Source organism: Rhinoraja longicauda, chromosome 15, assembly GCF_053455715.1.
Source record: "Rhinoraja longicauda isolate Sanriku21f chromosome 15, sRhiLon1.1, whole genome shotgun sequence".
NCBI classification, from domain to species: Eukaryota; Metazoa; Chordata; class Chondrichthyes; order Rajiformes; family Arhynchobatidae; genus Rhinoraja; species Rhinoraja longicauda.
Window position 1 is genome coordinate 6,943,368 of NC_135967.1, and position 72,089 is coordinate 7,015,456.

A 72,089-nucleotide genomic window follows, 5' to 3' on the forward strand; every position below is an offset into this window, starting at 1 on the left:
AGCCTTTTACTTTAGTGTATCTACGTTATTCACGTCAACCTCTGTGACTTTATTAAAAATCAATCAGAATGGTTGCAAGAAACCAGGACTAATCAAATAAATGAAGAGTGGGAAAGAAAACATTTTGAAGCACTTTTTCTTTCATCATTCACAAACCAAATTAGGCCAGGTTTAAGGTTACTGGATATTTTTTGTTAGTGTGATTAACATTCATTTAGGACTGACTAAGGTTTGAAAGATTCCAGACTGTTGACAGCACAGGTTCATGTAAGGACTCCTGCAAATCACATTTTGTTGCTTGCCATGTAACCACTTTGCTACAAGAAAGCAGCAAGGTCAAAATAAATAATACATGTTAGAAATTACTGTTGATAATTGCAACCAGTCAAGACTTAATGCATTTGGATGACATGCCACAATTATTTATGCAAAATATATCAAATTACCTCTATTTTATTCCATAAAGTTAATGCAGAACTGGAGGGTGGTCGGTTAAACCTTTCGTCTGCATTAATTTTGGACTGGGCTTGTTGTAACTTAAATTGATGAAGGATGGTTTATGTGAATAGAATCGAGCTTTTCTGTGATACCCCCCCCTGATGTAAAGTCTGCTGTAGAGAGAAGAGGGACATAATCAAAGAGAGTCTAGTTAACAAAGGAATTGTTGTTAAAAGCAAGAACCAGACTTCAAACTACTTCCGTGATCTTATTAATGCTTACAAGCAGTGATTGATTTTGAATTACAAAGTGCGGCAGTGCAAAGACTGTTGTGTTTTAGAATAGTGGCTGCAATGTTACAGAGCAGGAAGCCACTTGACACAAGTGACCTGGAAGATAACACAGTATGGTGGCACGGTGGCCAGAGATCCAGTTTCGATCCTGACCGAGTGTCATCCAGTGATCAAAGATCTGTGTGGACTCAGTGGGTTGAAGATAGACACAAATTGCTGGAGTAACTCAGCAGGACAGGCAGCATCACTGGAGAAAAGTAATGGGTGATGTTTCGGGTTGAGACCCTTCTTCAATCTAGAGTCAGGGGAAAGGGAAACAAGAGATATAGATGGTGATGTAGAGAGATATAGAACAAATGAATGAAAGATATGCAAAAAAAGTAATGATGATAAAGGAAACTGGCCGTTGTTAGCTGTTTGCTAGGTGAGAATGAGAAGCTGGTGCGACTTGAGTGGAGGAGGGAGGGAGAAAGAATGAATGCAGGGGATACTTGAAGTTAGGAGAATCAATATTAATACCACTGGGCTGTAAGCTGCCCAAACAAAATATGAGATGCTGTTCCTCCAATTTGCGTGAAGGGCCTGTTTCCATGCTGTGTCTCTAAACTAGACTAAACTAATTACCTGCAAAACCAATGATTGGTTACTCAACTTATATATGTATTTTATATATATACATAGATAAAACATACAGGAAACATAATGGGCAATGTTATGACATATGAGACAAAGGGTTGTATTAAGCAACAAAATATTTTTTTATCTGGAAGATATCAGCAAGTCAGGCAGCATCTGTGGAGGCAGAGGGATAATTGACATTTTGGATTAACACCCAGCATCAGGACTCAAGGGCTGTGCTAATTGGCTTCTAATCAACTCCTCGAGTGATGAATCAAAATTCGACAGCATGACATACTGATAAGATCAGGATTCAGGAGAACAATAGTCCAATGCTCAATGGAGATGTGTGAAATGTACCCATGAGATTCCAGCTCTCAAAGTCATGTCGTGGAGTGGACGTTGCCAATATGTGGTTGTTTTTAACATGGGATAGGCGTTGCAAGCCAGCACCCACACAGGTGAAATGCACCAGGGGACTGACAACATCCATCAATGGCGAATAGACGGAGAGGCCAGGCTATACAACCCGAGGCATTTTAGAGTCAGGCCATTGGCACCTTTAACATCTAACTCAAACTTCTCCATAGGACCACAGGAGATTCCAGATAACTGAAGAAGGGTCCTGACTGAAAATGTCATCTGTTCAAGGTCTTTAGAGATATTGCCTGACATTCTCAGTGACTCCAACACATTGTGTCTTCTTTATAAACTGGCACCTGCAGTTCCTGGCCACTAGACTCACCAAAACCTGTCATGATCACAATTGCATGGTCTGTCAATCTTCTGTCAAGTATCATCATTGTATCTAAAAATGCTTAAAAGACAATGCAATTGATCGTTCACCTAATCCTTGCATGGATACATGCTCAGAGATTGCTTGAATAAAAAGCCAACAACACCTTTGGTTCTGAACTCCTAGTGGACTACCACATTGTCACACCAGTGGCAACCTTCGTCCATTCTCACGTATGAATGGCAACCTCATTTGAGTTCATTTCAGTTTTAGTTTATTGTCACGTGTACCGAGGTACAGTGAAAAGCATTTGTTGCGTGCTAACCAGCCAGCGGAAAGACAATACATAATTACAATCGAGCCATTCACAGTGTCCAGATACATGATAAGGGAATAACGTTTAGTGCAAGGTAAAGTCGGTAAAGTCCAATCAGAGATAGGCCTAGGGTCCACGATGAGGTAGATAGTAGTTCAGGACTGCTCTCTGGTTGTGGTTCAGTTGCCTGATAGCAGCTGAGAAGAAACTGTCCCTAAATCTGGAGGTTTGCGTTTTCACACTTCTATACCTTTTCCCTGGAAGAGACAACGGGTTTGCCAGTATCTGTGAAGTTGGATGTCAGTAAGAATTGTTTGCCTCTGAATTAATAGTCACGGCACATATTCATCATTCTGTCCTTGGTCTATTTGAATCCCATGAATATATTGGGAGCTGTAACTCATTTTTTATATATAAATCAAGCAACCACTGTTGATTATCTGTTTTGAACCTCTGAGCCAAGTCATACTGCCAACTAACTAGGGTCTTTGTTGCCAAAGCTGATCAACTTTTCATTCCTTAGCGTGTCTTGGACTTCTATGTGTTTGCGGTGAAATGCAGAAGTCTGAGACATACAGGAGGACAGCCATGGGTTGATTTTACCTCCCACTTTGCCCCTAGATTCATCTCTAAGTCAATGGTTGAGCAGTGACCTGCTAAAGAGTGGGGCCAGGTACACGATGCGTCTATCTCTCAACCCTATGTCAGGACGGACCAGAGTATAAACCGCAAAAGCTGTGGGGAAATGTCAGTGCAGGTTTGTATGGCATTTTATTTCATCGTGCTTGCAACTGTGCATTGTGATTTTGATTTGGTTTTTGGTAAGTTTTATATTTTGAAATTAAGTCTGGGCCTCAGGAGAATTGGGCCATTACCGGTGAACCGGTAAGTTATGTACGCTGATTAACAAACTTGCCGTCCACAATATCTCGAAAGCCTTTTATCCGTTCGGAACAGGTCTGTGTCGAAAACAATGGTCATCATCTGCAGACAGTGGACTAATAGAATCAACGTACACCAGACGTACCCAAATAAAGCTGCTGTGGTGCATTCCTTCAAATAACATTTTGGGTACTGCAGCAACGTAGCTGTTGTCAGAATGAACAGAATATCATTTCAGTCATGGCTTCTGATTGTAAATGCTCTCTGGAAGTAAATCTTCATGTGGAAGTAATACAAATTCCTGTCCCATTGCAGTACAAGTAAGTTTTATGGCATATATGTGTGATAGCATCTCGGGGGGAAACAGCTGCTCTTGGCTGCAGTAGTAAACAATTTTAAACTAATTCCAGCTGTGATGTCAATGAATTATCCCTCCATACTTCACAGAATGGTCTGTTACTATGGAAACTAGTATTACACATCAAGTACTGGGCAATTTATTTGGGGAAAAAAATCCATAACAGATCTAAATACATTAAAAAAAAACCTGTTCTGAAAATTTAATTGCAATTAGATATTTTCTGATGCCAATTGTAACTAATGTGTCTGGTATTCGCGAATCCTCGTAAGAAATGAAAGTAATTCTCAATATGTTAAAAATAATGCTATCTTAAATGATTAGAATAAAGATGTGCTCTCAATGTTCAAATGGCGGGACTGTCGTATGTTGAAAGACTGGAGTGACTAGGGTTGTGTACGCTGGAATTTAGAAGGATGAGAGGGGATCTTATTGAAACATATAAGATTATTATGGGATTGGACACATTAGAGGCAAGAAACATGTTCCCAATGTTGGGGGAGTCCAGAACCAGGGGCCACAGTTTAAGAATAAGGGGTAGGCCATTTAGAACGGAGATGAGGAAAAACTTTTTCGGTCAGAGAGTTGTGAATCTGTGGAATTCTCTGCCTCAGAAGGCAGTGGAGGCCAATTCTCCGGATGCTTTCAAGAGAGAGCTAGATATCGCTCTTAATGATAGCGGAGTCAGGGGGTATGGGGAGAAGGCAGGAACGGGGTACTGATTGAGAATGATCAGCCATGATCACATTGAATGGCGGTGCTGGTTCGATGGGCTGAATGGCCTCCTCCAGCACCTATTGTCCCTTGTCTATTATCTTTTGCCATTCATAGTATTTTCCTTAAATAAATTTGGGCACCACGAAGGAACACCAACTGATAACGATTTCATGTGTAGAAAGGAACTGTAGATGAAGATATATATATATATATATCTATTGAAGTTAGATACAAAGTGCTGGAGTAACTGAGCGGGTCAGGCAGTATCTCTGGAGTTATGAGTCCAGAGAGGCTGCCTGACCCGTTGAGTTACTCCAGCACTTTGTGCCTACTATTGATAATGATTCCAAATGGATACCAGGCCATTTCAGGAATTGGCAACTAATAGTGAAACATTGGGAGGGCACAGTGGCACAGATTGTAAAGCCACTGCCTCACAGCACAAGAGACCTGGGGTTGATCTTGACCGTGCTGCCTGTCTGGAGTTTGCATGCTCTTCCTGCGATGATGTGGGCTTCCACCAGGGACCAATGTTTCCCCGTAACACCCTGAAGATGTGCGGGTCAATAGGATCATTGTTGATGGTGGATCATCCCTGGTGCGCAGGTTCCCTCCTGCTTTCCTCCCACATTTCAAAGATATGCTGGTTTGTAAGTTAATTGGCTTCTGTAAATCGCCCCTTGTGTGTGGGATGCGAAAGTGGGATAACATAGAACTAGTGTGCGAACAATCTATGGTCGGCATGGACTCAGTGGGCCGAAGGGCCACTTGCTTAAAACTAAAAACGAATTCAATTGAAAAACACCTTTATGATTTCATGGAATAGATTGATAAAGACGTTGAATCCATTTCAAGGAATCAGGATAAACACACAAACAATCATGGAATCGTGGGATTTGGAGGTCGTGTTCGTTGGTATGGGTGTAGGGAGGCAGGAAACAAGGCTGGCATATTATCACCATGTAATGCCGAGACAAATGATCGGAATGTTTCATGCAACAAGTGTTTACTGCCAAAACAGATATTCTGCGATATAATTACTGTTTGACTGTAGGAAACCCGAGACCCAATTACTCAAAGCAATCTTACACAAATAGCAGTGCGATAAGTGGCGGGACTCCCTGTCCAGAGAGTGTTGATTGGGGGAGATAAACATCAGAGGAGATCCTGGGGAGAACTTCCATGTTCTTTTTCCAACTCTGCTGGAAAGTGGGAAGTTGAACCTCCCTCCCAAATGGTAAATGCATCCTGCTGGTATTCCCTTTAATCGGGACACTGATTAAATACTAGTATCTGGTAATAAGCTAGGTCCCTCATGCACTCATACTGCCACATATTACATCCTTCACTTAGACCATGCACAGAAAGACTCAGTGTAGAAATTGAACAAATGTCATGATGCAATTAATGTTGTAACACTTGACCACGAGGAACAGTTTTAACAACTCCACCAATTTTAAATATCAATTAGGTAAGAGGGCCTCACAAATGTTTAGTTTAGTTTAGAGTTACAGCGCGGAAACAGGCCCTTCAGCCCATCGAGTCTGCACCGACCAGCGATCCCCGCACGTTAACACTATCCTACACAAACTAGGGACAATTTTACATTTATAACCGATGCCAATTAACCTACAAACCTGTACGTGCGGGTGGAAACTAAAGATCTTGGAGAAAACCCACGCAGGTCAGGGGGAGAATGTACAAACTCCATACAAACAGCTCCTGTAGTCTGGGTCTCTGGCGCTGTAAGGCAGTAGCTCTACCGCTGCGCCACTGTGCTGCTCATTTAGAAAATACACAAAAAACGTGTCCTTTGTAACATCGGGAAACCAAGGCCGAATAGAATATTCCAAGTGTAGTATAACCAGAGGCCTACATAATGGCAGGAGATAAACACAAACTGCTGGAGTAACTCAACAGGACAGGCAGCATCTCTGGGGAGAAGGAATGGGTGATTTTGCGGGTCGAGATGGGTCAGGAGGAGTATAGTTTTACTCATACTTAAATCCTGTTGCATAAAAAGGACAATGCATTTGTCTCTGTATATAAACCTTAAGTGATTTTTGAGTCCAGATCCTGCTGGACATCAACATCTTAATTTTTCATCAACTAAAAATACTCTGCCTTTCTCTTTTATTTTGTACAAATGTGGATGACTTTATGTTTTTTCAACATTTTAGTCCATCCGTCATACCTGCATATCTTCATTTAGCCTGAGTATATCCTCTTGTGAACCCAGTGGATCCTGCTACAAAAATTTTTTTGTGTCACCAGCAAACTTGGAATTATTTCCTCTTGGTTCCTTCATCCGAATCGTTGATGTAGATGGTGAGCACTGGGGTATCAATCACTGTGGCACTCCATTACTTTTTTCTAATTAACTTTTCAGAACCTGAGCATTTCTGGCAAGACCAATATTTATTGCTTATCCACAACTGTCCTTGAGGTTGTAATGGTGAGAACCATCTTGCACCACTGGAGTTCCTCTATTGGAGGTCCTAACATTGTGTTTTGGGGAAGGATTTAGATTTTTTAGATTTAGAGATACAGCGCGGAAACAGGCCCTTTGGCCCACCGGGTCCGCGCCGCCCAGCGATCCCCGCACATTAACACTAACCTACACACACTAGGGACAATTTTTACATTTCACCCTGTCAATTAACCTACATACCTGTACGTCTTTGGAGTGTGGGAGGAAACCGAAGATCTCAGAGAAAACCCACGCAGGTCACGGGGAGAACGTACAAACTCCGTACAGTCGGCACCCCATAGTCAGGATCAAACCTGAGTCTCAGGCGCTGCATTCGCTGTAAGGCAGCAATTCTACCGCTGCGCCACCGTGCCGAGCTCCAGTATATAGTTCATAAATTCATAAGTCACAGAAGCAGAATTAGGCCATTCAGCCCATCAAATCAACTCTGCCATGCAGTGATGGCTGATCTATATTTTCCTCTCAACACCATTCTCCTGCCTTCTCCTCAGACCGAGAGTTGACAAAGGAACAATAACGATGTTTAATTCCAGAAGGTGTTCTCTTGCACTCACCCTGTTGATAGTGTCACCCTGCTTCTGAGGAACTCGTCCTTTCTGTTGGTAGCCCGTAGGTTTAGGAGATGCTGTTGGAATAGCCTGGGCAAATAATGTCTACATGGTACACATTGTGGTGGTATTGTGAACCAGTGTCGGAAGGGGTAAATAGGCGGTGAATGAGATCCCGATCAAGTAAGTTGCTTTTTCCTGGATGTGACGAGAGTTGTTGAGGTTACACTCATTCATCCAGATGTAATGTGCTTTCACCACTCCTCAACATTGCCTTGGAGCTGCTGGAAGGGCTTTGGGGCGTCAGGAGGTGAATCACGCAGAAGTTTAGATTAGATTAGAGCACCTGTTCAGCCTACGCTGCCTCAGTAGAGCAGGCAAAATAATAAAAGATCCATCCCACCCCGGCCACCGTCTGTTTGTTCATCTGCCCTCTGGTCGACGTTTCAGGTCGATCAAATCCCGAACAAACAGACTTAAGAACAGTTTTTACCCCAGGGCCATACGAGAACTGAACACTACCTTCTGCACTACGCAACACTGTTAAAAAATCTTTGTACTTAATATAATTGTATTTATTTGTTTTTGCATTTATTGCATATATGTTTGTACGCACCGTCAGGATTGGCTATTTTTTAATTTCGTTGTACTCGTTGCAATGACAATAAATGAATATTATTATTATTATTATTATTTAGTTTAGAGGTACAGGGCAGAAACAGGCCCTTTGCCTCATCGAGTCCACGCTGACCAACGATCCCTGTACATTAACGCTTTCTACACACACGAGGGGCCATTTTACATTTAGACCTGCTGACTTATGCTTTCACTTTGTGTTATTTTTTTCTCCCTTTGTGCAAGATGGAGATACAAGAGACTGCAGATGCTGGAATTTTGAGCAACAAAATAGCTGCCTGACCTGCTGAGTTCCTTCAGCAGTTTTGTTTTTTTTTCCTTTTCACAAGGTATGACTCCCTTCATAAAGTGTACGTTCAGGATAAGGGATAAGAGATTTAGTAAGGTTCTAAGGAAGAAAGTTGATTGAGGGGAAGTGCTTAGACTCTTCTGTCACCTGAACCAGCCGATTACTAAATTACCCCTCTCTCTTTGATCTGTCTGTTCCACAACAGAACATTGTCCACAAACCTGTGTGAACGCAGGACTTAGAATGTAGAACGGTACCACATTGGGACTGAACTTTCGGCCCACAATGACCATGCTGAACATAATGCCAAGTTAAACTATTCTCCTCTGCCTGCATGTGATCCGTATCCCTCCATTCCACAGCATTCACAACCTCTGAAATGCCGCTATGGTACCTGCCTCCACCGCCACACCTGGCAGCACCTGGCAGCAAATCCAGGCACCTGCCAGACTCTGCGTAAAAACATTCACACCCCCTGCACCCTCTCCAAAGCCTTCCTGTAATGGGGTGACTAGAACTGCTCTAATTCTGTTTTATTCACAAAATGCTGGAGTAACTCAGCAGGTCAGGCAGCATCTCGGGAGAGAAGGAATGGGTAACGTTTTGGGTCGAGACCCTTCTTCAGTCTGAAGAAGCTGTCTCGAGCAGCTCAGTCTGAGCAGTTCTAGTCACCCCATTACAGGAAGGCTTTGGAGAGGGTGCAGGGGGTGTGAATGTTTTTACGCAGAGTCTGGTAGGTGCCTGGATTTGCTGCCAGTCTGAAGAAGGGTCTCGACCCGAAACGTCACCCATTCCTTCTCTCCCGTGATGCTGCCTGACTTGCTGAGTTACTCCAGCATTTTGTGAATAAATACCTTCGATTTGTACCAGCATCTGCAGTTATTTTCTTATAATTCTGTTTTATGATCTCTTATGTACAACCTTCTCAAAGGCCTTCTTGAAGTCTAAGTACTCCTTTATCTGTTCTTCTAAGTACAGTTGAATTAATGAATAGATTTATCAAAATCATGTCTCTTTTGTAAATACATTTGATTCTGCCCAAAACCACTTCCTCCACAACTGGTTCAGTCTCACTGGTCAGTAGGTCGCCATTTTGTCTCTCCCTGCTTTCTCAATAGTCAGGTTACCTTTGCTACTTTCCAATCTGCATGACAGTTTTAAGATCTTTGAAATTTTGGAAACAGACACCCAGTGTACACATTTCCACAGACAGATTAATCAAAACTTGGGAATGCATGTCATTAGATCCTGGAGACATATTAGCTGCCTGCCTAGTTACTTTCTCCTGTGATCATGTTTCACCCCAGACAGTTTCTCCCAGCTCCTCGCTCCTAGTGATATGTTATTATCCACTATTTCAGGAGTTTTGTTATGTCACCTTCCAATAAAACCGACACAAGATTAACAAATGTTCAGGGGCGGCACGGTGGCACAGCGGTAGGGTTGATGCTTTACAGTGCCAGAGACCCGGGTTCGATCGTGACTACGGGTGCTGTCTGTACGGACTTTGCATGTTCTCCCCATGACCAGCGTGGGTTTTCCCCGGGAGCTCCAATTTCCTCCCACACTCCAAAAACGTACTTGGTACGAATGTAAATTGCCCCTTGTATGTGTAAGATAGTGTCAATAGACAATAGACAATAGGTGCAGGAGGAGGCCATTCAGCCCTTCGAGCCAGCACCGCCATTCAATGTGATCATGGCTGATCATTCTCAATCAGTACCCCGTTCCTGCCTTCTCCCCATACCCCCTGACTCCGCTATCCTTAAGAGCTCTATCTAGCTCTCTCTTGAATGCATTCAGAGAATTGGCCTCCACTGCCTTCTGAGGCAGAGAATTCCACAGATTCACAACTCTCTGACTGAAAAAGTTTTTCCTCATCTCAGTTCTAAATGGCCTACCCCTTATTCTTAAACTGTGGCCCCTGGTTCTGGACTCCCCCAACATTGGGAACATGTTTCCTGCCTCTAACGTGTCCAACCCCTTAATAATCTTATACGTTTCGATAAGACCTCCTCTCATCCTTCTAAATTCCAGTGTATACAAGCCTAGTCGCTCCAGTCTTTCAACATGTGACAGTCCCGCCATTCCGGGAATTAACCTAGTCAACGTGCGGGGATCGCCAGTTGGTGCGGACTCGGTGGGCCAAAGGGCGTGTTTTCGTGCTGCATCTCTAAACTAAACTAAACTAAGCTAAACAGTAGCATAGCTGGTGGAGTTACTGCCTCATAGTCTCAGTGAGCTGGGTTCAACCCTGAGCTCAGGTGCTATCTGTGAGGTTGGAGAGCTTTCTTGAAATTGGAGACTTGAATGTTCATGCTATTGGCTTGTAGGAATATGAGTCAGCGTGCTTTCAGTTTGCGTGTAGCCCCACATTGGCAGTGGAGGAGACTGAGGACAGAAAGGGCAGTTTAGGAATGGGAAGTGGAATTAAAATGGCTAGGAACTAGGTGTTGCAGGATGCCTTGGCTTGCAGAGCCCAAGCCTTGCCCCCCTCTGCTGTATCTAGCGATCACTTGCCAGGCTTTGCCCCGCCTTTCTCCCACCCTATTCTCTCCCCTTCCTCTCCTACTCCTCCATATTCTGAGCCCCCCACCCTTCTCTTCCCCTCCCCCTGTACCCTTCCACCCATATGCCTCCCCCCCCCAGCTTTACATTTCAACCCACTTTTCAATTTTACACATAGTGCAGTGTGTTTATGCAATGAGCTGCCAGAGGAGGTAGTTTGGCAGGTACTACAACAACATTTATATTCACCAGAATTAAAGGGCACTCTTTTAAAAAAAGAGTTGAGGAGGAACTTCTTTAGTCAGAGGGTAGTTAATCCGTGGAACTCATTGCCACAGAGGACTGTGGAGGCCAAGTCAGTGAATATTTTTAAGGCTGAGATAGACAAGTTCTTAATTAGAACGGGTGTCAAGGGCTATGGGAAGAAGGCAGGAAAATGGGATTAGGTGGCAGAGATCAGCCATGATTGAATGGTGGAGTGGGCTCGATGGGCTGAATGGCCTAATTCTACTCCTATAACTTGTGATCATTTAGAAGACGTGCTATAGGGGTATGAAAGGGATAAGGGCCACACGTGGGTAGGTGGGAGTAGAGTAGATGGGGCATCTTAGTCTGGATGGGCAAGTTGGGCAGGATTTTTTTGACTCCATGATACCCTTTAGTCAATAGACAATAGACAATAGGTGCAGGAGTAGGCTATTCGGCCCTTCGAGCCAGCACCGCCATTCAATGTGATCATGGCTGATTATTCTCAATCAGTACCCCAGTCTCCATTTCACCTTTAGCCCTTATCACTATCCCCGCCCATTTGCAAATTACCCTCCCCTCCCTCCCTCTCACCAGTATTGAAGCATCACTTGCAGGCTTTGCCCCACCCCTACATTTTTTTTCCTAGCTTTCCCTCTTCGACTCAATTAGTCTGTAAAAGATCTTGATTGTCCATTTTGCTCTACTGGTACTGCCTGACCCGCTGAGCTCCTCCAGCACTTTGTTATGTGCTCAAGATTCTGGCATCCGTAGCCTCTTGTGTCTCTGGCTCTGTGTTCTGTTCTGTCTCAGAAATTCAATTTCTGAATTACGTCGTTTCCTAGCTGCGTTTTGTATAAAAATGAAGTATTGAAATGCGTCAAATTTCAATGGTTATGAAAATAACCCAGTTTACGGAGGTTTGAATCTTCTATCAGGCTGGGATTGTGCGCAATAATCTCTTCGCCTTCGACATTTAGAACTCTATGAACGTCTGACTCCAAACATCATTTTAAACCTGAGGCGACAGGACGTTCTGAGACTGTGGGTTAGCCAAGTCTCAAGGAATGGGCAGCTGGCTTTCAGGATTGTATCATGGAGTCGAGTATGGCCAAAGGTGATAACGTTGTACAGCTTCCATCAGTAAAAGAGGATGGGGTCACCCAGAACGAAACCAGCCGTGGTCACATTCTGTGACAGAGTAACAGGATTTTCCAATGAGGTTTCTGGCCTCTATTCTGTGCTTTTTTTGAACAGCAATGTCGGCATGTTGCCTTAATAACTATTTCTATGTTTCTGGCCCCATTTGTCCAATAAAAGCTGTCTGTGGCTCCATTAGCCTAATAATGTCTATGCGTTATGCCCTGTTGGCATGAAATAATTTTTTTATTGCTCCACAGGGCTAATAAAAATGTTTATGGCTCTGTTGGCTTAAGTAAACAAACTTTAGCTCTCTGGCAAATTTTCTGAAGCTTTGAAAATTAAAAAAAAAAGTCATCTTTAGGACACCCAGTCCAACTGCCTCAACTTCAGTCCAGGAAGCAAAGTCTACACCACATGCACCAGCTTTCCTGAAGTCCTCCTTCAGTGATTTCCCATTTCCTCTGCCCCAGACTAAATAATCATTCCTTTAAAATGGTCAGAAGTTTCACTGCACGCGGATAGGCTTGAAGCTGTGAACAAAACCGTGGTAAATGCAGCAATCATGGTTCTTCATTTATTTTTGTTGCATTGTTTCGACTCGTATCACAGAATTGTGAAGGGGGGGTTAGGATTTGCCTGGCGCCAGTCACATGTTGATACTTCGCCTAGTTCATGACCCTACAATTGGGATGAACTTTGGACTCACCACACCAGTATGCAAGTTAATAGACAATAGACAATAGGTGCAGGAGTAGGCCATTCGGCCCTTTGAGCCAGCACCGCCATTCAATGTGATCATGGCTGATCATCCACAATCAGTACCCCGTTCCTGCCCTCTCCCCATACCCCCTGACTCTGCTATCATTAAGAGCTCTATCTAACTCTCTCTTGAAAGCATCCAGAGAATTGGCCTCCACTGCCTTCTGAGGCAGAGAATTCCACAGATTTACAACTCTCCGAGTGAGAAAGTTTTTCCTCATCTCCGTTCTAAATGGCATACCCCTTGTTCTTAAACTGTGGCCCCTGGTTCTGGATTAGTATAGATAGATACACTGGGTGGCATAGGCAAAGGGCCAAAGGGCGTGACTCTGAACTGCATGACTCTATTATCACACACACATATACACACACACACCCACATACATACATACACACACATACACACACACACATACACAGACACACACTCTCTCGTTGGATTTAACTCTACATATCAACCAGAACAAACCTTTTCCTATGCCTCATCTGCACCACGATCTTAGGGGTCACAGATATTTCATAATCGAAATGAGCACCAAGCCACCAAGCCAATTGTCAAAAAGCTTCATGACATTATCATCCAAGCAAATAAAGGAATTAAAGGGGAATACTTCCGGCTGACATTGTGTGCTGGTTTGTCCAAGGAAAAGACAAACTGAGTGAGGCTAGAATTTGAGGTGCTACCTGGCACTGAAGTAATTCGATGTTTCAAAATTGGAGAAAGGAGATGCCATATTGTTCTGATCACGTTGGCTCTGGATGTTAAAATGAACAGAGCCATTCCTGACCAGAGTGTGGAGTGGAAGGTTAGTTGTGGAAATGCCACTGTAAGAAGATGGGAACTGCCCTGCTCTACACAAGAGAAAGATATAAGGCCTGTGATGTTTCTTCAGGCATGAGTCAGCAGTCCCAGCCATGAGGAAGCTGGTGCTCAACAATGAGCCTGGATGCTTGCTTGTCCATTCACACACAGAGGTCAGTACCTGTGTCAGTGGCAGTGTTCCTCTTTGGCTCAGTGCTGCGATCCTGTCCTCTGTGTCCAGAACCAGGGGCCACAGTTTAAGAATAAGGGGTAGGCCATTTAGAACAGAGATGAGGAAAAACTATTTTAGTCAGAGAGTTGTGAATCTGTGGAATTCTCTGCCTCAGAGGGCAGTGGAGGCCAATTCTCTGAATACATTCAAGAGAGAGCTAGATAGAGCTCTTAAGGATAGCGGAGTCAGGGGCTATGGGGAGAAGGCAGGAACGGGGTACTGATTGAGAATGATCAGCCATGATCACATTGAATGGCGGTGCTGGCTCGAAGGGCCGAATGGCCTACTCCTGCACCTATTGTCTATTGTCTATTGTCTATAACACACACACAGTGAGCCTATTCACGTGAAGTAAGTGTGTAGGGCATCTTTGCTCTCTGACTGAATTGAACAGGATCGGGTGGTATTGCATTGATCTCCAGTTAAATTGAGTCAGTGACATTGTGCAGTTTTCCTCCTTTACTCAGTGCCGTGATCCTGTCCGCTGTGTCCAGTTAACACACACACAGTGAGTTTATTAAGTTGAAGTGAGTATGTAACCCATTGATTCTCTCGGACTGAATTGAACAGGACCAGGGGGAATGTGTAGGAATGAACTGCAGATGCTTGTTTAAACCGAACATAGATACAAAAAGCTGGAGTAACTCAACAGGTCAGACAACATCTCTGGAGAAAAGGAATAGTAACGTTTTGGGTCGAGACCCTTCTTCAGACTCTTTTTGTGTCTATCTTAGGATCCAGTGGTATTGCTTTGATCTCCAGTTAAATGCTTTGCCTGAGTTTCAGTTTCATTAACTTCAATAGAATCACATATCAGGTTAGAAAGTGCCGTGTGGCCCATTCAGCTCTGTACTTTTTCCAATTTCTAATATCTCTGAAGTAGGTGCAACAAATCTGTAGTACTTGCGATAAGGGGGGGGGGAAAACAATAACAACAAAAGACAAGATGATGTGATGCTCCAGGCTGTAGAAATAGATACTTTAGCAGATGTTCCAGTACAATAAAGAAAATGTTTAAGACTCTTTGTCAAGCCATCCCTGCAACTATAAAGAAAATACTGATGTGAATGCAACCAATTCTCTTGCTGGCACAAAGGTGTCCATCGTTGCAGGCAGAAGCAATGTGTGGAACTGGCTCATTGCTCCACCCCACACATTGACTGAGGGAACCACCAGTCAGCTAATCCCTACTTCAGTTCTCAACAATTCCGTACTGTATTGCAACATATTCTCTAACTGAACTAGCAAGATCATTTGCCAATGACCACTCAAGTTGCAGGTTATGGAGTCAGAGCCTGGAAACAGGCCCTTCACCCCAACTCCATTATATCCACCAAGTTACACCTCAACTGGTCCCATATGCTCAATATCCCTCTAAATCTTTTCTATCCATGTATCTGTCCAAACGTCTTTTAAACATTGTAATTGTACCTCCTCTGACAGTTTATACCCAGCACCTTATGTATAAAATGTTTCCCTTCACCTTAAACTTATGCCTCTAGTTTTGGATCCTCCTACACCAGAACAAATATTGTGTCTATGCATCTTGTCTATGGCCCTCATAATGATATATAAACCTCAATGTGATCACCCCCTTAACCTCATGTGCTCCAGGGCAAATAGCCCCAGCCTTTCAGTCTCTCAACCCTCCAATCCTGGGAACATTGTTGTGAATCTTTATCTCATCCTTTCCAGCTGAATGGCACCCATCCTATAGCTAGGCAACCAGGACTGCACGTAATTGTGGTCTCACCAACGTCTTGTACAATTGTGACATAACATCTCAACTCTTGTTCTCTGTGCCCTGACCAAAAAAGCCAAGCATGCCAAGTGCCCTTTTCATCACCCTGTGTATCTGCTTTAAGGGGACAATTTGAACTAACAACTCAAGGCTTGGAAGGGTAAAAGGATCAGCCACTGACAACCAAATATAGACTAAGTAGATATCAGGCTGTCTTCACCCAACCCACGGCCATCCCAGTCATATCCAATTGATTCCAGTTTAGCCCCAAATCAGAGTCCACATTGAGGTTAAATCTTTGGTGGACCCCAATAGAGGCACAAGAATCTGCAGAAGCTGGAACCTTGAGCCAGGCACAAAGTGCTCGAACTCAGCGGGTCAGGCTGCATCTGTGGAGGCAATGGGCAGATGACATTTGAGGTCAGAGTCTGAAGAAGGATCCCGACCTGAAACATGGCTTATCCATTCCCTCCATGGATGCTGACCAACCCGCTGAGTTCCTCAGGCACTTTGTGTTTTGTTCAGTGAACCCAAGTTGTTTCCTCGGGCCAAACCTTTGTCATACACACCCACTCCTCTAGGACAAAGATACCACACATCTTGCTTTGTAATGTACCGGCTCATCCTTCAGCATCAGACCTCGAGGCAAAGAGATTGCCAGGAGTTTCTACCCATTGCGCATGCTTCCTCTAATGCACAACACCTCTTTGGGGCTCACAAAAGTTCTATCCATAAAACACCCTGAACGCCTCACCACCAGAAACTACCAACATAGTGTACATAACGATAACAGAAATGGCTGGAGTAACACAACGGGTCAGGCGGCATCTATGGAGGGAATGGATCGGCGATGTTTCAGATTTCAAACTGATTGTAGTAGGGTAGAGAAAGTTGGAAAAGAGGTGGGGGCGGGACAAAACCTAGCAAATAGTAGATGGTGAGAGGATAGGTGGATAGAATTCTCCATTTTTAATGAATACCTCTCCTTGCCCTTCGCTCTTTCATGTGCCCCCCCCCCCCCCCACCCTGATGTGCAGCTATTTCTCCTACATTCCTGCAGCTCTACCCCACCCCTCCTCCCGCCCAGTCCCCTTCCACCTACTCCCCCCCCCCCCCCCTCCCTCTGGCTTTACATTTACATTTCACTCCTCCTCTCCTTATCCGCCACTCTTGTTTCTCCTTCTCATCTCTAGCCTTTGTCCAACCATTTGCTAATTAGAAACTCCTCTCACCTGTATCCGCCTCTCACTTGCCAGGCTTTGTCCCACCCTCGCCTCCTTTCCAGCTTTTCTCCACTACTGCAATCAGACTGAACAAGGGTCCCGGCCCAAAATGTTGCCTCCTCAGATGCTGCCTGACCCATTGAGTTACTCCAGCACTTTACGTTTTGCTTAAGCTTCCAGCACCTGCAGTTGCTTGTATCACCAATGCACAGGAGGACCTGGTACAAGCGGACTGAGTCCATTCCCCAGGATTACCGTTGCACACCCCCAGAGTTACCAAAGGGGTAACCTAGAAGACTACCTGAGTTCAGGTCCATCTCCTTTAAAATGTGCATAGCATGAATTCACTCTCTTGTAAGAATGTTCACACAAAGGTAAGTCATTTCTATGGAAAATTAATTCAACAACACAGTTTTACGATGAAAGTAATTATCCCAAGTACACCTGTAATAAAGCTCTCTCCACTAACCATTTGACATTCATTGCTGGAAGAAACGATGGAGTAAATCTGAGATATCCAGACTTGACACTCCAATAAAACAACTGAAGCACAGAATGTTTCATTTCAATGTGTGTGCTTGGGATACTTTTACAATTCAGAGGTACCCGTGTACGTTCAGTATCGGTCTCTGGAATTTCAGCTGATTAGCTTTAATGGAGTAGAATTGCTGGAAGAAAATCAAAAACTGTGGATACTTGTTGTCTGAAATTTAAAAAAAACAGAAACTGCTGGAAATGCTGAAAGGACTGGGCAACAACCACGACCAAAGAAACAGAGTTAACGTTTCAAGCCAACGACCCTTCTCCTGAACTGACAAAGACTTTGTCCTGAGAGAGTAACTCTGCTTCCACAGATGCTACCTGACCTGCTGAGTTTTTCCAGCATTTTCTGCTTTTATTTTCAGAAAAGCTGAAGAACTTTACTTCCCAAATTTCCAATGTGTATTCCCACTTCAAATAATTTGGCGGCAACAACACGACCTTTTAAAATAATGAATTCTGGTCAGTGCAAAATAAACAGTTCCCATTTGCTAACTGTCACACTTCAAGCATAAAGTTCTCAACTTTCCCTATCTTCATTTTCTCAGCTTCCCCCATTTTCATTTTCAGCAAGGCAATGAGGTTCTCACCTAGGTCATTCCCTCTTCTACCTTCTCACATTGAGGGCAGAAAATACAAAAGCTTGAAAAACACCCACCACTAGATTCCCCGCTGTTATTAGTCCTCTCAACAATAAATTAGAGTGTTGTCCCGATCTTCCAACCTAACCCATTGCGGACTTTGCACTTTTCATGTATTTGCACTTTTTCTGCACAACTGTAACACCATAATGTTAACACTATATTCTGCACTCTGATATTTTTTCCCTTTGTACTGCCTGTTGTATTTGTGTGCGGCATGATTGTACTCGTGTAGGGTATGGTTTGACTGGACAGCAGGCAAAGTTTTTCACCGATCTCGGTGCACATGGCAATAATGAACCAATACCAATATTGTCCAATGCTTCCATTATATCCTCATTCAGTTCCACCCCACTTCAGAAAACAAAGAATCAAATTCCCAAAGTGTTTACCAAGTAAAACTTTTCACCATTAAACACTGTGACATTACTTAAGCTCTGCACCTACCAGACTCGTAGATGAACATGAGACCAGGAGTCACATCCACAGTGAATCTTCCCATTCCTTACATGCTTCCTACCTGCCGCTCCCATCCATTCCTTGACAGAGCCCCTACCCATTGCCAGCATGGCTTCTCACGCAAAATCAGTCTGTTTGCTCCTACAATTTCTTCCCTGCTTCTGTTGGTATGGACTGTCTTGTCCAGCAGAGCAATCAATTTATTCAAGTCATACAAAGCAACAGTTATACCACCACTGCGGCACTGATTCAAAGGCACAGTCTAGGCCATCAGTGGTGATTATCACTTGGGAGTCTTTGGAACCAAATTTCAGAGATGTAGTGCAGTGCACAGTCTGTGCTGATTTAAGCGTGTACCACTGGCGAAAAAGTGCGTAAATCTACCTCTGGAGTTCTTTCTCTTTAATTGAGTGAGTTAGGATATTGAGTGATTATAAAGTTTTGGAACTAACAGAGCAATAAGCCACCAAACTTATTATAGGCTGAATAGATTCCTTTCATTCTATTGGATTCCATGTGCATTGATTCCCTCTGCTTGTATATAAGCCCCATGTTATTCCAGCTGTTTCAGTTATTGCCGTCCAGGGGTGATTGATGACACATTTCTTTCATTGTTTGAGATTTAAGGCACAAATCTATAATGCGGATACCGGGAAAAAGGAATAATAATGTTTTATACTGTTACGTTTCTTCCACAAAAAAGTAAACAGAAGTGACCCTCATTTGGTTTTCAAACTACAGTGTTCCAGTCATTTATTGCTTGAGTGAGTTGGAATATTTTTGAGCAGTATCCTTCAGTGTGGTAACTTGTCCATCACAGCCCATATAAAAATGACTCTTAAGCATGGATCTGGCTGCAGTTAGTCTGGCAAACGGCTGCTGAAACAATTCTCAAGTCATATAGCTAATAAAACCATTTTATTCCAAAGATCTTGATTTCTGTTGCATTTCAATGTAGCATGCAGCTGAAAATTTTGTGTTTGCAAAATTCAGTAATGAAATTGTTTGTCATACCTATTAAAATTCACAAGGACATTTTGAATATATGCTTTTTAGAACAAAGCAATCGTTCTAACAAAATTTATATTGGTGAGCATTAGCATTCGGCAATGTGAACAACACTCATTAATTTACCACCCTAATTATTTCCAAGAAGAAGAAAAGTTGCAATGCATAATGTTACAAATATAGTGCTAAATTGTGAAGGAAATGCTTACCTGTGTTTTCCTTCAGATGCTGCAATGTTTAAACTTGATTCAGTTTGGTCTAAAATCTACACGTACAGTTCCAGAGCAAATTAATCTACTGCCAAGATCTCAATGAAGTGGTCAATCTTGCCAGCCAGCCAAATGTCATGTAGTGAAAAGACACAGGGATTTGGCCCACTGGTGGATGTCCCATGAGAGAGCAATGGAACCCACCAGAGATTCGCAGGAACAACAAATAATCTGCTGGAGGACCTCAGTGGGTTGAACAGCAGCAGCGTGGGGGAAAGGAATTGTTGACTTGAGTCTTGATGCAAGGAATTTAAACCAAAGCGTTGAAAGTCCCTTTCCTCCTACAGATGCTGCTTGAACTGCTGAGTTCCACCGGCAGATTGCTTGTTGCTCCAGATTGGAATATTTGCCGTTTCTTGTAGATCCAAAGATTCTGCAGATCCTGAGCTGGATCAGATTCCCACTGTTTAAGGCTACTTCAACAAGACTAATGTCATCGGGGAAAGAATCGTGAACCCCGGAAGATTTATTTTCTGCTACCCGTCCATTGTGTCTAATGAGGTGAGATACCTCCAGCCACTTGCACCTGAGCTTTTACCAAGGCAGCATTTCATTCCTTGTTGTATTTTGATCATTTTCTTTCGTCGGGGACAATGGAGCTCCAAATTGTAGCCTCACTCCTTGCCCAGCTCTGGTGAACTCCCAGATACAACTTGATTTCCCAGTCGCGTAAGAAAAATGCACATGGAGTATTTGATGTCTTCTACTCTGCATGTTGGAAAGCCCAGACCCTACTAGAGTCATTGATGGAGGGCAAAGTATTACATAGAAACATAGAAAATAGGTGCAGGAGGAGGCCATTTGGCCCTTCGAGCCAGCACCGCCATTCATTGTGATCATGGCTGATCATCCACAATCAGTAACCCGTGCCTGCCTTCTCCCCATATCCCTTGATTCCGCTAGCCCTGAGAGCTCTATCCAACTCTCTCTTAAATTCATCCAGTGGATCGGCCTCCACTGCCATCTGTGCCGGAGAATTCCACAAATTCACAACTCTCTGGGCGAAAAAGTTTCTTCTCACCTCAGTTTTAAATGGCCTCCCCTTTATTCTTGTGTGACAAGGGCTTGAGACACTGATTCACATAGCCTCTGATTTTTGGATTGGCAAACATATCAGGGGACAAAGTGTATGGTGCCTGCAGCAGGGCAGAGCACAAGGGCAGCGCATGCATTGCACAAATGATTCCCGCAGCAAGAATTAGCAACGCACAAAGCCCAAGACGTCATGCACTCTGGAACAGGTTGTTGTATGGTGCATGTACTTTTCCCCAATGTGGAGCTCAGATAGAAACCAGGTAAACCTGAGCCCAAGGTGTGGCCGTCGAGAGGGGTGAGGCAATGTTGGTGGGGGGCAGTGGTGAAGGTTCAGGTGTGGTTAACAGCGTGAGAGATGGAGATTGAAGGTAGCAGTGAGGAGGCAAGAATGGTGCACACATTAAATGCTGGAACAAATCGAGTAGGTCTTTCACAGGTAGTATGTGCTGGATAGCTTAAAATGTGCAGGATTGTGTAGTGCAGGTTCAAGGGCCAAAGAGTATCAGGGTGGTCTTTTATCACAGACTGGACATCGGGTCACTGGGTGACATCAGACTGGACATCGGGTCACTGGGTGAAGATCACACGGTTTCAGACGTCATTCCCACCGCCAACCTCGATGGAAATTAGTGGGTAATTAATTCCATGATTTTCGTTTGTGCAGGATTTTTCATTTGAATGACTGATTTTGCAAAAATGTCAGTGTCATGTTTGCCAATCACGAAGCGATCGTCCGTATGAAAATTTCTTCCCAGTTGACAAAAGGTTTAGTGAATACAGTTCTTCAACTTACTTTTTTAAATGTTGTGGTTTTAGGTTTAGGTTTATTATTTTCACGTGTATTGAGGTACAGTAAAAAACTTTGTTTTGCATGCTATTCAATTTTTTTTTCAAATCTTTGAAAACATTAGCGACACAGTGGTGCTGGTTTGCGATGGGCACTGTGACGGACGCCCCACACATCTCTGTCCTCCATACAGCTGGCAGGCTCCTCTTTCGTCTTCCATCAACGTCTTCAGCATGGTCTTGTTTGGTGGTCCCGGGTTCCGTCTTCCATGGGTGGGTTCCCACAGCACAACCTTGTTTGCTGGTGTTTCTGGATGGAGGTGGCAATGACCAGCAAGCCTCATCCTTCTCCACCTGATCCACCTCGGTCAGAGGTGGACAGCACCAGGGACCCGGGTTCGATCTTGACCACGGGTCCTATCTGTATGGAGTTTGTACTTTCTCCCTGTGACCTGCGTGGGTTTTCTCCGAGATCTTCGGTTTCTTCTCACACTCCAAAGGTTTGTAGTTTAATTGTAGTTGAGGCCAGTTCATTGGCTATATTTAAGAGGGAGTTAGATGTGGCCCTTGTGGCTAAAGGGATCAGGGGGTATGGAGAGAAGGCAGGTACGTGATACTGAGCTGAATGATCAGCCATGATCATATTGAATGGCGGTGCAGGCTCGAAGGGCCGAATGGCCTACTCCTGCACCTATTTTCTATGTTTCTATGTTTCTAATTGGCTTCGGTAAAATTGTAATTTGTCCCTAGTGTGTGTGGGACAGTGTTAGTGTGCGGGGATCGCTGGTCGGTGCCGACTTGTGGGGCCGAAGGGCCTGTTTCCACGCAAACTAAAAAAAAGTACAGTTCTCAGCATTGTAGCACATCAGTTCCATAGATAAACCTGAGCCCGAGGTGCAGTTTTCTGGAGAGGATGAGGCAATACTGGTGGTGGTAGCAGTGGAGGGTTTATTAATTAACAAAGCATTTAACATTATGAACGGAATTTGTGACCTTCCTTTGCAATTGATTTCTGTTTATGGAAATTGAAAGAAACTGCGCAAAAATATTGTGTTGTGCAATCAAATTCTGAAGGCAGAAAGTTTAAAATGACCCATTATGCTAATATCACTTTGCTCACAGGTAACTTTGACTCTCATGAATGTGTGTGCTGTTCCCACATGGGGGTTACTGTTTAATTTTGCAGTGTATTCCCCATTTTCTCTACTCTCATATCCAAGACTCTGGCCCATTCACAGATATCACTCGTGAGGTAATTAGTGGATCACCTCTGGCTTAACGACTTCACCCCAGATCTCTCTGCTCTTTTTTTGACCAAGGAAGCAAAGAATAGCCCTGATTTAGAGGATTGCCATGTGTTGATTTGTTTACAGGAAGATATTTAATGACTGCCCACGCATTCCACCCACCAGATCCCCTCTGCCCTCTGGTTACATCTGTCCTTCATCTCTTCCCTCATGTTTCCCATTATTATCTTCCTCGCTGATCAGATTCCAGCACTGGTAGCCTTTGTATTCCCTCCAGCAACTGTCTCCACATTCCCCCCACCCACCCTCCCCTCCCCTCCCCTGCACCCATCTGGCTCCATCTGCCTTTGTCTGCTTCGAACCAACACCCACCTGCCTCTATCGCCCAACTCTGAAGAAGTGTCTCGACCCGAAACGTCACCCATTCCTTCTCTCCTGAGATGCTGCCTGACCTGCTGAGTTACTCCAGCATTTTGGGAAATAAATACCTTCGATTTGTACCAGCATCTGCAGTTATTTTCTTACTCTATCTCCCAACTCATCCATTACCCAACTCCATGCCTCCTCCTCCCAGCTCCATGTCCTCATTCAGCATGCACGACAAGAAAGAACCATTGAACCTCCACAGTCCACCTATTACCTACTCGCCCCCCTTCCCTTCCCCATCCCCCCTCACTAATCTTTATGATGGCAATTTTCCCCTCTACACTCTTAGTCCCGATGCAGGGTCCCGATCCGAAACATCGACAACACCTCCTCGCCCACCTCCACAGTTGCCGCTTCACCTGCCGAGCTCCTCCAGCGGCCCTGTCCTTTGCTGGAATAAACCTGACGTAACAAATGGAGGGTTAGTGTATTAGGTGTGCCAGGGTGTCGGAGGATGAGACACTATATACAGCTCTCCTGCTCTGCCCAGGTCATGAATCCCCTTTTGATATTGAACCCAGGCACATGACACCACCCAGCAAACTCCAGCCAGAGTTTTACTGGAAGGCTTTTCCCCTGTCGAAGGGAACGGGGCTCCCATTTGCTCCCTTAACATTGCCAGCAGCGCCTGCTGTCACCACATTGAAGTGCAGCCATTGCCTATCCCAACCCTCGTGAGTCCATGCGTAGGAAGGAACTGCAGATGCTGGTTTATGCCAAAGATAGACACAAAGTAACTCAGCGGGTCAGGCAGCATCTCAGAAGAAAAAGGATGGGTGACGTTTCGGGTCAGAACCCTTCTCCAGACTGAAAGTAGAGGTGGGCGGGTAGAAACTAGCGGTAGGAAAGGGCCAGAAGAAATCAGGGCTGGCAACTGATGACCAAGGAAGGGTGGAGCCCATCATGGCCCCATTGTCGGCTGGGGAAGAGGTGATAATGAAGGGCCACAGGGATGCGAACATTGGAACTAGTAGGATGACTATGGTGGGGAAGGGTGGGTGGGGGGGGAGAGGGAACACAGGGGTTACTTGAAATTAGAAAAATCAATAATTATACCACTGATTGTAAGCAGGGGCGCACTACTGCCAGAGTTCACTGGAGCGCCGCTCTGGCACCTCTAGAAAAAGGCCAAAATAAACACCAGGGGATTTTAACTAGCGGTGAAATTAACAACGGCCACTCTGGCACCAGTGACAGCTCCGACACCTAACAAAATTAGCACAGCAACACTGATTGTAAGCTGCCCAAGCAAAATATGAGGTGCTGTTTCTCCAATTTGCGTGTGGCTTCACTCTGGCAGTGGAGGAGGCCCGGGACAGAAAGGTCAGAATGGGAATGGGAAGGGGCGTTACAATGTTTGGCAACCGGGAGCTCGTGTCGGCCAAGGTGGACTGAGCCTTGTGTCCGTGTTTTCTGAGCCATGAATACCATGACTCTTGTGACCGTGTTTTCCCGGTCTTTGTCATCCCCAGCAGCTTCATCCTCTTGCCTGGAGTTTGTGATGGCTCCATTCAGCCATGAAGTTGGAATTGATTTCATTGGCCTGGAAATGACCCCACGATGTGGAGTACGGGTCGAAGTCACTGATAGACACTGGATTGACTTTTCAATTTTCTCTCTGCTGTTGGACCCAAGCCCAGTCCCCGCTGCAATGGGAAGTTAAAATTCTGTCCTTTGACTTAGATTTTCCAAACGTGACAAGAATAACACCTGGCCAATGTCATGGTCTGTGACCTTGCCATCGTTTCTGGAATTGTGGCTCGTGGAACAACCAGGGAAATCTGCAGCTGCTGAAAGACTTCAAGATGGGAGCTGGAAAACTGGGGGCCGCCTCAGAATGGAGGGCAACATCTAAAAGGGCACGGCATCCCCATCATTATTGTAGTTGTCTGGTGTCAAATCTCCGACATGGTGTGCCACTGGGCAATGAGCCACAAGATTGTGGAGTTGAAGGTTAAGCTGGAGTTGGACGGAGCAACGACGATCTCTGGGAACGAAGGAATCTCAGGGAAACGTGTATGTCCATCGGTGGAAGGAGACATGAATATGAACTCAAGTTGCCATGATTCCAATGATCCTAGAATGCGTTGCGCTAAGCACGTGGCCCCTAAGTGTTGGAATTCTGTTGCTCCAAACTCACGACAACATTCAGCTCAACTGCAAGTTCCTTTATTATAGACAATAGACAAGAGACAATAGGTGCAGGAGTAGGCCATTCGGCCGTTCGAGCCAGCACCGCCATTCAATGTGATCATCCACAATCAGTACCCCGTTCCTGCCCTCTCCCCATACCTCCTGACTCTGCTATCTTTAAGAGCTCTATCTAACTCTCTCTTGAAAGCATCCAGAGAATTGGCCTCCACTGCCTTCTGAGGCAGAGAATTCCACAGATTTACAACTTCCTCATCTCCGTTCTAAATGGCCTACCCCTTATTCTTAAACTGTGGCCCCTGGTTCTGGACTCTCCCAACATTGGGAACATGTTTCCTGCCTCTAGCGTGTTCAATCCCTTAATAATCTTATATGTTTCAATAAGATCCCCTCTCATCCTTCTAAATTCCAGTGTATACAAGCCCAGTCGCTCCAGTCTTTCAACATAACCACTGTCCCGCCATTCTGAGAATTAACCCAGTGAACCTACGCTGCACGCCCTCAATAGCAAGAATGTCTTTCCTCAAATTTGGAGACCAAAACTGCTCACAGTACTCCAGGTGTGGCCTCACTAGGGCCCTGTACAACTGCAGAAGGACCTCTTTGCTCCTATACTCAAGTCCTCTTGTTATGAAGGCCAACATTCCATTGGCTTTCTTCACTGCCTGCTGTACCTGCATGCTTCCTTTCAGTGACTGATGCACTAGGACACCCAGATCTCGTTGTACGTCCCCTTTTCCTAACTTAATAGGAATACTCAACTTAAGAGGATACTCAACTCCTCTTGTCATATCATTCTGTGGATTCACCCTACCAAGATTTCATGGAACAACCCATGGCATTTGGATCTTCTCAGAGAGAGTGGCACAGTTGCACAACTCTAGTGCTGCTGCCTCACAGTGTCAGAGACCCGTGTTCGATCTTGATTCCAGGTGGTCTCCCTATGGAGTTTATACGCTCTCCCTTTGACCGCATCAGTTTTCTCCTGGTTCTCTGGTTTCCTCACATTCAAAAGACTAGCAGGTTCGTAGGTTAATTGGCTTCTATAAATTGCCACTAGAGTGTAGGATGTGAACAGAACTGGTGTGCGGGCGATCGATGGTCGGCTTAGACACAGTGGGCCGAAGGGCCTGTTTCCATGCTGTAGCTCTATACTAAGCTAAACCAAACATAGCTAAGAATGGAAAGGCCAAGAGTAAGACCATCATGGGTCCATGACGCTGAAGGTTGGACTCAGCCAAATACAGCGCTCAGCCCAGACCAACACGGGCACAATCATCCCCACCATCGATAGCATCTAGACCAGGCATTGTCTCAAGAAGGCAGCGTTTACCATCAAGGAACCAAACCTGCTGGGGGATGCCCTGTTCTCACTTCTCCCATCAGGCCAGAGGTACAGAGGACTGATGTCCCACACCATCCAACACCTATCAGGTTCTTGAAACCAAGCTGAACAACCCTAATCCTGAAGAAGGTCTGAAGAAGGGTCTTGACCCGAAACGTCACCCATTCCTTCTCTTCAGAGATGCTGCCTGACCCGCTGAGTTACTCCAGCACTTTGTGTCGATCAACCCTAATCCTATCTTGGCAACAAAATACTGGGGGCCACCTCTTGCATTACCATGGACTTGTTTTTCTAATTGGGTAATTTTGCACTACTGTCTTGTTTCTTTGCAGTCTTATTCTTTTATCATATCATATCATATCATATATATACAGCCGGAAACAGGCCTTTTCGGCCCACCAAGTCTGTGCCGCCCAGCGATCCCCGTACACTAACACTATCCTATACCCACTAGGGACAATTTTTACATTTACCCAGCCAATTAACCTACATACCTGTACGTCTTTTTAATTGCCTTGCAAATTATATGAGCTTTACGTATAATTTATGTTTTTGTACGTTGTCTGTCTATGTGCCTGCTGCTGCTGCAAGCTACATTTTCACTGTACCTCACCCCACATATACCAATAAACGCGACTTGACAGATCTAAACTCTATCCATTACTCATAAGCCCGTTAGACATCAGAGCAGAATTAGGCCATTCAACCCATCGAGTCTACTCCGCCATTAAATCATGGGTAATCTAGTTTTCTCTCCCAACCTCATTCTCCTACCTTCTCCCTGTTACCTTCGATGCCCTCCCTAATCAAGAACCTGTCACTCTCTGCTTTAAAAATACCCAATGTCTTGGTGTCCACTGCCATCTGTGGCAATGAATTCCACAGACCACCCTCCGGCTAAAGAAATTCACCCTCATCTCCATTCTGAAGGTACGTCCATTTATTCTGAGGCTGTGCCCTCTGATTCTAGACTCTCTCATTACTGGAACCATCCTCTCCACATCCATTCTATCGGCCTTTCATTATCTGGTAGGTTTCAATGAGATCCCCCACTCATCCTTCTAAACTCCAGTGAGAACAGGCCTGAGCTTTTAAACGCTCATCGTATGTTAACCCAATCATCCCCGGGTTCGTAACCCTCCTCTAGACCCTCTACAAAACCAGCCCATCCATCCTCAGATACGGAGCCCAAAACTGCTCACAAATATTTCCAAATGTGACCTCATCAGTGCCTGATAAAGCCTCAGCATTGTCTCCTTGCTTTTATCTACTTGTTACCCATTCCTTCTCTTCAGAGATGCTGAAAATGAATGCCAGCATTGCTTTTGTTTAATTTAGTTTAGTTTAGAGATACAGCGCACAAACAGGCCCTTCGGCCCACCGAATTCACGCCAACCAAGAATCCCCGGACAGTAACACTATCCTACATACTAGGGACAATTTACAATTTTACCGAAGCCAATTAATCTCCAAACCTGTATGTCTTTGGAGTCTGGGAGGTAACTGGAGCAGCTGGAAAAAACCCACGCAGATCACACGGACAACATTCAAACTCCGTACAGACAGCAACCGTAGTCTGGATCGAACCCGGGACTCTGTTGCTGTACTGCAGCAACTCTACCGCTGCACCACCGTGCCACCCCTTTTGCCTTCCTGACCACCGACCTGAAAATGAACCTTTTAGGAATCCTGCACCAGTACTCCCAAGTCCCTTTGCTCCTCCAAGTTCTGAATGAATGAATAAGCTTATTGGCCAAGTATGTGCATATACAAGGAATGTGCCTTGGTGCTCCGCTCACCAATGACAACACAAACATACAGTTAACAATTAAGAATAAAGCATAACCACATCAAAACAATAAGGATACAACATTACGGTCTAAACGTGTGGGAGGAGTTGGCTGCGCCTAACGGCTGCGGCTCTCTGGCAGTCTGTTGTCCTTTTTTCTTTTTTTTTGTTTGTGTCGGTGTTGGGATGGTTTTTGTTTCTGTTTTTGGCTGTGTATGTGTGGTGGGGGTGTGGGGTGGGGTGGGGGGGTGGGGCGGGGGGAAACCTTTATTTTATTAGGTCTCTTCCCCGGGGCGCGGCTCGGCTGCGGGCCTTAACATTGCCGGCGCAGCTCGGCTGCGGGACGTTTCAGTGCCCGGTGCGGCTCGGCTGCGGGCCTTAACATTGCCGGCGCAGCTCGGCTGCGGGACGTTTCAGTGCCCGGTGCGGCTCGGCTGCGGGCCTTAACATTGCCGGCGCAGCTCGGCTGCGGGACGTTTCAGTGCCCGGTGCGGCTCGGCCGCTGGACTTAACATCGCCCGGTGCGGCCGCGGGACGTTTCAGTGCCCGGTGCGGCTCGGCCGCGGGACGTTTCAGTGCCCGGTGTGGCCGCGGGACGTTTCAGTGCCCGGTGCGGCTCGGCCGCGGGACGTTTCAGTGCCCGGTGCGGCTCGGCCGCTGGACTTAACATCGGTGCCCGGGGCGGCTCGGCCGGGGGGCCTTCCATCCCCTTGCGGGGGCTGTGCGTGTCGTTTGCCTCGGTAGGGGTCGAGCTGCCTGTCCGTGGGTGCGGGGGGAAGAGAGGGGAAGTTTTGTTGCCTCCATCACAGTGAGGGGGTGTTTGGAGTCACTGTGATGGATGTTTGTGTTGGGGTCGGGTGTCCTGTGTTCTTTTCTTTTTGCTGTATTTTGTGTGACTGCTGAAATTTCGCTCGGTGTTGTGCCGAGTGACAATAAAGTGTTGTTATGTTATGTTATGTTATGTTATGTGAGTGAAAATAAACCAGAGCCAAAAAGAAACTACAGACTTTGGTTATTGAGTAGAACAATCACTCGTTGCCAGTCCTGTGTCGCCTTCCAGAGGGAAGTGTTTCGAAGAGTTTGTGGCCAGGGTGAGAGGGGTCAGAGATGATCTTGCCCGCTCACTTCCTGGCCCTTGCAATGTACAGTTCGTCAATGGGGGGAAGGTTGCAGCCAACAACCTTCTCAGCTGTGCTAACGATCCGTTGCAGCCTCCAGATGTCGTGCTTGGTGGCTGAGCCAAACCAGACCATGATGGAGAAGGTGAGGACGGACTCAATGATAGTAGTATAGAATTGAACCATCATTGCCTGTGGCAGATTGTGTTTCCTTAGTTGCCGCAGGAAGTACATCCTCTGTTGGGCCTTTTTGACTGTGGAGTCGATGGTGGCCCCCCATTTAAGGTCCCTGGAGATGATGGTTCCAAGGAACGTAAATGACTCCACAGATGTGACTATGGTATTGTTGATGGTGAGTGGGGGGAGGGGAGGGGGATCTCTTCGAAAGTCTACAATTAATTCCACTGTCTTGAGAGCATTGAGCTCCAGGTTGTTGCGATGGCACCAGGATGCCAGCTGTGTCACTTCCCATCTGTAGGCAGATTCCTCCCCATCCTGGATCAGTCCAATCAGGGTAGTGTTATCCGCAAACTTGAGGAGCTTGACAGAGGAGTCTGTGGAGGTGCAGTCATTGGTGTAGAGAGAGTAAAGGAGAGGGGAGAGTACGCAGCCTTGCGGTGCTCCTATGCTGAGGGTCTGGGGGTCCGAGATGTGCTTTCCCAGCCTCACATGCTGCTTCCTGTCCGTCAGGAAGTTAGTGATCCACTGACAGAGGGGTTCAGGCACAGTCAGCTGGGAGAGTTTGTAGTGTAGTAGCTCTGGCACAATGGTGTTAAATGCAGAGCTAAAGTCCACAAACAGAATCCTGGCATAGGTCCCCTTGCGGTCTAGGTGCTGGAGGATGAAGTGCAGGCCTAGATTGACTGCGTCATCCACCGATCTATTGGCCCTACATGCAAACTGCAGGGGGTCCAGCAGGGGGTTTGTGATGTTTTTCAGCTGGGCCAGCACAAGTCTTTCAAAGGTCTTCATGACTACAGAGGTCAGTGCGACAGGCCTGTCGTCATTAAGACCAGTGATCCTTGTCTTTTTGGCTACAGGGACAATAGTGGAGACCTTGAAGCAGGCAGGGACAATGCAGGTTTGCAGGGACTGGTTGAAAATGACTGTGTAGATCGGTGCCAGTTGTTCGGCACAGAGCTTGAGGGTAGAGGGGGAAACATTGTCCGGTCCTGGAGACTTCCGACTTTTCTGTTTTCTGAATAGCCTCTCCACCTCCGCAATTTCTATTGTTAAACTGGAGTTCTGGATCCTCTCCCCATTTAGAAAGTAGTCTATACCTTTATTCCTTTTACCAAAGTGCATGACCATACACTTTGCTACGCTGTATTTCATTTGCCACTTCTTGGTGGCACGGTGGCGCAGCGGTAGAGTTGCTGCCTTACAGCGAATGCAGCGCCGGAGACTCAGGTTCGATCCTGACTACGGGCGCCGTCTGTACGCAGTTTGTACGTTCTCCCCATGACCTGCGTGGGTTTTTGCCGAGATCTTCGGTTTCCTCCCACACTCCAAAGACGCACAGGTATGTAGGTTAATTGGCTGGGCAAATGTAAAAATTGTCCGTAGTTGGTGTAGGATAGTGTTAGTGTGTGCGGGGATCGCTGGGCGGCGTGGACCCGGTGGGCCGAAGGGCCTGTTTCTGCGCTGTATCTCTAAAAATCTTTTAAAAATCTCCCAACCTGTCGAAGTCCTCCCCATTTCCTCAACGACGGGCTCCACTACCTATCTCCGTATCCTGCAAGGTCAGCAATTCCGCCATCCCGATCATTGACATGTAACGCGTAAAGTAGCTGACTCAACACCGGCCCCCTGTGCAACGCCACAACTCACCACTATTTCTGAGTAACAAATCTTGCAGACCTTCAGGGAACTACCATCTATAAATCGGCGGCAAATGCAAATACAGATGTGTTTACTTACGGCTAAGATAAGGGTTTTATCTTATGTGAGGAGGGGTCGTTGGCCTGAAATATCGGGAATTATCTTTGCAAAAATGCTGACAGAGATTCCAGCATTGCGGTGTTTTATTACATTGAACAAATGTCAGCTCAGTCCAAGAAGGAACAAATCACAAAATACTCTATTTCTGTTCTTTTTGGGGGATTTGGACAGAAAAACAAAAGCCCATCCACTGAGACAGAAGTGATAGTTCATCAGGACAGTGATACAAATAGATGCTTGCTCGAGCTCTTCTAAGAGCAGTTAAGAGTCATCCATGGAGTGACATCAATGTCACATAAACCAGAGACAGGCTCCCTACACTCAAGAAAGTTAATGAACCAGGTGAGTTTATTTGACAGTTGGACGAGTTGAGGTCATTTAATTTTCATGGAACATAGAACATAAAAGAGCAAATGCACAGGAACAGATCATTTGGCCCAAGATGGATGTGGTGAACATGAAACCCAATTAAACTAATCATTATTGCTTGCACCTGATTCATATCTCTCCTTTTGCTGCATATTTCATGTGCTTATCTAAAAGTCTCTTCAACACCACTATATTACCTGACTCCACCACTACCCCTGGCACCTCATTCCAGGTGCCGGCCACTTGCTGTGTCAAAATCTTGCCTCACCCATCTGCTTTAAACTTTGCCCATCTCACCTTAAAACAATGCCCTCTTGCATTCGGCATTTCCTCCTTGTGAAAAAGATTCTGACTGTCTACCCTATCTCTGCTTCTCATAATTTTACAAACTTCAATCAGGTTTCCCCTCAGACTACCACTCTCCAGAGAAAACAATCCAAGCTTGTCTATGTCTTCTTCGGGCTAAACTTTATCAGGCAGGATCCTGATAAACCTGCATCCTCTCCAATGCCTCTGCATCCCTCCTGTAATGGGGACAACTACAACTGCACACAATCCTCGATCTGCAACTTGAACAAAGTTTTATAAAGCTTAACAAATCTTATATTCGACACCCCAGCCGATGAAAGCAAACATACAATACGTCTTCTTTACCATTCCGTCTAATTGTGTTGCTACTTTTATGGAGCTATACACTTGAACCATAAGTTCCCTTGGTACATCAATGCTACTATGGGTCCTGCCGTTAATTGTATTTTTTACCCTTACATTTGACCTCCCAAAGTGCAACATCTCACAGTTGCCTGGATTAAAATCCATTTGCTCTTTCTCTGCCCATAGGTATAGCTGACCTATATCCTCGTGCATCCTTTAACAGACTTCTTCACCGTCCACAATTCTACCAATTTTTGGGTTGTCCGCAAACGTACAAACTGACCAATTTATATTTTCATCCAAGTCATTTATATACAGATGCTCCTCGACTTACGATGCTCCGACTTACGATATTTTGGCTTTCCGATGGCACAAAAGCGATGCACATTCAGCAGAAACCGTACTTCGAATTTTGAATTTTGATCTTTTCCCGGGATAGCGATATGCAGTACAATACTCTCTCGTGATGCCGGGCAACGGCAGCGAGCCGCAGTTCCCAGTCAGTCACGCCATCACGAGTGGAAACAAACATTTTGCCCAAATGCAGGCTAATGTAAATGTTCTGAGCAAGTTTAAGTTTAGATTTAGATTTAGATTTAGATTTAGAGATACAGTGCGGAAACAGGCCCTTCAGCCCACCGGGTCCGTGCCGCCCAGCGATCCCCGCACATTAACACTATCCTACACACACTAGGGACAATTTTACTTTTTTACATTTGCCCAGCCAATTAACCTACATACTTGTACGTCTTTGGAGTGTGGGAGGAAACCGAAGATCTCGGAGAAAACCCACGCAGGTCACGGGGAGAACGTACAAACTCCGTACAGACGGCGCCCGTAGACAGGATCGAACCTGAGTCTCCGGCGCTGCATTCGCTGTAAGGCAGCAACTCTACCGCTGCGCCACCGTGCCGCACAGTTAGGCTAGGCTATGATGTTGGGTAGGTTAGGTGGCTATGATGTTCGGTAGGTTAGGTGGCTATGATGTTCGGTGGGTTAGGTGGCTATGATGTTCGGTGGGTTAGGTGGCTATGATGTTCGGTGGGTTAGGTGGCTATGATGTTGGGTAGGTTAGGTGGCTATGATGTTCGGTAGGTTAGATGGCTATGATGTTTGGTAGGTTAGATGGCTATGATGTTGGGTAGGTTAGGTGGCTATGATGTTGGGTAGGTTAGGTGGCTATGATGTTGGGTAGGTTAGGTGGCTATGATGTTCGGTAGGTTAGGTGGCTATGATGTTCGGTAGGTTAGGTGGCTATGATGTTGGGTAGGTTAGGTGGCTATGATGTTGGGTAGGTTAGGTGGCTATGATGTTGGGTAGGTTAGGTGTATTAAATGCAATTTTCGACTTACGATATTTTTGATTTACGATGGGTTTATCGGAACGTAACCAAAGTCGAGGAGCATCTGTATATCATAAACAACAAAGGTCCCAGCACTCATCCCTGCAGATCACCACTGATCACTGATCTCCAGTCATTGCACACGTGGACTCAAGTAACCCAGCCACCCACTCCAGCAAGCATCAGCTACCCCACAAGTGACAGAATGAGGATCCCAGGAAATCTTAAAACCCACAGAACTGGAGAACATGTGTAGGAAGCAACTGCTTTAAACCGAAGATAGACACAAAATGCTGGAGTAACTCAGCGGGACAGACAGCAGCTCTGGAGAGAAGGAATGGTGTTAGGGGAAAGGGAGATACATAGATGAGGAAGTGTAAGGTGTGAAAACAGGACAAAGGGAATCGAGATCAAGGAAAATGTAGAATAAATCATTGTTACTGTAGCTGGGAGAAGATAACAACAAAGCAACAAGCAAGATAACAACAGATATAAACAGATATAGATATAGATATAACAAAGCAAACAGATATAAACAAGTCAGAGACAGTAGGACTGGTCAGAGACCTGGGAAGGGGGAGGGATGGAGAGAGAGGGAAAGCAAGGGTTACTTGAAGTTAGAGAAGTCAATGTTCATACTGCTGGGGTGTAAGCTGCCCAAACGAAATATGAGATGCTGTTCCTCCAATTTGCGCTGAGCCTCACTCTGACAATGGAGGAGGCTCAGGACAGAAAGGTCAGTGTGGGAATGGGAGGGGGAGTTAAAGTGTTTAGCTACTGGGAGATCAGGTAGGTTTAGGCAGACACTGCAGAACATACTGTAAGAAAATAACTGCAGATGCTGATACAAATTGAAGGTATTTATTCACAAAAATTCTGGAGTAACTCAGCGGGTCAGGCAGCATCACAGGAGAGAAGGAATGGGTGAGACCCTTCTTCAGACTGATGTCAGGGGGGCGGGACAAAGGAAGGATATAGGTGGAGACATACTTGTCTTTCTCAATCTCAAAGCACTGCCTTGTGGCATGGGTAGGTAGAACACCTGCCTCACAGCTCCAGTGACCCAGCTTCAATCTTAACCTTCAGTGCTTTCTGAGTGGAGCTTGCACGTTCTCTCTTTGACTGCGTGTGTCTCTCCCTGGGACTAAAGATCCATCGAGTAATTTGCCCTTAGTGTGTGAATGAGTGGTGCACTCTGCAGGGAGTTGTTGGGAGGTTTGTGAGAATACATGGTGCAGGGAAAATTAGTGGAGGAGTGGGATTGCACTGCGAGTTAGCACAGACTTGATGGGCTGAATGGCTGTCTTCTGTTTGTCAGAAGGAAATGTAAAATAATGAGCCTCGGAGACAGGATGAAAGTGCCAGTGGACTTGTAACAGGGTGATACATTCAGTGCAATACAAATTTCTGACCTCCAGTGTGTTGGCTGCATGTATGTATTTATTAACAAAATACTAACTCAACTTGAACAGACTGCCGTAAATATGCTTTTTTTTTTTTTCAGTCTTAAAAAGTATTGACAACGGTCCAAACGGATCTTTGAGTGCAAATATACAAGTCACTGAAAGTTGCAACACAGGTCATGAAGGACATAACAAAAGCAAACTTAGCAGCAGGGTCATTCCGAGAGGGATTTCACTGAGAAGTAGAAATGTAATGCTAAACTTGAATTAAACCTTGGAGAGACCACACTTGAGGTACTGTGTGCAGCCCTGGTCACTATGTTGCAAAAATGATTGGAAGCACTGGGATTCAAAGGGAAAAAACCGCAAAGCTATTATTTCTGCAAGGGAGGATAAACATGCCAGGTGTCTTTTCTCTTCAATAGTTGACGAGGCCTTTAAACGATGAGAAGTTTGTGTGGAGTAAGGACAAGGCAAGTTTCTGGTAGTTGAGAAGCACAACACCAGAGGTCAACAATGCAATCCAGTCACTGGAAAATCAAACAAGTAACTCCAAAGGAATATCTTTACTTGGCAAGGCAGGAGATGGAACTCAATGCCACAAGAATTAATTTGGGTGAATCATATTATGGGGAATCTTCCCCTCTTGTTTCAGGCTTCTGAACGGCCCTTCCATAAGTGAGGGTTCTGTCTCATTCATCTTTCCCCCATTGTGGACTTTGGAATTTGTCTATGGAGTTGGTGGGCAACAAAGTTGAGAACTGTCTCCTGTATTCTGTATCTTTCCCTTTGCTCAACGAAAGGTACTTGACCTGATTGTATTTATGTATGGTATTATCTTGGTTTTAGTTTAGATTAAAGGTACAGCGCGGACCCAGGCCCTTCGGCCCATCGAGTCCGCACCGACCAACGATCCCCGTTACACTAGCACACAAGGCACACTAGGGGCCATTTACAATTTGTACTGAAGCCACTCAACCAACAAACCTGTACGTCTTTGGAATGTGGAAGGAGCATCCGGAGAAAACACGCCCAGTCATGGGGAGAACGTACAAACTCCGTACAGACAGCACCCACAGTCAGGATCAAACCCGTGTCTCTGGCTCTGTAAGGCAGCAACTCTACTTGCTGTGCCACTGTGCCGCCCAATTGATCTGATCAGATACATGCAAAACAAAGGCTCTCACTGTCCCTCGGTACACTTGACTGTAATAAACCTGAACCTAAGTCGTATAAAGGAATTTGAGACATTATGGAGCTGGTGAGAAACAATGAGGTGGAGCTCAAGTGAAGCATAAAAGCCTCTTTCCCATTTCCATGTAATTTAAATAAAAGATACTGGACTGCGTGGTCTAAAAATAATCTTTGATATAATTAACAGATAAATGCTTCATATCTTTGTGTGATTTATTTTCTCTCTTATTTTAAACGTCTACATTGAGACGGTAGCAAAGACAGCCAAGGAGGGAACTGAGATACAGCGCGGAAACAGGCTCTTCGGCCCACCGGGTCCGCGCCGCCCAGCGATCCCCGCACATTAACGCTATCCTACACCCACTAGGGACAATTTTTACATATTACCCAGCCAATTAACCTACAAACCTGTACGTCTTTGGAGTGTGGGAGGAAACAGAAGATCTCGGAGAAAACCCACGCAGGTCACAGGTACAAACTCCGTACAGACGGCGCCCGTAGTCAGGATCGAACCTGAGTCTCCGGCACTGCATTCGCTGTAAGGCAGCAACTCTACCGCTGCACCACCGTGCTGGAACAGACAAGATCTAGAAACAGACAAAATATGGTCCTCTGCCAAGCCTCTCCACTGAATTAATTCGCATCTCTAGTAATCCAGTATAATTGTAACTCAACTAATTGTTAGAGTTAATAATGAATCTCATATTGCCAATTAGCTGAGGCCATAGCCTCAGAATAAAAGGATGTCCCTTTACAAAGATGAAGAGGAATTGCTTCAGTCAGAGAGTGGTGAATCTGTGGAATTCATTGCCACAGACGGCTGTGGAGGCCAAGTCAATGGATATTTTTTAATTGGAGATTGTTAGATTATTGATTAGTAAATGTGTTGGAGGTTATGGGGAGAAGGCAGGAGAATGGGGTTGAGAGAGAAAGATAAATCAGCCATAACTTGATGGGCCAAATGGCCTAATTCTGCTCCTATCACTTATGAAATTATGAACTAAGAAATAAAATAGCTCCAAAATATCACAGTTGTAAGTCAATTTCTAAAGATCACAATGATAAGGGAATATTGCAGAAAAATACTTTGGGTTGAGATCAAGAGAATTTTGATCAAGATACAGTGAAAAATGTTGCATGCCAACCAGGCAAATTACACAGTACATGATTATACCAGGTAGTGCCGGAGAGAAAATCATACAAAGTGCTTACTATAATGTTGCAGCTGGGGAGAAACTGTAACTGCTGCACAGTGGTCCAGAGGTCGAGCTGCTGCCTCACAGCATCAGAGACCCGGGCTCTATTCTGAATACAAGCCAAAGATACTAGAGGAACTGGATGAACCACTCCGTTGAAATCGCCTATACTGAAGTGTAGTACACTGAGGAGTGCAACGTCTGCCATTTTAGTAAGTAAAACCTGCCTCTTGCAGTGTAATCAGTGTTTTGGGGGAACAGTATGTGTGATGATACCATAAAAATGCAGAATATATCTCATCTATCAATTCACAGATTTTTGTTATTTTTCTTTTTAAATGTTTCTGCAAGTTTCTGCCTACTAAAATGGCGCCGTGACATACTACGGTTTTTAGGGTCGAGTGGTCTATCTTGCTCTGCTCTAGTATCTTTGCTACAAGCTGTGATGCATCTGTAGACATTGGTGAGATCATTGAAGATATGCCAGATTTTCTAAGCCTTCTGAGGAAGGTGTGTTTTCTTGGCCTCCTTGGCATCAACGTGATCGGAGGAAGACAAAATTATTATTGATATTTACCCATAGGAAAATGAAACTTTCAACCATCTCCACTTCAGACAATAGATAATAGGTGCAGGAGGAGGCCATTCGAGCCAGCACTGCCATTCAATGTGATCATGGCTGATCATTCTCAATCAATACCCCGTTCCTGCCTTCTCCCCATACCCCCTGACTCCGCTATCCTTAAGAGCTCTATCTAGCTCTCTCTTGAATGCATTCAGAGAATTGGCCTCCACTGCCTTCTGAGGCAGAGAATTCCACAGATTTACAACACTCTGACTGAAAAAGTTTTTCCTCATCTCAGTTCTAAATGGCCTACCCCTTATTCTTAAACTGTGGCCCCTTGTTCTGGACTCCCCCAACATTGGGAACATGTTTCCTGCCTCTAACGTGTCCAACCCCTTAATAATCTTAATAACCCCTTCACCGTTGCCGCCCACGCCCTCCCCGGCCATCCGCTGACCGAGCCGACCGTCACTTACCCGGGCTCCAGGTCCCCGCGGGCCTCCCCCAGCGACCGTGCTGACCCGCGCCGCTCCACCGCCCAGCAGCAGGTCACAGCCGTCGCTGTACCCGGCCCCCGGGACCAACAACAGGCTGCAGCTCCACCTGGCCCACACACACCGCGCTGAGCCCACAGCCCCCACCAGGCAGAGCCCCTCAGCACTGCTGGGTCCTACTGCCCACCCTCTACTACAGGTAACAGCAGCAGGGGTTCCACTGGGTCTCCCCCTTCCCCCTCCAGCCAGGCGACCCCCAGTACTCCCCACATCGGTCCTCATGCCCCCCTCTGCCCAGCTAACCCACCACCCCCCCACCATACATCCCCTCCACCTGCCCCCCTGCCTCCATCCGACCCCAACCCCCACCATTGCCGGGTGTTCACCATCCCCCCTGACCTCCCCCTTTCAGACACCGAACGGTCTGTCCTCAGCAGAGGCCTTACCTTTGTTCCCCTCCGCCCCCACATCAACGAGTTCCGCGTCCGCCATGACGTGGAGCTCTTCTTCCGCCGCCTCCGCCTCCGAGCCTTTTACCATGGTAAGGAGTCCCGACCCCACACTGATGACCCCTTCTCCCGTCTCCAACGGACCCCCTCCACTTTTACCCCCCAGTATGGCCTACTACCCCCACTAGAACTTTTTATTTCAAACTGCCGGCGTGACATCGGCCGCCTCAAATTTTCCACCCCCCTGACTAACTCTAACCTCTCCCCTCCTGAACGTGCAGCCCTCAACTCACTCCGCAACAACCCGGACTTAATAATTAAACCCGCTGACAAGGGAGGGGCTGTGGTAGTCTGGCGTGCTGACCTCTACCGCACCGAGGCCAGACGACAACTATCAGACACCTCTTCCTACCTATCCCTGGACCATGACCCCACCGATGAACACCAGACCTTCATCAGCAGCACCATCACCGACCTCACCAACTCCGGCGAACTACCCCTCAGTGCCTCCAATCTCATAGTTCCCCAGCCCCGCACGGCCCGATTCTACCTCCTACCCAAAATCCACAAACACAATTGTCCCGGCAGACCCATTGTCTCTGCCTGCTCATGCCCCACCGAACTTATCTCTACCTACCTCGACTCCATCCTATCCCCCCTGGTCAAATCCCTCCCCACCTACGTCCAAGACACCTCACACGCTCTCCATCTCCTGGATAACTTCCGGTTCCCAGGCCCCCACTCCCTCATTTTCACCATGGATGTCCAGTCACTCTACACTTCCATCCCCCACAAGGATGGTCTCGAAGCCCTCCGTTTCTTCCTCGACCGTAGAACCAGCCAATCCCCATCGACCAACACTCTCCTCCGCCTAGCAGAGCTGGTTCTTACCCTCAATAACTTCTCCTTTGACTCCTCCCACTTCCTCCAAACCAGAGGCGTAGCTATGGGCACTCGCATGGGCCCTAGCTACGCCTGCCTCTTTGTCGGGTACGTCGAACAATCCCTGTTCCAGACGTACACTGGCCCCATCCCCGAACTCTACCTCCGCTACATCGACGACTGCATTGGTGCTACCTCTTGCACCCATGCAGAACTCACTGACTTTATACACTTCACCTCCAATTTCCATCCTGCCCTTAAATATACCTGGACTATCTCTGACATCTCCCTCCCGTTTCTGGACCTCACCATCTCCATCACAGGAGAAAAATTAGTGACGGACATTTATTACAAGCCCACCGACTCGCACAGCTATCTGGACTACACTTCTTCCCACCCGGTCCCCTGCAAAAAGTCTATCCCCTACTCCCAATTCCTCCGTCTACGCCGCATCTGTGCCCGGGATGAGGTGTTTCAGACTAGGGCTTCCGAGATGTCCTCGTTTTTCAGAAAACGGGGCTTCCCCTCCTCCATTATAGATGAGGCTCTCACTAGGGTCTCTTCTACATCCCGCAACTCCGCTCTTGCTCCCCATCCCCCCACTCGCAACAAGGACAGGATCCCCCTCGTTCTCACCTTCCACCCCACCAGCCAGCGGATCCAACATATCATCCACCAACATTTCCGTCACCTACAACAGGACCCCACCACTGGCCATATCTTCCCATCCCCTCCCCTCTCTGCATTCCGCAGAGACCGTTCCCTCCGCAACTCCCTGGTCCACTCGTCCCTTCCTACCCAAACCACCCTAACCCCGGGCACTTTCCCTTGCAACCGCACGAGATGCAACACCTGTCCCTTTACCTCCCCCCTCAACTCCATCAAAGGACCCAAACATTCTTTCCAGGTGAGACAAAGGTTCACCTGCACCTCCTCCAACCTCATCTATTGCATCCGCTGCTCTAGATGTCAACTCATCTATATCGGCGAAACCAAGCGCAGGCTCGGCGATCGCTTCGCTGAACACCTGCGCTCGGTCCGCATTAACGCCACTGATCTCCCGGTGGCCCAGCACTTCAACTCCCCCTCCCATTCCCAGTCTGACCTCTCTGTCATGGGCCTCCTCCAGTGCCATAGTGAGGCCCGCCGGAAATTGGAGGAGCAGCACCTCATATTTCGCCTGGGCAGTTTGCGGCCCGGTGGTATGAACGTCGACTTCTCCAACTTCAGATAGCTCCTCTGTCCCTCCCTTCCCCTCCTCCTTCCCAGATCTCCCTCTATCTTCCTGTCTCCACCTATATCCTTCCTTTGTCCCACCCCCGACATCAGTCTGAAGAAGGGTCTCGACCCGAAACGTCACCCATTCCTTCTCTCCCGAGATGCTGCCTGACCTGCTGAGTTACTCCAGCATTTTGTGAATAAATCGATTTGTACCAGCATCTGCAGTTATTTTCTTATACCCTTAATAATCTTATACGTTTCGATAAGATCTCCTCTTATCCTTCTAAATTCCAGTGTATACAAGCCTAGTCGCTCCAGTCTTTCAACATATGACAGTCCCGCCATTCCAGGAATTAACCTAGTAAACCTACGCTGCACACCCTCAATAGCAAGAATATCCTTCCTCAAATTCGGACAGGGGCATGTGCTTTACCCTGCTTCCTGACACAGCTGTACGAGACCTTAGGATGGATGTCATGAAGATGGAAAGGGTGCAGAGGAGATTCGCCAGGTTGCCACCTGGACTTGCGGTTTAAGTTATAAGGAGAGGTTGCATTGGCAGGGACCTTTCTCTATGGACCATAGGAGGCTGTGGGGTAACCTTACGGAGGTGTACAAGATAATGAGGGGCATGGATAAAGTGATGCTTACAGCCTTTTTTCCCCAAAGTAGAAATTTCTAAAACTAGGAAGCATAGGCTCAAGATAGGGAGGGATTGATTTAAGAGGGATCTCAAAGGCAATTTTTTTCACTCAAGAGGTTAGTCCATATCTGAAATGAGCTGCCAAATGAAGCTGTAGATGTAGGGGTAAAGTTATGATTTTTAAAAGACATTTAGACAGATGTCAGGATAGAAAATGTTTAGAGGGATATGGACCAAATGCAGGCAAATCGGACTAGGTCAGTATTCCAACTTGATCAGTATGGACAAGAGTGGTTGTTTAGCTCGATGAGTCTGGGACTCTATAAGTCAATGATCTTGATTTTGCTAATGTTGGTAATATTTACACTGAGAAACTTGATATCTGGTTCTAGAGAACTTGTTATCTCTGATAACTATCATATCATCATATCATATCATATATATACAGCCGGAAACAGGCCTTTTCGGCCCTCCAAGTCCGTGCCGCCCAACGATCCCCGCACATTAACACTATCCTACACCCACTAGGGACAATTTTTTTAACATTTACCCAGCCAATTAACCTACATACCTATCTCCACTTCTCCACGATTCGAGCATGTACTCCACCTTGCTTCTTGAAGTCAAGTTTAGTCAAGTCAAGTTTATTTGTCACACACACACACACGATGTGCAGTGAAATGAAAGTGGCAATACCTGCGGATTGTGCACAAAAAAGAATTGCAGTTACAACATATAAATAAAGTTAATAAGTTAATATAGAGAAGACAAAATTTAGTCCCTGGAGTTATAAAAGTTAACAGTCCTGATGGCCTGTGGGAAGAAACTCTGTCTCATCCTCTCCGTTTTCACAGCGTGACAGCGGAGGCGTTTGCCTGACCGTAGCATCTGGAACAGTCCGTTGCTGGGGTGGCAGGGGTCCCTCATGATCTTGAGGACAAGTCAATAATCCATCTCCGTCATCTTGCTGACTTTGAGGGTGAGGTTGTTGTTGACATCATGCTATCAATAAACGTTCAATCTTCTTCCACTCAGTCCCGCCAACGCCCATGACGGTGATATCACCTGTAAACCTGAAAGTAGAGATGGCGCAGAATTTGGCCGCACAGTAATGAGTATATCGAGAGTATAATAAGGAGCTGAGTTTGCAGACTTGTGGGGCAACGGTGTTGTGAGGCATCGTGGAGGAGGTTTTGTCACCTACCCTTACCGATTGCAGTGTGTGGGTCAGGCAAACAAGGATCCAGCTGCAGAGGGGATGCTGAGTTCTTGGTCTAGGAATTTGGAGATAGCTATGGTTGGAATTGTGGTGTTGACATGTTGAAGTCAGAGCTATTGTCAATAACTAAGAGTCTGATGTAGGTGTCTTTGTTGGCCAGATGTTCCTGGAATAAGTGGGGCCAAAGACCATGGACCTGTTGTGGTGGTAGGCAAATTGCAGCGAGTCGAGACTTTCCGAGAGGCTGGAGTTAATAAGCACCATGATCAGCCTCTCGAAACACTTCAGTATGATGGATGTCAGAGCCCCTGGGCAGTAGTCATTAAGGCACAGTACCTTTTTAACTTTGTCACCAGGATGACAGTGGTGCTCATAAATCAGGTGGAGACCTCAGATTGGAGTAGCAAGACGTTAAAAAATGTCCACGAATACTCGGCCGGCAGGTTCACGTAGGTTCTGAGGACACGGCCGGAGACTCTACACAGTCCACTCATGTTGTGAAGGGTTCACACTGATATCTGCAGGCCAATCTGATATCTACAATGGTCCCCTTGGCACTCATGACTGCTGGGGCAGATGACGTAATTCCACTGACATCCTGTTCAGATGAGTGTAGAATGCATTGAGAAACTAGGAGAGGGATAGACAATAGCTATCCTTAAGAGCTCTATTTAGCTCTCTCTCGAATGCATTCAGAGAATTGGCCTCCACTGCCTTCTGAGGCAGAGAATTCCACAGATTCACAACTTTCTGACTGTCTCTCTGATGTACTGACGATATTCACAACCCAGTAAGCCATACTGAGTAAACCACCCATTCTTTTTCCCCAGTGATGTTGCCTGACCCGCTGAGTTACTCCAGCACTTTGGGCCTATCTTTGGTATAAACCAGCATCTGCAGTACCTCTAGTCCTCACCTTTCACTCCTCCTCCCCCCAGTTGCAACAGCGACAGTCCCCCTAGTCCTCCCTTTTCACCCCACCAGCACAAAATCCTCCGACATTTTCGCCACCTCCAATGGGATCCCACTACTGGCCACATCTTCCATCTCCACCCCTTTCTGCTGAGTCCGTTCCCGCCACAACTCCCTGGTCAACTCGTCCCTGTCCACCCAAACCACCCCCTCTCCAGGTAATTTCCCCTGCAACCTGTCCCTCTACCTCCCCCCTCGACTCCGTCCAAAGACCCCAACAGTCTTTTCAGGTGAGGCAGAGGTTCACTTGCACCTCCTCCAACCTCATCTACTGTATCCGCTGTTCTAGGTGTGAACTCGTATATATCGGCAACACCAAGCCCAGGCTCGGCGATCGTTTGGCTGAACACCTCTGTTCAGACTGCCTAAACCTACCTGATCTCCCGGTTCCCTCCCATTCTCATACTGACCTTTCTATCCTGGGCCTCCTCTATTGTCAGAGTGAGGCCCAGCGCAAATTGGAGGAACAGCACCTCATATTTCGCTTGGGCAGCTTACACCCCAGCGGTATGAACATTGACTTCTCTAACTTCAAGTAACCCTTGCTTTCCCTCTCTCTCCATCCCTCCCCCTCCCTAGTTCTCCGACCAGTCTGACTGTCCCCTCTGATTAAATTTTATCTCTGTATGCTTCGTTGTCACCTTCTCCTCGCTAACAATCATCTACTCTACATTTTCCTTGATCTTATCCGCTTTGATGTCTTGTTTTCACACCTTACCCTTCGCTATTTCTATGTCTCCCTCTCCCCTGACTCAGTCTGAAGAAGGGTCTCGACACGAAAAGTCACCCACTCCTTCTATCCAGAGATGCTGCCTGACCCGCTGTTGCTCCAGCATTTTGTGTCGATCAGCAGTTCCATACTGAACCATCTACTTCAGCCTGTACAGAGCAATATAATGTGGAGAGAGTTGTTGTCGTCAGATGTATGTAAGAAACATCTGCTACAGTATCTTAAGCAGGTTCAAGTCCTCTTTGAAATTTCTGTTCCATTGACCCCTATGGAACTGAACATTGGAAGCAAAATAGAATGTGCTTTCACTCATATATCATACTGTTAGCACATGTAGTCAAGGACAAATGTTGTCATCTTAACCTCAGGGTTATGTGTTTGAGTCCCCTTGAGTAGATTGTGTTTCATTTTCTCGTACTGTTTAACCAAGTGTCCCAGGGACAGCTTCTTATCTTTGGGGGATGGATCCTGATAGATAAATGAACGAAATACCGAGTTGCATGAGAGGAAGCCAAAACCACTGGGAATTCCAACCTTTTCCCACCTTCCCACTCCGTCCGAGCGGGACCACACAAACTACTCCATTAATTCAGATTCTACTTCCCATCAGCTGTTCCTCACAAATGTTCCGTGCATCTCTGTGTAGAACAAAGGCAGCATGAAAATACCAGTCACGTTCATGTCCCCACGCCAGAAACAGGCCCTGTTTGCTTGGGCTGCTTAGACTGGAGATGATAGAGTTACTTTCCTTGAAACAACGACAGCTGAGCTGAGAGGAGGTTCGATAGATGTGCAAAGAATGATGAAGGGTTTGGGGTGGATGAGTAGAGAAGACCTGTTCCCAATAGCACAGTGCCAGAGACCCAGGTTCCATTCTGACTACAGGTGCTGTCTATATGGAGTTTGTACGCTCTCCCCATGAGCTGCATGGGTTTTCTCCGAGATCTTTGGGTTTCTCCCACACTCTAGAGACGTACAGGTTTTAGGTTAATTGGCTTGGTGTGAATGTAAAATGTTCCCTAGTGTGTGTAGGATAGCGTTAGTGTGTGGGAATCGCTGATTGGCCTGGACTCAGTGGGCCGAAGGGCCAGTTTCCACGCTGTATCTCTAAACAAACCAAATAGCAGGGGATACAGACAGAATATGATGGGGAAAAGATACAACCGGATGTAAGGAAAAACATTTCCTGTGCAGAAATTGATTATGATCTGGAACTCACCCCCTCTCTGGATGGTGGAAATAGAGTTAAACACAATCCCGACGTTCAAAAGGGAAAAGGATGGAATCTGGAGGAAAATAACATGCAGCGTTTCAGGACAAGGGCAGGTTAATAAGGCAGAATGGAATATTCCACAAAGAGCTAGCCAGGGGCCGATGGGCTGAGTGGTCTCTTTCAGTGCTGCAACAACACATTATTTAGTTTAGTTTAGAGATACAGGGCGGAAACAGGCCTTTTGACCCAATGAGTCCACACCAACCAGTGATCCCCACACATTAACACTATTCTACACACATTAGGTACAATTTACACTTATACCAAGCCAATTAACCTACAAACCTGTATGTCTTTGGAGTGTGGGAGGAAACCAAACATCTCAGAGAAAAACCCACGCAGGTCACGGGGAGAACGTGCAAACTCTGTACAGACAGCACCCGTAGTCAGGATCGAACCCGGGTCTCCGGCGCTGCAAGTGCTGTAAGGCAGCAACTCTGCCGCTGCGCCACCGTGCCGCCATTGATTATAGTGTTCACCATTTCCTCTTTTCTCACTGGATCAAAATCCTGGAAATCCCTGGATCAAGGTGGGGGACACTTTGAGCAGACAGAATGGAGCGTTTCCAGAAGACACCTTACCGAGGTCAACGGGGGCTGTGCATGAATAGTTCTCAGCCTCAGAAGGAATCACCAACACAAAACAAACAACACAAAAGAGTGTGCTGAAAACATCCTCAATCTGTAGCTTTGACTGCACAATGTTGGTGACACCACACATTACACCGATCAGCCAAAACATTATGACCTGATGAGCCAAAGCATTATGACCACCTGCCTAATATGCTGTTGGTCCTCCGTGTGCAGCCCCATACGCAGCAGGGTGCGATACACTGTACAATGCGACATATTCCTCCCATGACCACCGTTAAAATTTTCTGTGACTTTTGCCACAGTAGACCGTCTGTCGGTTCGGACCAGATGGGATAACCTTCGTTGCCCTCAAGCATCAATGAGCCTTGGGCGCCCAACACCCTGTCACCCAGCTTGTCCCTTTTCGGACCACTGTCGGTAGGTACTCACCACTGCTGACCGGGAGCACCCCACCAGCCTTGCCGTTTCAGAGATGCTCTGACCCAGTCGTCTGGCCATAACAATTTGACCCTTGTCAAAGTCGCTCAGGTCTTTACTCCTGCCCATTTCTCCTGCATCCAACACATCAACTTCAAGAACGGACTGTTCACTTGCTGCCTAATATATCCCACCCCATTGACAGGTGCCATTGTAACACGATAATCAATGTTATTCACTTCACCTGTCAGTGGCCATAATGTTTTGGCTGATCGGTGTATACTCCACTTTGTAACTTTGGCTCCTCAATGGAAAGCCATTGGTTAGGTGGTCATTCAGCAGAAGATAGACTTCTACACTAGAAGAGGGATGAAAACGGACTGAGTTGTGAAGGAAGAGATTGGGGCAACAGAGTCACAATGAGTAGAGCTACTGCTTCACAGCACCAGTGACACACGGCCAATCCTGACCTTGGGTGCTGTCTGTGTGGGATTTCCACATTCTTCGAGTGACCCGATGGGTTTCCTCGGGCGCTCCCGTTTGCCACCGCAACCCAAAGCCATCCAGTTGGCAGGTTCATTAGTCTCTGTAAATTTCCCCCTTGTGTATAGGAACATGGTCGAATCTGTGGGGAGTTAATGAGAATTTAGGAAGGAGGTGTGGAGGTGCAAGCAGATGCATACTTTAAACTGGCATCATGGACAAAACAAATATTGTGGGCAAAGGGCCTATTCCTGTGCTGTAATGGTTTATGTTTCATATTATAATAACAAATGGGATTAATGTTGGATTAGTGTAAATGGGTGATAGTCAGCACGTACTCATGGGCTGAATGGCCTAATTGTACTTTGTATCTCTCGATGACTCCAAGCAGGTAAGAGTTTAGCTTGGCATCTTGTTCGGCACAAACACTGTGGGCCGAAAGGCCTGTTCCTGCGCTGTACTGTTCCATGTTCTAGGTTCGGCATGGAAACAGGCCCTTTAGCCCACCAAGTCCGCATTGATCGCTCACAGCGGCGATGAAACGCAGTGGAAAAATTCAGTTCCCCTCACCCCCACACCATTTACAGTCACAGTGAAGTTTAAACCCTGTGTTTAAGTAACGCAAGACCACAAACGGTGAAGGAAGCCAGGGTGAAGCCACTCGGAAAACATCGTCTTTGAAGGTGGGATTTCGCTGTTGGTGGGAGCTGCCCTTCTGAAGGCCGGGACAAGCTGCCAGGTCAACAGCAGACAAACAACACAGCCCAGTAACATTCTCTCAGACAGATAAGACGGGGATCCAAACATGTAACATCTGTGACCCAGAAAGAACATAGTAAGAACCCTCGTCCCAGTTGGATTAACCTTCAGAATGATGAATTAATGAAATTTAAAAGAGGAATGTCTTATGAGCTCTTTCATTTGAACATAAAATCATAAACGTAAATGAAAGCAGTCACAAGTCTTGTAATCAGAGTATTTTTAAAAAAAACTTCAAGACATAAGACATAATGGCTAACTTATGCTCAGTAAATCAGGATCATTGTCTGTGGACTGACCAAAGAATTCTATCCTCAGTCAGACTGTCTCCAACGCATTACAGCCACAAGCTTGGTTTTTACTGCAGCAGTATTTTAAAATGCAGTTCACAAATGTTTCCTAGAATTGAATTCGAAAGAAGCCTATTTGTTGCTCTTATATGAGAGGCTTGCATAAGACATATTAGGACTTTGCATGCTCCAATTGACCAGATGGCTGTGAAAATTATGCATCAATGTGTTTTTCGTTTGCTCAATGAGAACAAAGAGAGACAGGTGGGGAGAAACACGGTGACAGAATGAAATATGGACCAAAATCCAAAAACACATTGCTGCAAACACTGGAAGTCTGAAACGATTCTGAAAATCTGCTGCAAATACTCAACGGATTGGGCAGTATGCGCGGATAATCCCCTTCCATCTACATCACTCCCTCTGGCTTTACATTTCACTGCGCTTCTCTTCTTACCTGACACTCCTTTGCCCTCTTTTCATTTCGAGCATTTGTCCGCGCATCTGCAAACCTCCCCCTCATCTCCTTCCACCGATCACTTGCCCTGCTTTGTCCCACCCCTACCTCTTTTCCGGCTTTCTCCGCCCTGCTACAAAAAGTTTGAAGAAGGGTCCAGACCAAAATATCACCCATCCACGCTTTCCACAGTTGCTGCCTGACCCGCTGATTTCCTCCAGCGTTTGAGGTTGGTAACCTTAGTTTAGTTTAGTTTAGAGTTACAGTACGGAAACAGGCCCTTTGGGCCACTGAGTCCGCACCAACTAGTGATCCCTGCATATTAACACTATCCTACACTAGGGACAATTTTTACTTTTATACGAAGCCAATTAACCTGCAAACCTGTACATTTTTGGAGTGTGGGAGCAAACTGAAATCCTTGTAGAAAGTCCACGCGGGTCATGGGGAGAACGTACAAACTCCGCACAGACAGCACCTGTAACCAGGATCGAACCCGGGTCTCTGGCGCTGTAAGCTCTATAAGGTTGCACCTCTTCGGATCGTTCACCTTGGTGTGGTGAAGAGGCTTGCATGCCCCTATGATTTTGAGAGTGATGCCATCAGAAGCACTAGCTTCTGGTAGGGCCACCCGTGGCAGTAAGGTCGAGGATGAGTGTCCAGACTAAAGGGCCTGTCCCACTTAGGCGATTTTTTAGGTGATTGCCGGCGACTGTCAAAGTCGTAGCAGATCGCCCAAATTTTCTTTTACCCGACGACAATGACCACGACAATGCTGAGTCAGGTCGAGATTACAGCGTCTTCTGAAACATCACGAAATTCCCACGCTGTCAATGCTTCTCCGGCGTCCTAATTTTCGCTGAAATCACTGACAAGTTGGTAAGTACTTGAGAGTTTTGAAATATAACATCTTGCCGGGTTACTTGTAAACCAAGCATCACTGTAACAAGGCATAAACTGGATTAACTTCCAGTTTACTAATAGCAGTATTAAGTAATTTAATTTTTTAAATGGTTAATTGGATTTTTATGCGGCGTGTGGGCATTCTTTGAAAATGTACGGGAGATGCACATCTGGTTTCAGGGTTGCATATCTGGGTTTGGAGCCCACTTTAAATGTAATCGCTGATGGCCATACAATAGCGAAAATTCCCATGCTTTCCTGACCGTCAAACTGTCGCCTCCATTAGACAATAGACAATAGACAATAGGTGCAGGAGGAGGCCATTTGGCCCTTCGAGCCAGCACCGCCATTCAATGTGATCATGGCTAATCATTCTCAATCAGTACCCCGTTCCTGCCTTCTCCCCATACCCCTGACTCCACTATCCTTAAAAGCTCTATCTAGCTCTATCAATCTACCTGTCAAATGTCCTGATGGTAAATAAATTGGTTAAACACAAGCATTTTATGGTATTTTGAAATGACTTCACTTATTTTAATATTATGTGCTTCTAAATGCATCTAAGAGAACCTGTCAAACCTGGGGACAGCATGCGACAGCGCCCGCAATAAGCAACGATACCTGGCGACAAGCCAGCTGTCGCCGAGAAATTTCATACCGGTTGATTTCTCAGCGACGTGCCGAGATCCACTATGATTCGTTGAAGACTCCTCACGATCATGCCCGCGACACCCCGGAGAACTGTTGGCGACAGCCTAGTCACCGGCAGTCACCTAAAAATCATCTAAAGTGGGACAGGCCCTTAAGAACGATCCAACGTACAAGACCTCAACGGCGGACCAGGCGGACAAAGTTATCTTGAACTCAACGGCTGTGAAGGCGGATGAAGGCTGCAACAGATCTATCAGCTCCAATCGACTTGGTTCCCTTGCCATTGGAATTAGTTGATTGATTTGTGAAGGAGCGTGTGCTTCTTGGATTTTAGATTTAGATTTTTTTTAGATTTAGAGGTACAGCGCGGAAACAGGCCCTTCGGCCCACCGAGTCCGCGCCGCCCAGCGATCCCCGCACATTAACACTATCCTACACACACTAGGGACAATTTTTACATTTACCAAGCCAATTAACCTCCATACCTGCACGTCTTTGGAGTGTGGGAGGAAACCGAAGATCTCGGAGAAAACCCACGCAGGTCACGGGGAGAACGTACAAACTCCGTACAGACGGCGCCCGTAGTCAGGATCGAACCTGAGTCTCTGGCGCTGCATTCGCTGTAAGGCAGCAACTCCACCACTGCGCCACCGTGCCGCCCTGGAGTGCAACATCGAGTACACGTTAAACAAACACATGCACAGGCAGCTTCATTCTTCGGAACGTAGCCCGTCATCCTCGAGCTCGAGGGATAGCCACGACGATGAGGCTGCAACTCTACCGCTGCACCACCATGATGCCCTTGGGTTGGTGACCAAAGGGCAGAGAAACATAAACTGCTGGATATAAAAATAAAGTGATAGCTTGAACTATTTCCATTGGGTCTCTCCCACAAAGGCATGCCTATTATGTTCAGTACCATGCACGTGCGTCAAACTTGTAGTGTTGGCCAAATCATTAGTCATATTATTAGCCATATTATTCAAAACCTGGTTAGAATCCTCTCTGACAGACTTTGATCTTTCGTATCTTTCTCAGCGGAGAAAGATGAGGCTTTGTGTAAACTTCTGATCTGGAAAATGGGACTTGTAATCTAGTGCAAAGTCTAAAGAAAGGCCACATACTGAAGTTGCTGGAGTGACTTCAACACGTGAATTTCTGACTAGATGCGTAGGAAGGAACTGCAGATGCTGGTTTAAACCGAAGATAGACACAAAAAAACTGGAGTAACTCTCAGTCTGAAGAAGGGTCTCGACCTGAAACGTCACCTATTCCTTTTCTCCAGAGAGGCTGTTTGACCTGCCGAGTTACTCCACTTTTTTGTGTCTAATTTCTGACTAGAGATGAGTGCTGGGGCTCATACCAATAATATAAATCAGTTACCAACTTTACAAATGTATAACAATGCAAGTGGCTCCTGCATCTGAAGGAAATCAGTTTTCGTTTAGTTTAGAGAGATACACCATGGAAACAGGCCCTTTGGTCCCCCCGAGTCCACACCGACCATCGATCACCAGTTCACATTAGTTCTACAGTATCTCACTTTCTCATCCATTCCCGACACATTTGTGATGATTTTTACAGAGGCCAATTAACCTATAAACCCGCACGTTTTTGGGATGTGGGAGGAAACCATTTTGTAAGAATCTTCTTTCCTCGGTGTGAGTTTGTGCTTCATTACTGTGCGAGTGGAATGTCCTATTATTTTGGGAATGAATATTTAAGTGTACAATACTGCTACATTATCACCAAGGTACTGCTATCATTGTGGGCAGCATAGGTTGTCCCTGTGTGGACCTTTATTTCAGCTGAAGAGATTGTTCACCTTCACACAGCCCAAGAGCACTCACAGTGACTGAGGACAGGGGAAAGATTTCATAGGGACACGAGGAGCAACGTTTTCATTCAGACCGTGTGGGGGTATATGGAGGAAGCTGCCAGAAAGAAGATAGGTTTGATATAAATGACAAGTACAAGAATAGGAAAGGCTTATTCTTAATTGTTAACTGTTTGTTTGTGTTGTCATTTGTGAGCGGAGCACCAAGGCATACTCCTTGTGTATGCACATACTTGGCCAATAAACGTATTCATTCATTCATTCATTCATTCGTTCATTCATTAGAGGGATATGGGCCAAACATGGGCAAATGGGACTAGCTTAGATGTGGCATCTTGGTTGGCATGGTCAAGTCGGGCCGAAGGGCCTGATTCTGTGCTGTTTGACCCTATGACTAGGTAGGAAAGCTCAATACAATCTAATAAGCCAAAAGACTTTCCAATTGCACTCAGTTAATTCATAGTCAAGTCAACTTTATTTGTCACATACATATACAAGATGTGCAGTGAAATGAAAGTGGCAACGCCCTCATCTCCCTCAGCTTGGAGTAATTCATTGGAATCTGTTGCCCCAACACTATCAGCAACTTGCACTTCACACAGCATTAAAGAAAGGGCCGAATGGCCTACTCCTGCACCTATTGTCTATTGTCTAAAATAGCGATCCACAAAGGAAAAGAAAATGGCTCATCCCCGTGTTATTGTAAATTTGAAATGACACCAACGATCACATTTCTCTCAGAAACTCCAGGTTGAGTTTCGCAGAGCTTCATTCTGTAAACCTAGATAGGAAGTGGCATCAGGTGGGTGGGAAGTACAAAATCCACAGCTGTACCTGTCGGGAGTGCACTGTCATGGACTGTGCATTTCCTGACATCACCCTCCTGCACTCAGCCTCTCCAATGTACAATATAATATTAAATTCAAAACCACTTCGCACCACCAACCTCGATTGCTTTTCAAAAGAGCTTTTGTCAAGTTTTGAATTGTGCAGTAAGATGTAATTCAATTGAAATACTTATGTCAGTGAATAAGTATAATAATTGGTGTGTAACACTGGCATTACTAATTCCATTAATGCATTGTTTAAAAAATAATTTCCCTTCCACGTTCTGTCTAATTACCCATTTATCGGATGCAAGTGAGGCCTCCAAGGAGAGCATTTTCTATCCACCCCTAAATATCTTTTAAATAAGTGATGGTGCATCATGTTCCTGGACCTCTGCAGGGCTTAAATTGAAAGCACATACACCCTTAGTTATGGAATTCCAGGGCTTAGACCGAGAGATAATGAAGGAACTCCAATTACGTGAAATGGGATGGATGATGATGGGGTCGGGGTGGGAGTGGGATTTCAAATGTTTCAAAGTTTTCAAAGGTCTTTTATTGTCACATGTACCAATTAAGGTCCAGTGATATGCGAATTACCATACAGCCATATGAAAAAAAAGCAACAAGACACACAACTACTTAAAAGTTAACATAAACATCCACCACAGCAGATTCCCCACATTCCTCACTGTGATGGAAGGCAAAAAAGTCCAATCTGCTTCCTCTTGATTTCTCCCGCGGTCGGGGCAGTCAAACCATCCGTTGGGGCGATCGAAGCACCCGCAGCCAGCGGTCGAAACCCCCGCGTTGCGGCGGTCGAAATTCCCGCGTGGGGGCGGTCGAAACTCCCGCGTCGGGGCATTTGAAATTCCCGCGGCTTGGAGCTCCCGAAGTCGGTCTCTGACCAGAGACCGCGAGCTCCACGATGTTAAAGTCCGCAAGCACCCATGGTTGGAGCACAGAGGTTGGCCCCGGGCAAAGGGATCACGGGTTCCGCGATGTTAAAGTCCCACAGGCTCCCCGCGGTGGAGCTCTCAAAAGTCGGTCTCTAGCAAAGGCCGCCAACTCCTCAATGTTAGGCCGCAGTGCGGATGGAGATACAATACGGAAAAAAAAACGCATCTCCGTCGAGGTTAGAGATTAGAAAAAGTTTTCCCCAACCTCCCAACACTACACATAAAACATGCTAAAGAACACTAAAAACACACATTTAACATACTATTTAAGCACAAAAAGGAAAGGACAGTCAGATTGTTGGCGAGTCAGCCATTGCTGGCGCCACCTGGGTAGTTCTTGTACCCTGTATAAAATTCTGGCAAAAAACAAAGTGCTGGAGGAACTCAATGGGTCAAGCAGTATCTGTAGAGGAAAATGGACAGACAATGTTTTGCGTTGGGACCCTTCTTCAAACTGATGAAGTCGAGGAGAGGTAGCTGGTAGACAGAGGTGGCGTTGGAGAAAAACCCGGCAAGTGATAGGAAGTGGGGGGGGGGGGGGGGGGATGAGCAGAAGGATGAGGGGAAAGGAATAAGGTGATGTGGGTAGTGGGTACGTGAGTTGGAATGATAGGCAGATGGGTAGATACAAACAAAGAGTAGGGGAGAAATGGAAAGAAAATGGTCTCAGATAAAGTAAGATGAGGAGGGGTAAAATATTGGATGACCTGCAACTCCAATTTCACGTAGACCCCCACCCCCCCATTTCTCATTCCCCCCCTATTTCTTATTCCCCTCACACATCCTTCTCCCATTACCCACATCATCCTATTCCTTTGCTCATCGCCCACCCTCCCTATTCCCAATCCCCCTTTTCCCTCTATTCCCCTCCTCCTGTACGCTTCCACCAATATCCCTCCCTCTTTGCTTTCTATTTCGTTCACATTTTTGTCTGTCTCAGTCACTTCTGTTTGCTTGCCTTTAGCTCACATCCCTCTGACCCTTTCCTCTCCATGTTCCTGTTCAAATGTCTTTTCGGCATACTAATTCTGGCTGCCTCCACCACATCCCATGGCCGCTCCTTCCATATGCCCGCACCCCTCAGTATCTTGGCTCTCCTACACAAACAAGTGTTGTTAACATTACACAGATTGTATCTTTGATACGGAGGCTTTGATATGGAGCTGCTTGCTTCAGTGACCGTGGGAACACCTCAGAGCAAAACTAAATTTGAAACAAGTCATATACACCAATGATGTCGTGTCATCAATTGTGCAGAAGCTCCGCTTGAAAATGATTACATTCTGAGTCTAACTCCTTGAATACTTAATACTTAATTATATTTTAAACCATAATCATCTCTGGAAAGGTCATCATTTATTATCCCAGCCAAATTGCTCTTGAAAAGGTGAGGCATCTTCTTGAACCCCCAGTTTTCTTTAGGGGAGGCGTGCTGGGACTTTGACCCAGGATCTGCAATACATTTTCAGGGTAAGACGCAAAGCAACTCAACAGGTCAGGCAGCATCTCTGGAGAACATGGATAGGTTCAGATTGAGACCTTGCTTCAGATTCCAAGCTTCAAGCCTTCTCTTAGAACGGAGATGAGGAGAAACTTTTTCAGTCAGAGAGTTGTAAATCTGTGGAATTCTCTGCCTCAGAAGGCAGTGGAGGCCAATTCTCTGAATGCATTCAAGAGAGAGCTAGATAGAGCTATTAAGGATAGCGGAGTCAGGGGATATGGGGAGAAGGCAGGAACGGGGTACTGATTGAGAATGATCAGCCATGATCACATTGAGTGGCGGTGCTGGCTCGAAGGGCTGAATGGCCTCCTCCTGCACCTATTGTCTATTGTCTATTGTCTTCTTCAGACCCCAAGACTTAGAGTCTGAGGAAGGGTCCTGATCTGAAACGTCACCTATCCATGTTCTCCAGAGATGCTGCCTGACCCGCTGAGTTACCCCAGCACTTTTGTGGGGTTTTTTTTGTAAACCAGCATCTGCAGTTCCTTGTTTTTATATTTCTAGGTTAGACTGGTGTATGACTTGGTGTAGGTACCTGCAGGTGATGGTGTTGCTGTTCTTTGTTTCCAACGTGGTAAGGATTTGGGACTGGGTATTGGTGTTTATTAAAGCGTGGTAGTTTTCTATGGTTCACCTTATGCCTGGTCTATCACATTGCCGCAGTGGATCGCTTATGGAAAGTAACTGCTCGGCCCTTTCCAATAATGACCTTTCTGCCCTCGGCCTGATCCATTCCCTAGTGAGGCCACTCGCAAACTGCAGGATCAGCACCTCACATTTTGCTTTGGTGGCTTACAAACTAACAGCATGAACGCTGAATTCTCCAATTTTAAGTAACTAGTCTACAAATAAACCCTCCCCTTTTCTCTCCCCCCCCCCTCCCTCTCTCTTCCCTGTGCCCCACATGGATGCACAACCCTTTCTCCCCTTCCGCCTATATTCCTTCACTGTTCGTACCTCTTCTATCCTGATCTCACATCTTTTATCTTTTCATCTCCGCAGTTTTGTCCAACCATCTCCCTTTCAACCCCCCCCCCCCCCAGTATCCACCTATCACTCACCAGGCTTTGTTCTGCCCCTCCTCTCGTCCAGTTTTTTTCCCACCCTGCTCCCCCACCACAATCAGTCTGAGGAAGGATCTCAACCCGAAACATCACCTATCCAAGTTCTCCAATGATGCCGACTGACCCACTGTTATTCCAGCACCTTGTGTCTTTATTTGTAAACCAACATCTGCAGTTCCTTGTGTCCTCTCCCTAGTTCCTTAAGTGGTGTGCAAATGCACTCATACAAGGAGATAGAGAGTATTCCTGACCACAACCCAGGCCACTATCTTTCAAAGGCCGAGTTGTATAAATCTGAATTGCAAAGGGATGTATTATATCACTGAGCTTCTATTTTTATGATAGACCATTGATGATAGAAGTAAAGATGCTTGAGGCTAGCTAGCTGAATTGAAGAGTTACTGTTATGGCTTCATTTTTACATCATAATGAACCGTTAGTCTGGAAGGAAGTAGACATAGTCACAGGGCTAGAGAGAATGGAAACAGGCCGTTCAGCCCATCTTGTCCAGGTTATGCACTAGAAGCAATAGTCTATGTGTACGCGCTTCTGCTTATACTTTTTTTTCATGGGATTGACATTATAACACAAAGAAAAATTGGTAGGAACGTTGCTGTTGGATTAGGGCAGCATGGTGGCGCAGCGGTAGAGTTGCTGCCTTACAGCACGTGCAGGGCCAGAGACCCGGGTTCCACCCCGACCACGGGTGCTGCCTGAATGTAGTTTGTACGTTCTCCCCGTGACTGCGTGGGTTTTCTCCCCGAGACCTTCTGTTTCCTCCCACACCCCAAAGACGTACAGGTTTGTAGACCAATTGACTTGGTATGTGTAAATTGTCCCGAGTGTGTGTCGGAGAGTGCTAATGTGCGGGGATCGCTGGTCGGCGCGGACTCGGTGGGCTGAACAGCCTGTTTCTACGTTATATCTCTAAAAGTAAAACTAAAAAACTATAGTCTGATAGCCTACCGGGATAGTAATGGTTCTGAAGGGAAGAGGTTAATGCAGGGTATTAATTGTTAAAATGTAGATCTGGTGCATTTTCCTGACCTTCCACACCACCCCTCCACCCCACCCGGATCACCACTGACGTCTGACAGTCTTTGTAGATAAAAAAGATTAATTAATGGGCGGGCTAAGTTACATTGACACAGTACAATGATCTTATCGAAACGTATAAGATTATTAAGGGGTTGGACACGTTAGAGGCAGGAAACATGTTCCCAATGTTGGGGGAGTCCAGAACAAGGGGCCACAGTTTAAGAATAAGGGGTAGGCCATTTAGAACGGGGATGAGGAAAAACTTTTTCAGTCAGAGAGTTGTGAATCTGTGGAATTCTCTGCCTCAGAAGGCAGTGGAGGCCAATTCTCTGAATGCATTCAAGAGAGAGCTGGATAGAGCTCTTAAGGATAGCAGAGTCAGGGGGTATGGGGAGAAGGCAGGAACGGGGTACTGATTGAGAATGATCAGCCATGATCACATTGAATGGCGGTACTGGCTCGAAGGGCCGAATGGCCTAATCCTGCACCTATTGTCTATTGTCTACATTGCACACAGATAGTATGTGAACCGCTCTACAGTGCCATCGATGGAAAGAAAAATATGATAGAACATAACAATATCCTGTGTTTATCTGCCAGTGAACCACCATCTTAGCATTCATGTCAAACATATGAGAAAAGTTTGCAATAAACTGTCCAGATCTTGATTGGCTTTCCAGCTCCCCGCTATTTATTGGCAAGCAAATTGGCTAATTCTGGATACAGTGTAGGTTAACATGACCGTATACCATTTAAAAATTCATGTCTGCTTTGGAGCAAGTGGCAGCCAATGAATTGTTTAAACATCTGGATGGCTGGGAAACATTCATTATTGAGTTAAGCAGAAACCTACTGCTGGTTATTTGCAGTTAAATTGATGTCATTACCTTGCACAACGTTATAAAAAGAAGTAATTTAAATATTCAAGCTGTCTTTAGGGAATGTCAAAACAGCAATGAATATGGAGTTTGGAGACACTGTGTGTTAGAGCTTTGACCTGTCTAAACTGGAAATCAGTGTTTAAACTTATCCAACATGACAGGGTAAAATTCTCCTTTAGTGTCGGATTAAAGTACGTTTCAAGCTGCACCACAACAATGAATAATTTTCTATGTACTTCTTTGGTGACTTGGGGAATAGCTATGGCAGGAAAAGACACCATAGAAATGTATTTTTATTGAGGGTTTAGCCTGATTCGACCCAGGTCCCAATTTGCAAAATAGTTCCCAGAATTTGTCACTGTTTGTTATCAGCAGCTTGTTATCGAGGCGGCACAGAATCGCAGTGGTGGATCTGCTGCCTTACAGTGCCAGGGAACCGGGTTCAATCCTGACCATGGGTGCTGTCTGTACGGAGCTTGTACGTTCTCCCCGTGACCGCGTGGGTTTCTCCGGGTGCTTCGGTTTCCTCCCGCACTCCAAAGACCTGCAGGTTTGTAGGTTAATTGACTTCGGTAAAATTGTAAATCGTCTCCAGTGTGCAGGATGGTGCTAGTGTACGGGGGGGGGGGCGTTGGTCGGCGGGGACTCGGTGGGCCGAAGGGCCTGTTATCATGCTGTATCCCTAAGGACTAAAGTCTAAATCTTTTGCTGTGCAACCTGGACCTCAAAGAGTGTCTCTACCAGAGATGAACACTATCATAAGTCTGAGCTGACATTCTGTGGCGATAGAAAAAAGTCACTAACATCTCAAGTTCTAGTATTTGCTTTTGCCTCAAGACTATCTATTGGAGTGACAAGCACTTGCAATGATAACAAGTATAACACATTGCAACTGTAAAAGGTAGTGTTTGGTGGTCTTCTGCTCAATCTCCCCATTATAGCTTTTCTTAAACTTTACAATTTCTACCTCATACGACTTTCTATTTTATATTTTCTTCTGTTGAATGTCTTAAATGTCACTCTTTCTCACTGCTTACCTCTCTCACATGGTCTGAAGAAGGGTCTCGACCCGAAACGTCACCCATTCCTTCTCTCCTGAGATGCTGCCTGACCCGCTGAGTTACTCCAGCATTTTATGAATAAATACCTTCGATTTGTACCAGCATCTGCGGTTATTTTCTTACTCTCTCACATGGTCGTTGGGAATAGTTTCATCAAATGTATTACAAGCTCGAGCTAACGGCTATAACAAAAAGCTCTATAGACTGGAAGAATAAGGACCGACAAGAACATTTTCATAATTAGGTCAGGCTGACCTTCTTTTTAGCAGCTTTGCTCTGGAAGGGCCTTTTAGAAATGTCACATGGTAATAAAGGTACAATTCTTTTATGCTCTGGTCTACTCCATTCACATTTCACGCTGCCTCGGAAAATGCCAACCACCATAAATTGGCCTGCAGTTGGCCCATATCCCTCCAAACCCATCCTATACATGTACCTGTCTAAAAGTTTCTCAATTGTTGTGATAGTACCTGCCTCAATGACTTCTGCTGGTAGCTCGTTCCATATACCAACCATATTTTGTGTAAAAAAGGTTGCCCCTCGGGTTCCAATTAAATCTTTCCCCCCTCACCTTAAATCTATATCCTCCGGTTCCTGATTCCCCTCTGGGTAAAAGCCTCTGCCTTTACCTTATCTATTCCTCTCCTGATCTTGTGTACCTCTATAAGATCACTCCCTCATTCTCCTGTGCTCGAAGGAACAAAGTCCGAGCCTGCTCAACCTCTCCCTGTAGCCCAGGCCCTCGAGTCCTGGCAACATCCTCGTAAATCTTCTCTGCACTCTTTCCAGCTTGACAACATGTGCAAGGTTGCATTAATGTTTCCACGTTTCCAAGTAAAGCCCACTCCCTGCTCCACCCACCAGCCTCCCCCACATATGCGAACGTTTTCCACCAGAAAATACATGGAGCTTTCATCAATGGCTGAGGTAATGGATGTTCAGTTGTTGTTATGTGTAAGAAGGAACTGCAGATGCTGGTTCATGCCAAAGATAGACACAAAATGCTGGAGTAACTCAGCGGGACAGGCAGCATCTCTGGGTGACGCTTCGGTCAAGACCTTTCTTCAGAATTCCTTCTCTCCAGAGATGCTGCCTGTCCCGCTGAGTTACTCCAACATTTTGTGTCTATCTTCAGTTGTTACTATTTTGGAATCTTTCAGCATTGCAAGGGTCAGCTAGGGTTCCTACGTTGCTATGACGATGAGCTCAAACCACGCTGGGATTTGGATATGGAAAAGCATCAGTGAGATCACCCCATCCTCCTGTTACACATTCTGACCAGATATCATGTCACACATGTTTTTCTTACGGTTATTTGAAACCTATCTCATGTGGTCGCTTTTTATCTGCAAACGTTGCACTGTTCATCGTTATTAACGTGAAGTGCTTTTCATTTTCTGCGCAGATTTCAGTTGGAACCTGCCAGTCATTTGCTGGAGAGGCTACAGGCTTGCACAATTCAAACCACATCCTTCTTGACACCAAGCCAACAAGAAAACTGTGTCCAGCAGCTGAAGACACCTGTAGAATACATTCAAGGGATGGTGAGACAAGCCAGTGGTTTGAGGGTCCTTTAGGAGAGATGTCATTAAGCTGGAACAAGCAGAGGGAAGCTTGCCAGGATGTTGTTAAGACTCGTGGCCTGAGCTACAGGGAGAGATTGGGCAGGCTCGGCTTATATTCCTTGGCGTGCAGGAGGCTGAGTGGTTATCTCACCGAGGTGCATAAAAGCAGGAATAGGGGAATAGATAGAGTGAATGTACAGAGACATTTTCCCCGGGCCAGGGGAATCAAGAACTACAGGGCCTCGGGTTAAGGTGAGAGGAGAACAATTTAATAGGAACCTCATGGGCAACGTTTGCACACAGAGGATCTTGGGAATCTGGCAGAGGAATTAGTTAGGGCAGGTACAATAACAACATTTAGAATACAGGTACATGGATAGGAAATGTTTAAAGGGATATGGGACAAATGCCGGTGAATGGGACGATCTTAGATGAGACACCTTGGAGGGCATGGACAAGTTGGACTGTTTCTGAGCTGCATGACTCTATATCCAATGCGGCAAAAGTCAGTAGCTAACATGGTCAATAGGACTCTTCACTGCTGAATGGGGCATACAATTTGCACACTTCAGCAGTGGGGACCATTGGACACAAATCAGGAAGTCCACTTCACTGCGCGAGATAACCGCTTATGAGGTGTTTGCGCAGTAATCAACCAGAACCAGAACAAGAACTCTGGTCAAATTGGAAATGGAGGCCAGAAGGTGAGCAAGGGGCTGAAGGGAAGGATAATAGACAATAGACAATAGGTGCAGCAGTGGTTCGAGCCAGCACCACCATTCAATATGATCATGGCTGATCATTCTCAATCAGTACCCCATTCCTGCCTTCTCCCTGACTCCGTTATCCTTAAGAGCTCTATCTAGCTCTCTCTTGAATGTATTCAGAGAATTGGCCTCCACTGCCTTCTGAGGCAGAGAATTCCACAGATTTACAACTCTCTGAAAAAGTTTTTCCTCATCTCCGTTCTAAATGGCCTACCCCTTATTCTTAAACTGTGGCCCCTGGTTCTGGACTCCCCCAACATTGGGAACATGTTTCCTGCCTCTAACGTGTCCAACCCCTTAATAATCTTATATGTTTCGATAAAATCGCCTCTCATCCTTCTAAATTCCAGTGTATACAAGCCCAGTCTTTCAACAGATGACATTTCCGCCATTCCGGGAATTAACCTAGAAAACCTACGCTGCACGCCCTCAATAGCAAGAATATCCTTCCTCAAATTTGGAGACCAAAACTGCACACAGTACTCCAGGTGCGGTCTCACTAGGGCCCTATACAACTGCAGAAGGACCTCTTTGCTCCTATACTCAACTCCTCTTAGAAACATAGAAACATAGAAAATAGGTGCAGAAGTAGGCCATTCGGCCTTTCGAGCCTGCACCGCCATTCAATATGATCATGGCTGATCATCCAACTCAGTATCCTGTACCTGCCTTCTCTCCATACCCCCTGATCCCTTTAGCCACAAGGGCCACATCTAACTCCCTCTTAAATATAGCCAATGAACTGGCCTCAACTACCCTCTGTGGCAGAGAATTCCACATGTTATGAAGGGCAACATTCCATTGGCTTTCTTCACTGTCTGCTGTACCTGCATGCTTCCTTTCAGTGACTGGTGCACTAGGACACCCAGATCTCGTTGTACGTCCCCTTTTCCTAACTTTGGTCAATGGTCAATGAGTGAGAGGTCAGTAAGGGATGCTAGCTGTCTGTTGGATCAGGAGGATCACAGGTGGTAGTGGGTCAGGTTGCCATCCTGAAGCTGCAGACTGTAAATTATACGAGTGTCAGAGGTTCTGGGGAGAAGGCAGGAGAATGGGGTTAGGCGGGAGAGATAGATCAGCCATGATTGAATGGTGGAGTATACTTGATGGGCCGAATGGCCTAATTCTACTCCTATCCCTTACGACCTTATGACAGAGTGGGTGGGGACAGTGGCAGACCCCTGGTTGGGGGTAGTGGCTGGACAAGGGAAGGCTCCCAGATCTGGGCTGCATGATCTGCATCAAAGCAAATGCTGGGCTGGCAAGTCAAGAGTCAAGAGTGTTTTATTGTCATTTGTCCCAGACAGGACAATGGAATTCTTAGTGGTGGCTCCACATTGGAATATGTAAACATAGTACTCCGTAAACAATATAATAAATGGGAAAAAAAAAGTAAAGTTAAACACACACACACACCCACACACACACACACACACACACACACACACACACACACACACACACACACACACACACACACACACACACACACACACACACACACACACACACACACACACACATAAATACAAACACACACACACACACACACACACACACACACACACACATAAATACAAACACACACACACACACACACACACACACACACATAAACACACACACACACACACATAAATACAAACACACACACACACACACACACACACACACACACACACACATAAATACAAACACACACACCCACACACACACACACACACCCACACACACACACACACACACACACACACACACACACACACACACACACACACACACACACATAAATACAAACACACACACACCCACACACACACACACACACACACACACACACACACACACACACACACACACACACACACACACATAAATACAAACACACACACACACACACACACACACACACATAAACACACACACACACACACATAAATACAAACACACACACACACACACACACACACATAAATACAAACACACACACATAAACACACACACACACACACACACACATAAATAAATACAAACAAACAATAACAGTGCAAAAAGACAAAACCAATGCCCCCAAGCCTATGTAGTTCAGAGCTTATTTGGAGGTTGTAGTGTTTAACAGTCTGATGGCTGAGGGGAAGAAGCTGTTCCTGAACCTGGACATTACAGTTTTCAGGCTCCTGTATCTTCTCCCCGATGGCAGGAGTGTGGCCAGGATAGTGTAGGTTCTGATGATGTTGGCTGCCTTTTCGAGGCAGCCCCCAACCATGCCACCTGGAAGTGGCATCCATGCTTGTGCTGTCGGCCACTACATGACAACACACGGGTTAGGACATCTTCAAGGATTAGCGAGTCAAATGCACAAGAGACCCAGAAGGAGAAGTACGCAAAGGCCAGTGTATATTTGGAATGAGCTGTCAGAGGAAGTAGTTGAGACGGGGACAATAACAATATCTGAAAGACTTTTGGACTGGTACATGAATGGAAAAGGTTTTGCTTTGCAAATGATTTTTCGCTGCTGCTGAATCACATGGCACACCAAGAATGTGGGACCATGCGAATCCTTCTCCAAGCACTGGTCACTCTACCGTTAACAAAAATACAATGAACTTACTGTTCATGTTGCACAAGCTTAAATAAAAAAAGTAGATTGTCATCTCAGGATCAAATACCAAGGAGCAAATACAAAGCATGTCAAGACAGAGGCACAAGGTTCCTCCGGTAGAGTTATGCCTCAACTTTCTTTGGTTTAAAGAGATTCAGCATGTCACCGAGCACTCTAATAAATTTCTGCAGATGCACTGCACAAAGTATTCTGACTGCGTGCAACATGGCCTGGTAAGACAATTCAAATGTACTGGAATACAAGGGCCAGCAGAGAGTGGTGGACTCCACCCGGTCTATCATGGGTACAGCCCTCTTCTCTATCAAAGGCATCTATGTAACGCACTGCCTCAAGAAGGTGGTAATCAACATCAAGGATCTCCACCATCCAGGCCACGCCTTCTTCTCGTTGCTACCGTCAGGCAGGAGGTACAGAAGCCTGAAGCCCCACACCACCAGTTCCAGGAAGAGCTACTTTCCTACATCTGAAAGGTTCTTGAACCAACCTGTGCAACACTAATCTTCGGCAACGGAGCACTACGGACCACCTCTTAACTTATTTTCTAATTGTGCAGGAAGGAACAGCAGATGCTGGTTTACACCGAAAATAGACACAGAAATCTGGAGTAAATCAGCAGGTCGGGCAGCATCTCTGCAGAAAAGGAATCGATGACGTTTCAAGTCGAGACCCTTCTTCAGACTGAAGAACGTCAGACTTGTTATCTAATTGTGATTTGCAACAATGTCTTTTTTTTTTGCCATCTTTTTCTTTTGACTGTTTTGCAGAATTAATTGGTCATTTATATCTAATTGACATACGTTATGTTTTTTTGTGTGTCACTTGAATCTACATACTTGTGAAGCCGGGTGTTCATTGTATCTGTACCTCACCATATTTGTGCACACGACAATAAACTGGGCTCAACTTGTCTTTGGTGTGTGGGGTATTTTTTTTAAATGAGGAAGCAGAGGAACTTTGTTCTGAAAGAGTGAATAACCAAAGACTAAGCAGAGGGGGCTGGGGGCAGGGAGAGAAGTTGTAGTCTGCAAGCGTGAGAGGGGATTAGTCCTTGATCCCTTTAGCCACAAGGGCCACATCTAACTCCCTCTTAAATATAGCCAATGAAATCTCTGTTCAAGGATACCGCACGTTATGGCACTGTGGTAGAGTTGCTGCTTTACAGAGTCACGGGATCCATCCTGACTATGTGTGCTGTCTTTACGGAGTTTGTACGTTCTCCCCGTGACCTGCATGGATTTTCTCCAGCTGTTCTGGTTTCCTCCCACACTCCAAAGGCGTACAGGTTTGTAGGCTAATTGACTTGGAAAATTTGTAAATGATCCCTAGTTTGTGTAGGATAGTGTTAGTGTGAAGGGATTGCTGGTGGGCCAAAGGGCCTGTTTCCGCACTATCTCTCTAAACTAACCTAAACTAAACTACTGCAGTAGCAAGTTTTATTTTCAATCATTCATGGGTACCTTTGCCACAGCTGGCATTTATTCTGCATTTATTCTCCCACATTTACTGTACAAAAATATGGAGGCCATTTATCCCAACAAGTCCATGCCAGCTCACAATGCAATCCCAGTTCCTCACCAATTTCCCCTGTAAGCCCGTTCTCCCAACATTCGCATCAAGTCACCTCAGATTTTACCACTTATCCACACACTCAGGAAAATTCAGTTTGGTCAATTAACCCCGCCACCACATATTTTTGGAAAGTGGAATGAAACCAGATCTCCCAAAGGAAACCCGTGCGATTTCAGGGTGGAAGGGCAAACTCCACACAGACAGCACCAGAAGTCAGGATGGAACCCAGATCACTGGCACTGCTCCACGTCACCTTGGGAATGTGATGGTGAGCCATCTTCAATCCCCCACAGCTTTTGATACGGCTGAATGCATTGCTCAATAATGTGAGGATTGTTAAGAGTGAATTATATTGTTGGATCTACTGAATCACATACATAGACCAGGTACAGACTTCCTTCTCTGAAAGGGTTTTACGATAATCCAGTACGTTCGTGGTCACTGTGATTGATAGCATCTTTTTATTCCAGCTTTACTAAATGAGTTGAATTTAATTTCCCCAGCTGCAGTGGTGGGATTTGAAATTATGTCTATGGATTATTAGTGCTGGCCTCAGAATTGCTCGTTCAGTAGTGTAACCACGATGCTACTGTAATCCAAGTTGCGGCTACATGCGCAGTACTTCGAGCGTGGTTGTCGAACAGCTGTGAAAATTTAAGGTAAATAAAGCTCAGGGGTGGTAAGATGCATCAGGGAATCCTTGAGGAAATGAGGGAGGAAATTGCAGGAACTGGCACTAATCTCCCAGAAAATGCTGAATATTGGAGAGGTGCCTTGGGATTTGGAGAAAGGCACATGTTATTCCTTTTCCCGACAAAAAAAAGTTGTAAAAGTAAAGTGATCCAGGAAACCACAAACCATTGAAGTTTGATGTCCATTCTGGGCAAGGTTATGGAAAGTTATGCTTAAAAATAAAATTTTGGAAAATGTGTGTGTGTCTGTATATATATATATATATATATATACACAGACAGACACACACATTATACACACACAGTCACACACACACGAACAAACAAACACCATATATATATATATATATATATACACAGACAGACACACACATTATACACACACATGCACACACACACACACACACACACACAGAGTCACACACACACGAACAAACAAACACACATAGATATATATATACACAGACAGACACACGCATTATATACACACATACGCGCGCACACACACACACACACACACCAACAAATAAACACACATATATATATATATATAAATTGGAGGAGCAACACCTCATATCTCACTTGGGCAGCTTACAACCCAGCGGTATGAACATTGATTTCTCTAATTTCAAGTAATTCCTGCATTTCTTCCCCCTTCCCTCCCCTCCCCTAGTCATCCTAATGGTTCCACTGTTCATATCCTTGTATCCTGTCATTGGGACATCTTTCCCAGCCAACAATGGGCCATATGGACTCCACCCTTCCATCGATCGTCTGTTATCAGCCCTGTTTTGTCCTGGCCTTCTCAATCTTTCAGTCTGAAGAAGGATTCCTTTTTTCCAGAGGTGCTGCCTGACTCACTGAGTTACTCCGCCATTTTGTATCCATGCTCGATATGAACTAGCATCTGAGATTCCTTCCTACACATATATAAAATTAAAGTTAGCCAAGAAAGCATTTGCCTTATTTCCTGAAAGTTAGCCAATACATCTTCTCTATCCTTAAATGGAGGTTTTGTCAAAGTAAATTATTTGTTTTCTGTGTATGTAGGACACGAGAAATTGCAAGTTTAAGGCATTGGAAAAGATATACTTGGATTTCACAAAAGTGTTTTAACACACTGCCATGATAAGAAATGATCCTCGAGAGAAAGATGTCCAGAAATTTATCTTTGGTGCTTTGCATTCTGCTTCCAAAATTCATAGTGCTTTGTTTTCAGTGGAAGCGAATGGACAAGACATTGCACACCAGTGCAAATATCTTTATGAAAAAAAATAAAAAATTTGACTGATCAAAGAATGGAGCGACTGGGCTTATATTCACTGGAATTTAGAAGGATGAGAGGGAATCTTATAGAAACATATACAATTTTTAAGGGATTGGACAGACTAGGTGTAGGAAAAAATGTTCCCGATGTTGGGGGAGCCCAGAACCAGGGGTCACAGTTTAAGAACAAGGGGTCGGCCATTTGGGACTAAGATGAGGAAAAGCTTTTTCAACCAGAGAGTTGTGAATCTGTGGAATTCTCTGCCACAGAAGGCAATTCACTGGATGTTTTCAAGAGTTAGATATAGCTCTTAGGGCTAACGGAATCAAGGGATATCGGGAGAAAACAGGAATGGGGTTCTGATTTTTGATGATCAGCCATGATCATATTGAATGGGTTCGAAAGACTGAATGGCCTACTCCTGCATCTAAGTTCTATGTTTCTATGTGACAGATAGGAAAAGTGATTATGATTATCCTGGGTGATAGTAGAGTGATTGTGATTGTCCTGGGTGAATGTGGTCATTGAGATCTCAGAGAGTCAACCATTAGTTGAACATCTTCCGATACAACCTGGTGCTGTAATCCCAAGGGGTAGAAATGCAACTGATAGACCGGCTAATAAAAGCAGCAAGTATTGTTCAAGCCGCAGGAGGACATGAATAGACTGACAGCGAACAATCTGAGCATAAAATAAAATCCAATGTTGAAAAATACAGTGTTTCACAAAAAATAGGAAATTTCAGGAAGAGATAATGGTTATAAGACAATAAAATCCACAGAAGATGAGAAAATGGCCTCGTCGAAAATGAAGAGTGAAGAAAAGCACAGGCTTTGCTTCTCCTTTGTAGATTGTGGAGGGAAGAGAGACAGAGAGCTGGAAATTAGTCTAACATCGACTTGGAGGGCCGAAAAGGCCTGTTTCCGGCTGTATATATATGATGATATGATGATCTGCCATCAGCACAATGCTGGAATCCAGTACTGAAGAGTTAATTGCAAGTCTTACAGAGGCAGTCAATCAGAGAAACAAGTCTATCAAGAAGAGTCAATATAATTTTATGGAAGGAAAATTGGGCACGACAAATTTGCTAAAAGCCTCTGTGGATATAACAGACTGGGTGGAATTAAAGGAGACGTGGGGTATATTTGATATGGTTTGGTATATTTAGATATTCAGATACGGTATATTTAGCTTTCCAGAAGGCAGCAGGTAAGTTGCACAATAATCTTTTAGGTTATTGCACAAGATATGAGCACGCAGGGTTGGAGTGATATGACTTTTCTAATAAAGGAGAGTCCAACCACCTATCTTTGATGTCCAGTAGCATTAACATTGCTAAGTTAAATAACCTTAGATGCAGGAAAAATGTTCCCAAGTTTGGGGGCAGTCCAGAACCAGGGAACACAGTCCAAGAGTAAAGGGGAGGAGGCCATATAAAACTGAGGTGAGAAGAAACTTTTTCTCCCAGAGAGTTGTGAATTTGTGGAATTCTCTGTCACAGAAGGCAGTGGAGGCCAATTCAGGGGATGAATTTAAAAGAGAGTTAGATAGAGCTCTAGGGGCTAGTGGGATCAAGGGATATGAGGAGAAGGCAGGCACAGGTTACTGATTGTGGATGAACAGCCATGATCACAATGAATGGCGGTGCTGGCTCGAAGGGCCAAAATGGCCTCCTCCTGCACCTATTTTCTATGTTTCTGTTTCTATGGTGATTATCATAGACCAGAGGTTCATCAGGACTTGCTTATAAACACCTTGGCGACAAGAATAGATCAGTGTCCTGCAGCAAGTGATTCACCTCCCGATATCGTGACGCCTTTCCACCACCTCTATGGAATGTCAAGAATGTGATGGAATAACCTCCATTTGCCTGGATAATGTCCTGACGAAAGCAGTCTCTTTGATTGTACCCCTTCAACCATCCTGAATATTTATTCCTAACGCAGTATATTTTGTGGATGGTATTCACTGCCACTACCGAGTGTTGCCACAAAATATACAAACCAGGACACTCCAACATCACCTCCCAAACCGGAGACCTCTGCCACCAAGGCAGACAAAGACAGGGACATTACCTCTGTAGGTCACATGCCAAGCCACACATCAATGGAATAGCTACGCCTGAATTATTCCATTAATTTACAGAAGATGGGATCTCTCAGAAGACCAACATATTTTGCCCATCCCTGTTTATCAAAGTAGATGATAGGGTGCACAAGAAATCTACATTAAGTGAAATAAAAAGATAATTTTGTTACTTTGATAATCAATGTTTATGTTTGTTTTTGTGTACGTCTGTGGCTTTCACGGTGCAATGTTTATAAGTCAGCTTAGAAAGAGGTGTTACTTAAATCAGGCTTGGAAAGAGAGGTTACTTAAATCAGGCTGAGAAAGAGAGGTTATTTAAATCAGGCTGAGAAAGAGAGGTTACTTAAATCAGGCTTATCAGGGGAGGTTACTTAAATCAGGTTTAGAAAGAGAGGTTACTTAAATCAGGCTGAGAAAGAGAGGTTACTTAAATCAGGCTTAGAAAGAGAGGTTACTTAAATCAGGCTTAGAAAGAGAGGTTACTTAAATCAGGCTTGGAAAGAGAGGTTACTTAAATCAGGCTTATCAGGAGGGGTTACTTAAATCAGGCAAGTTCTTTCTGTTGAAGCCATTTTAAATGGTTTTAATGGGGCTTTCAGAATTCTCAAATGACTGGAGAATGTCGGACCATAGCAAGTGGTTTAATTCCGTCTGTAGTATTTGAAGCAGAGATCACAGCTTGTACTTGAAGAGGGATTAATTCAAGAACTGGTCCGTTGAAAGATATTTGGGTGAATGGTAAGCCACAGAAAAGGCTCTCCTAGCAAGGTGAGTAATATTGGCTCATTTATGTACACATTAGATGAATATTTTCAGAAAACACACTGCATGAAGAATCTGAGGCATAATATGGTACGTGTAGTTTTGTTGTTAGTATCTATGTTTTCCCCAGTGTTCAGTCTCTGGGGGATTTCACCACCTGCGGCCAATCTCAGCTCGAGACTAATTGATAGAGACTCATTGTCATAACATCATTATACCATATGAATAAATGCTAAATTGAATCTGGTATTCATCCAGCTATTGTTATGTTCCTCAGTGCTTTGGGATGGAATAACTGTAAGCATTATTTAGTTCTATTGAAGATAGATTAAGTTACTCAGTGAAATCATGCAAATTATGCAAAGAAATGAGTAGATTTACAACTCACCATCTGCGCAGAAAATTAGCTTTGCTGCTTGCCTTTTATTATTGAATCTGCTGGATTTTGATTTTGCTGCATGTAGCAGGCAGCCAAATGGCAGCAGCTCCAATTTTAACACCAAAACAGCAACAAGTTCCATAAAGTAATGCAGAGGTAAAGCCACTTAACTGCAGGGGTAACGCTGCACATTTTCATGTCATATGTGAAATGACATTGGGAAATGCTACTAAACGTTGACAACAGAACACGTGGGTTCAAATTGTGTTCAGGTCCACTGTCCGTAAAGCTTGAAATGAAATTGTCTTAACTCGAC